This window comes from Nothobranchius furzeri, chromosome 5, assembly GCF_043380555.1.
Source record: "Nothobranchius furzeri strain GRZ-AD chromosome 5, NfurGRZ-RIMD1, whole genome shotgun sequence".
Classification (NCBI taxonomy): Eukaryota; Metazoa; Chordata; class Actinopteri; order Cyprinodontiformes; family Nothobranchiidae; genus Nothobranchius; species Nothobranchius furzeri.
The window spans coordinates 3,912,240-3,973,187 of NC_091745.1; the positions used below are offsets into that span (position 1 = coordinate 3,912,240).

General features: G+C 39.9%; 1 protein-coding gene across 2 annotated transcripts; it reads left to right on the plus strand.

Annotated features, from left to right (window-relative positions):
- Window positions 1–22,979: 22,979 nt before the first annotated feature.
- Window positions 22,980–56,816, plus strand: shisa9b (shisa family member 9b). Of its 2 annotated transcripts, XM_015948586.3 has the most exons (4): window positions 22,983–23,792; window positions 25,364–25,470; window positions 49,648–49,812; window positions 55,765–56,816. In XM_015948586.3, exons 1-4 carry the CDS (start codon window positions 23,284–23,286, stop codon window positions 56,139–56,141), a joined length of 1,158 nt encoding a protein of 385 aa, XP_015804072.3. In that variant the 5' UTR covers window positions 22,983–23,283; the 3' UTR covers window positions 56,142–56,816. The 2 variants fall into 2 exon arrangements, with proteins under 2 accessions (XP_054596111.2, XP_015804072.3); XM_054740136.2 differs by lacking the exon at window positions 49,648–49,812 and having other exon boundaries at window positions 22,980–23,792.
- The last annotated feature ends 4,132 nt before the right edge of the window (window positions 56,817–60,948 follow it).

The following is a 60,948-nucleotide window of genomic DNA, read 5'->3' on the forward strand; positions in this document are numbered from 1 at the left end:
ACAATAACTAGAAATTCAGAAATCCTGAATTTTGTTACGTTCCTGAAGGGCAACAGAAGTATACTCTAAATTACAGTTAACTCACCACACTTGCACACAGGCAGGGTTTGCACCATATAATTACTCCATGAAGAAAAAAACTTCCTTTCTGAGCAGGATCAGATATCAGGACACAAGGTTTAATATGCACCAGAGAAAGTCTCCGTGTCGCTCTTCATTCATAGAGATTTACAGAAAAACACCAGTTACAAAAACAACCAGGCCGCTTTTTTCAGATCCTGTTTAAAGACATCTTCTGTATTTCCTCCCAATCCACTTCCTTCAAAATCGTTTTCATAAAATTCAACAGAAACTTGAATTAAGTCTTTTGAAAAAATATGTCAGAACTGGAAACAACAAAGTTAAAAACTCTAAATCACATATTGGTTGCATTCCACGCTCTGCTACAGAAGAGCACTTTTGCTGGGTATAAAACACTTTTCCCCCTGACCCCTTTAACGTGTCTCCATCAACACAGCCGTGTGGTATTTATACAGTTTTTTTGTCCCCATGCAAAGACCGGGAACAATGTTTGTTCACTGCACTACAGAATAACAGCGTAACCACGGCATGGGTCTGAGGAGTCTCAGAGTTCTGACCATGAAAAATAATAACGCCACAGGAATAACGTGTGCGCTTTTGTTTTTAGTCTTTTGCTGCCAAAACATTTACGCCGATCCCAGATTAGGTGAAAAGATATTTATCTAAAGGTTTTCATGCAATCAAAAATCACAAGTATGAGCTAAAACAACGGAGCTAATTCTAAGGTCTGTCAGCTTTGCGTCTTCCACTCATCTACTGCCATCTCTCTGTAGCCCCTGTACTTCCTGACTGCATTATGGGAAACAGCGAGGTTACCCTGATTACAGACATTTCCTTCCTCAGCCATGCCTGGAATTGGTGCTCTGTTTAGTCAGGCCCAAAGCAGTAAACTGTGGATCCCACACCCACATGGCACATGCATCAGGGTTTACGAAGGCCAAGAGTTCCTGGGAGAGTTCTCCATCCACATATTAAAACATGTCATTTTTCACAGGAGTTGTTACGATGTTAGACAACTGGAGTTGTGTTTTGGCCCAAATGTGTGATTTTATCTTTATGAAACCAAAGGCTGGCTTTAGCTCCCTAATCTGCACATGCCAATGTGTGTGTGTGTGTGTGTGTGTGTGTGTGTGTGTGTGTGTGTGTGTGTGTGTGTGTGTGTGTGTGTGTGTAAGAGAGTGAGTGAGTGAGTGAGTGAGTGTGTGTGTGTGTGTGTGTGAGAGAGTGAGTGAGTGAGTGAGTGAGTGAGTGAGTGAGTGAGTGAGTGAGTGAGTGAGTGTGTGAGTGTGTGTGTGTGTGTGTGTGTGTGAGAGTGAGTGAGTGAGTGAGTGAGTGAGTGAGTGAGTGAGTGAGTGAGTGTGTGTGTGTGTGTGTGTGTGTGTGAGAGTGAGTGAGTGAGTGAGTGAGTGAGTGAGTGAGTGAGTGTGTGTGTGTGTGTGTGTGTGAGTGTGAGTGTGTGTGTGAGTGAGTGAGTGAGTGTGTGTGTGTGTGTGTGTGAGTGAGTGAGTGAGTGAGTGAGTGAGTGAGTGTGTGAGTGAGTGAGTGAGTGAGTGAGTGAGTGAGTGAGTGAGTGTGTGTGTGTGTGTGTGTGTGTGTGAGAGTGAGTGAGTGAGTGAGTGAGTGAGTGAGTGAGTGTGTGTGTGTGTGTGTGTGTGTGTGTGTGTGTGTGTGTGTGTGTGTGTGTGTGTGTGTGTGTGTGTGTGTGTGTTTAACGTTATGCTACAAAACCAAGGTTTTGATTGATTGATTGATTGATTGATTGATTGATTGATTGATTGATTGGATGAGTAAATGAATGACACAAACAAATAGACCGACGGACAAATAAAAATAAACAAAAACATTTTTTTAAATTTTTATTACAAATCAACATTTTATTTTAAACTATTTTTGAAAACTACATTCCTGTAACTCAATTATAAAATGTATATTATACATTTTAAATTTTAAAGTGAAAATTATATTATTTTATTGTCATTTTTTTAAATGATATTTAAATTAAAATTTAATACATCGACAACAGACATCTCACATAAAATAAAAGTTATTTTAGGAAATATAAAACAGAAAAGTAAACTTTGAAGTATGGTACACAACAAAGTAATCATTTTGCAGCATCACACCTGGGACTTGTTACCTGTCAAGGAAATGCCTAAATCCATTATGAGTTTCACCACAAGAGGGCGCCAATATACCATGTCACTTTAGCTGTATTCAAGCCTCTATTCTGTAGACGTGATAAAACATTCTGTCTAGAAGAATATAATATAATACATATGATACAAACAATACGTTAGAAGTTTAGTTACTGATGATTTTTTAAACTTTTAGTTCTTTTAAATGAAATATTCCCATCATCTAAATAAACGAACAGCACCAAGTAACACAGTCATCTGTCTCACACTGCCATCTGGTGAAATAGGGCTGCCATCGACACAGTCAACCTGCAGGTTGCATCTGCAGGTGAACAGTGACGGACAGAGAATGGAGAAAGTAGAACTCCCAGAGAGGAGTCATTTGGTGGTAACCCATGTCTACCAGAGGGCAGCCACTTATTGGTGGTCTTTCTGTTTTGTAAATGTGGCCATCGCCGTTGTTTTCATTTGCTGAAACCTGATTCTCAAAATGGACTGAGGTATTATTTTAAAACCAAGCAGGTAACTGCCTTAGCTCTGGTAGGGCTGAGGGGGTCAGAAAATCCTGGGCAACCTGTTGTCCTTCACACAAGCATATCACGCATACCGTCAGAACAACAGGGTTAAATATGAACACATTAGAACAACGAGAAATCCCAGTCATTCAAACTAGAGCAGGTTCTGTTTTAAATGTGTCCAGTTTTAAATAAGGTAATAATGAAACATGGATTATCTGAGCCAGATAAGTAATGAGCAGATTCACTTTTTGCACATAACTGATAACATGTTGTGCCTTTTGCTGAATAGGACAGAATAAAGAACATGATGCTGTTTGTATTTTCAAAACTGTATGAGAGAGATCAAACTTGACCTTTGAGGGCTTCGTTTTTAAACGAACCTTTGGATCATTCTTCTCAATAAGACCAAAATTGTGAAACTCAGAACAAATATGTTAGGTTGATGAATAAACCTACATCTCATGTGAAGGAGGCTGCAGAAGGAGCAGAAACGAAGCAGCGACTCGGGGGAGCGCTGAAGTGTTTATGAGCACTAACTCGTCACTTGGCTCCGACGGATCTGGCCGGTTAAAATTAAATCTGAAGTGTTGCTTCTGTACCACACAGTGATTATTTTGAAATCTTTGAAGTCCATATGCCCTCCATCAGCTCTGACCTAAATATGGAGCCATCTAAGAAGCTCCATGAGAGTGATAATATTAGTCAGTGATCTCTCCCTTTGGGGGCTAATCGCTGGAACGGATTCATCATCACTCTCCAGGAGGAAATCTGCTCTGAAATGGCAAACTCAACTAATATACAGGATGTAAAATAAAGATTCTGATCCCTTTCAATACTTCTTCTGCTGCACACAAATGTTTTAGATCAGCATGAAAATTTCAGTCAAAGATAATCTTAAAGTACAGTTTTCACACGATTTAATTAAAGGGGAGAAGCAAAAATCCATCATAAAGTAACTGATTAACCGCATTATTAAGAAAGCTGGGTTATGTCCATTAGCCACACACACACACACACACACACACACACACACACACACACACACACACACACACACACACACACACACACACACACACACACACACACACACACACACACACACGAGGCTATTTTGATTAGACAAATAGACAGGACAGAAATTTGATTTTTATAAAAGTTCAAAGACCAAAATCTCTTCTGTCCCAAAAAAAAAAAAACCCCTAAAAATAAATAAATAAAAAAGACAAAAATTAAAAAGTCATGTCACAGACTTTTGGAAACTACTCTGCGGAGTAAAGAGACAAGAGTGGAATGTTTGCTGAAGGTGTGTGTCTTAGTAAATCTAACACTGCACTTTAGAATGACATCGCACAAACAAACATAGAGGTGGTAGTGTGATGATCTGGGGCAACTTTATTGCTTCAGGACCGTTTACCGTAACTGATGGTACCATGAATCATTCTGTCTAGAAGAAAATCAATAAAGAGACTGACCTTTGACCTTAAACAGGCTGTTCATGTTGGAAGGTCCTTCACTGTTGCTAAAGTAACATAATAAAGAACAGACCACAATCCCTCCAGGAGGGTGTGAGACTCGTTACTACAACATCGTAATTACTCATTGTCAGTAAACACTGCACGAACTATGTAGTCACCAGATCAAACTTTCAACAGATTTCAAAATGACCCATCAAGTTCACCTGAATGTAGAAAAAACAGTCGAAAGTAGAGCATCCAGTTGTCCTTGTGGGCCATGAGGGGGCACAGATGTGTTACACCAAGTCCCTGAGACAGTAATCTCCATCCTGTTGTTGCTGAGGTGCCCTTCAAGAAGAAAAGTAAACTAACACTGAAGCAAAAAAAGTAATTTTGAATAGTGGAACAAATTCCCTGCTTGTTGTAGTGATGTCATTTCCTCAGAGGAACTCTGATGAAAGAACTTTTACATAAACAAAACAGCTGAGCAGCTGATTGAAAAGTCCAATAAAAAGTCCCAAACATTCTTTGAAATGCCGCATCGTCGGTATCTCATCATTCAAATGAAATTTAGTTTTAACTGTTGTGACAAGCAGCCTGAATGATCAGCGTGTAATCATTCACGGAGCTTAAACGAGGACTACAGACAGACATCTGAATGTTACTTTATAAGATTTGACATAATTTCCTGATTAAAGTGGATCTGGTCAGACAGTCTTCCCCTCAAAGGTCAAGTTTAACCTGTCTGTGTGTGTGCATGCGTTTGTGTGTGTGTGTGCGTGTGTGTGTGTGTGTGTGTGTGTGTGCATGAGTGAAAGAGAGAGCTTGCATGTGTGTATGTGTGTGAGTGTACGCACATGTGTGTGTGTGCATGCGTGGGTGTGTGCATGTGTGTGTGTGTGTGTGTGTGTGCGAATGTGTGTTTGTGCACGCACGTGTGTGTGTGTGTGTGTGTGTGTGTGTGCATGTGTTTGTGTGTGTGCGTGTGTGTGTGTGCATGCGTTTGTGTGTGTGTGCGCGCGCGTGTGTGTGCATGCGTTTGTGTGTGTGCATGAGTGAAAGAGAGAGCTTGCATGTGAGTATGTGTGTGAGTGTACGCACGTGTGTGTGTGTGTGTGCATGCGTGGGTGTGTGCATGGGTGTGTGTGTGTGTGTGCGAGTGTGTGTTTGTGCGCGCACGTGTGTGTGTGTGTGTGTGCATGTGTTTGTGTGTGTGTGCGTGTGTGTGTGTGTGCATGTGTTTGTGTGTGTGTGCGTGTGTGTGTGTGTGTGTGTGTGTGCCCTGAGACAGCTTTGAATAAAAATGTTTTATTGTTGTTGTTTTTTCCCCCCAAACTTACTTAATGTCTTAATAAACTTCCCTTTACCTGGATAAAGGGGTTAAGAAACAGAATTTCGCCTTAAAAATAATAACTGAATAATCTCTGAGGCATCTATCACCCCTTAAAAATGTGCAAAGTGGTTTAGTCCACCCCAGCGGCCAGAGGCTGCACGGCCGCATGTACAGCTAATGAGACATCGCAGATGCCGACAGCCAGAGCTGGAGGCAGGAGAGTCAGTCATGTCTTTTCCCAAGAAAGGGAAATCTGGCTTCCAGAAAAGAAAAGAAAAGAAGGAGAAGGAGGAAAAGTTAATTGAACAGAAGCAAGTATTGACTAGGTTTTTCAAGACGGAAGGTGAGCAGCAGCAGCAGAACACAGTTTTAGCTGATATTAGCTAGCTCTCAGAAGCTGCATTCATGTTAGGTGTTCAGTGTTAAACGCCTTTAGTTTCACCATCAAGATCAAATATATATTAATTAGTGTTATCAGTGAAAACACTAATTAATATATATATATATTAATCAGAATTATTATCGCGGGCGGCCGCCACCAATTAATTCGCGGACCTCGCAGTAAAAACAGGTTCACTCTGTGTGGAAATTTCAGCTCCTTCCCAGTCATGGACCAGGACAAACTTGGTATCGATGGATTCGTGGTAATCTCAGGAATGAGAAGCTGCCACTGTTTTTCGTATAGCATGATGACACTGGTGTTAGAGGATTGTTATTGACTTGGTTAGATATTTTAAGCCTATTTTAAATTTCTTTATATTTGATCTTGAAAACGGACAATCTTATAATTTGGCTGATAATGCAGGGATTATAAAATTTAGAGTACATTACATTCACAGAGAGAACCTGGTTTATTTCATGTCATATGTATTTAATACATCAATATATATCAGTATCAGCAAAGCTTAACATCATGAACCATGACAGACATGACTGAAGAGCAGATGAAGATATCATGCCCGGCACTGATGAGAAAATATTACAAGGATCTCACAGCTGAATTTGAGAATGAGATGCTACACCTGAGAACAATATATGGTGCCACATTTCCACACATTCGGTCTCCTCTTGAGCTGCTTAATGCCATCCATACAGGATGCAATTACAGAGCATTTTTGGAGAAGTTTGTATTGGACTGAGGATATTTTGCACTCTACCTGTGACTGTTGCTGGGGGTGAACGGGCTTTTAGCAAACTGAAACTGGTGAAAAATTATTTGAGATCAACAATGTCCCAGGATAGACTGAACAGCCTAGCTCTTCTTTCTATTGAAAGCCAATTAGCCAAAGGATTGGACTTTAAAGATCTCATAAGTGATTTTGCTAACATGAAGACCCGTCAGTGGGCATTTACTGGAAAATAAATTCCAGGATTTTTGTTTGAACACATTGTTGGCAAATAAAAATAATTATATGTGAAGTCTGGGCATTTCACTTATTATGCTGGCATTTGTATTTGCTCAATATAGAGGTTAAACTAAGATCATATTTATTATCTTGTCTTATAGCATGACAAAAAATGTGTAAGAGAGATATTACGTAATTGAGCATGGGGGCCCACCTAGAAGACTTGTACCTAGGGCCCAGAATTTGGTGCTACGCCCCTGTGTGTGTGTGTGTGTGCATGCGTTTGTGTGTGTGTGTGTGTGTGTGTGTGTGCATGCGTTTGTGTGTGTGTGCATGCATTTGTGTGTGTGTGTGCGTGTGTGTGTGTGTGTGTGTGTGTGTGCATGTGTAAAAGAGAGAGCTTGCATGTGAGTATGTGTGAGTGTACGCACGTGGGTGTGCGCATGCGTGGGTGTGTGTGTGTGTGCATGTGCGCACGTGTGTGCACGCACGCGTGTGTGTGTGTGTGTGTGTGTGTGTGTGGGTGTGTGTGTGTGAACCCCTATCAGTGTGCTAGGGAGGTCAGCTTTGCTCCAGTAAAACACGTCAGCTGAAAATAGGCCTGATCGAAGAATAGAGTTTCACGTTACATTGCGCCGGAGACCTGACGCTCTCACCGTTGTCCTCTTGTCGTTTTAGACCTAAACCTCCGTGTCTCCTGAGCTGTCCCCAGTGGACTCAATGCAAGGTCACGTCATCGCCACAGAAAGGTGGAAGAATCTGTAGAATAAACAATAATTACAAGGAAACTCTGAGCTAACATCTTGACTGTTTATTTTTTTTACTTTTGTGGGTAAAATTTCCTCTCACACACCTGCTAAAACATTAAATGTGTCTGCCATCATCACCTGGGAACGTGTTGGGACATGTTCTACAGTTCAGCCACAATTCTCTGGAAAATCTGCCAAGTCTTGCTACCCATTTCTGGAGATCTCTGCTGTGGCAGGTCCTCAGTTTTATTTTTTCCCTGTGAGCAGCTAATGTTCCCATCACCAAAAAGCATTATGCCACCCCCCGCCCCCCTCCTTGCCTCCAAAGACCTACAAATCTGGGTCTCTCACACATAATGCATCGCCTGCAGCAAAAATGTTTTTGAAAGACAAGGTGACTAGTCAATGACATCTGAAAATAACCACCTACTGCTGCGATTCTTAAAATGAGAGAACGACTCTCTGCAGCGTGGCTTCTAGTGTTTCTCTTTCTGTTCTGATGAACTCTCACATAAGTCAGCCCGGGGAACCTGTCCCTCTGAGAGGGCGCGCGGAATATCACGGGGGGTGTGCAAGGTTTTCACTCCACAGACAATGTCGACAGTCAGACGTTTGTGTGAGCAAGGAGCACATGAAAGAAAAATTAACTTACAGAGAAAAGTTGTGTGATTTTCTAAAAACTGCAGGAAATGAAAGTTTTTTTTTAACAGAGTACAGTCTGAATCTGTGTAAAATGATGGATGATGTTTAGTTTTTGGCATAAATCTTTAGATAATTCCATGCAAAAAGTAAAGTGGTCTCATGTTGGGATCTTCAGACATAATTTTAGCTACATCAAAACTAAAGTGTGAAAGCAACAATTTATTCATCAATCATCATCATTCAGCATCGTGTTACCAAACGTGAGAGGAGACGAATAATGTACATTTCCTTAAAGAGCAAGTCACCCCTAAATCAACTTTTTTTTGCTGATAAACTACATAAACGAGTGTCTAATCGTGTTGCAGACACGTGTCGTCAATAATTTGGCACTTCAGTGCATCTTAGTTAAAATTTAAATATTCTGCCTAAAACTGTCAGTGTTGTGCCGTCGTCAGGTAAAAACTCTGCACTGCATTTGAATTTAAATCTGCCACCGCTATTGGCTAAGAGGTATGCGATGATGTAAACTGGTCCTTATGATGTCACAATGTCGTTGTGAGCCTGTGTGTGTGTGTGTGTATTGGTTTGCGGCTCCGCCCTCTCGGTCTGCAAGGCAACAGCATTTGTTGCATTTTTCAAACATGAAGAGGGAGTTGAGTAAGAATCTGGCAGGGGTTGACTTGCTCTTTAAGAAACACCTGCTGTAGTGAACAGAACGGAGAAGACGGCATCGATCTGTTCCTGGTTGTCTGGGTTTGAGGTTTCTCCACCTGCTGCCTGAAGGTGAATCGTGTTCTGTAAATGGTGTGAAATTTACCATCTAACTGGTTTTTACTAAGGCCTCGTCCACACGTAGCCGGGTATTTTTAAAAACGAATATCCGCCCCTCCAAAAACTTGCATCCACACCACCTCGTTTAAAAAAAAAACTGTCCACACGTACCCGGATAAATACGTTGTTAAGGACATGCCAGACCTGTAGGCGGCAGTACTTCCCCCGTTCTTAACCTCGTCCTTCGTCTGTGGTCTTCCGCAAGGAGCAGTAATTCCGCTTGCAAAAACAAGCAAGCAGAAAGCGCTTGGACAATTGATAAAGCGAGCGCAGCTCTGAGGGCATCCATGCTGTTGGCTAGTGTAAACACAGGTCGCACACGTGATGTCAGCATTTTTTTCTCGCGGAAAGTGACGTTGCGGACCTTAAAACTCCGGTTATGTCCGTCCACACGCAGACACCCAAAACGGAGAAAACGCAGATCTTCACTTTGGCCGGAGTTTTTAAAAAGATCCGTTTTCGTGTGGAAAAAACTCCGTTTTCGTGTGGATGACAGGCCAAAACGTAGAAAAATATCTACGTTTTTACAGATCCCCGGCTACGTGTGGACAGGGCCTAAGATGACATCTTTTTGCACACATTTAAAAGTCACGTGACATTTGATTTCCATCGATTCATGTTTTAAATGATTTTTATGGGTTTGTGTTTGGTAAAGTAGGACAATTAAACTGAGAAGGAAACCTCTTCCTGCCAGACTGGAACAGCCAGACAAGCAGTAACTCCCAGTGGTCAGGAGTCTCATTATCCCAGTGAAGATCACATGGTTGGAGACCAGGATGTTGGTCCTGCTATAATGGGCCCAGTGTCCCACAAGAGACGAGATGAAACAAGCCAAGTCAGAGTCACCCTGTTGCTTCACAGCTGGAGATGATCAGGGCTTCAGATTGCACCACATTAACGGTCAGAAGTTGTGCATTTGACTGATTTTACTGAACTGGATTAACTTTCTCCCTTCTTCTCGTTCACACTACTCCAAAGCTTCATCCACATTTTAGAAGATCTACCCAGATTTAACCCAGATCAAGTTCCAACACTCTCAGCATCAGCCTCACTTATTTTCCTATTCCTGAACAAATCTGATGTCTCTGGGTTTTTTAGCACATTTTTTTATTTCCACACAGTTTTAATTATAAAGACATTTATATTGTCAATACTTGAGCTGTGTATTTTTCTTTGATTTAGATTGTTTTTCATGCAAAAAGATTACAAATAAACACAATGGCTGATGCTTTGTCTCTGTTCTTTATTAGCACACTTCAGTTATTTTTACCATTTTTGATCTAGATGACAAGAGGCGGGATCACAAGAGGGGAAGAGAAACAGACGTTGTTATAAAAATAACAAAAGGTGTCTAAAAGTTTCTCCTGACATGCTTTTTTTAAACATCAGCTTTAAACTTGAAAAGAGTTTGAAGTTTTTCCAGGTTCTATTTCCAGCTCCTGAAGAGTCAGATGTTATGAAGTATTTCTTACCAGTCTTTGTCAAAATAATAAGACACACCTGCAGGTCTGCCTGTGGCTGAGCACTAGGTCCATGTGTCTCTGGAGTGAGTCTTCTGTTCACCAAGCAGCTGCCTAATGGGGCAGGGAAAACTCAAGCTGACCTACACATTTTGTCTTGCTAGAATAAAATCCAAGATCAATGATGTGACTGCATGTAGTATTGTTTAAAGCACTTTGTTCATAGCAATCATCCATGGTTCACAATAACTGGGCATAACAGGAAGGATGAAATACACACGTAAGTGTGTGTGTGTGTGTGTGTGTGTGTGTGTGCGCGCGCACTTACCAGAGCTATTTTTACATACATCCTTAACTCACTCACTGAGCTGTGCTGCTGTCAATAAAAAATACCTTAATTCCTCTAATAGATGTAACTCTGAATACCACCCGTCTGCTTCCATACTGTTTCCTATCAGATATCTAGACCTTTGCATCTTTAAATGGTTAAATTTGGTATAAAGGAAGCCTTTTAGCAGCGCTGGAGATTTAACAACCCTAGTGGGGACCGACCCAACATAGCTGTTCTGGTACTGATCATGCTGCTGGAAATCCAGGTCGGCTGTGGGATCTATAAATGAGGCAACCCTCCAAACAGACGCCTGGAGTTTTATACTCAAAACACATCAGGTTGCATTGTAGGTGGCAAAAGTGTAGATTTTGTCAGAGGAAATGTCTTCTAACAGTTTCATATCAGATTCATATTAGGAACAGAATTAAGAATGGATTCAAGGTATTGTCTTTTATTTCAAGTTCTACGTTTTCCTTTGATTAACTCTCACATTTCATTTGACCTATCTCTGCAACTATAAATAAAATTAGGTCTGTTTGTCTTTGGACGCCTTGCTGTTCAATAATTTGAAACAGGTGGAAACATTCATGAAAACAATAATGAAAGTCCTTTTGTTCACTGGAGGAAATGATCATGCCAGAGTTTTTAACTAAGATCTTCTCATAACAAAATAATCCAGCTCTTTTTAACTAAATCTTGACAATGATTTGTATAATTTATCACAATCTCATGCAGTCTTTTAAACACTAGAAGTTTGTGTTGGGAAGAATTCCCAACTAATATAATGTAAGCTTACTCAGTAAGTAAACTTAATCAATTTATTTGAGCGTTAGAAGCGTTTTTGTTACCTGTCGCAGGTATCTTGAAAAATGTGGACCCCAAAAGTTAATCAGTTGTAGGCGTGCGTGTATGTTTTCAGTGATTTTCATTAAAATCCATTGTCATACACTGCCTGGCCAAAAAAAAAAAAAAAAAAAAAATCACCACCTGGATTTAACTAAGCAAATAGGTACCTGTCTCCTATTGGATAATTACTGCATGGTGATTATCTTTAGGCAGGCAACAAGTTATTAACCCCAAATGGTGCAGTGAGTTGCTTCTCATTTCTTAAACAACCATGTGGAAAGGCACATCTGGTGATCGTGGAAAAGATGTTAGTCTGTGTGAGAAGGGTCAGATCGTTGGCATCAAGCAGAGAAAACATGTAAGGAGATTGTAGAAACGACTAAAACTGGGTTAAGAACTGTACAACGCATTAAAAACTGGTCTGATGAGTCCAGATGGACCCTGTTCCAGAGTGATGGTGCATCAGGGAAAGAAGAGAGGCAGATGAAGTGATGCACGCATCATGCCTAGTGCCTACTGTACAAGTCTGTGGGGGCAGTGTTATGATCTGGGCTTGCTACAGTTGGTCGGGTCTAGGTTCATCAACAGGATGTGCTCCAAGAATGAGGTCAGCCGACTACCTGAATGTACTGAATGACCAGATTATTCCATCTTTCCTGATGGCACGGGCGTATTCCAAGATGACGATGCCAGGATTCATCGGGCTCAGATAGGGAAAGAGTGGTTCCGGAAGCATGAGACATCGTGTTCACACATGGATTGTCCACCACAGAGTCCAGACCTTAACTCCATAGAGAATCTTAGGGATGTGCTGGAGAAGGTGTTGTGCAGCGGTCAGACTCTACCATCATCAATGCAAGATCTTGGTGAAACATTTTAGCAACACTGGGTGGAAATAAATCTGGTGACATTGCAGAAACTTATCGAATCAATGCTACAGTGAATGTGTGTCATCAACAAAGCTGAAGGCAGTCCAACAAAATATTAGAGTGTGTGCCTTTTGTTTGTTTTTTTGGCAACTTTTCTTTTGGCAGTGTATATTTCTGTCAGACTGGGTTGATGGCAAAGTTAGAAACAACATTCTTCACTGACTGGGAATTCCTCTCAGCTGCTCACACATCAAAATAAAGTTCAGTTTATTCAAAACTGAGTTGTAGTCATTTTTGTCTTTGCTAATTATGATGACCTTCGTGAATCAGGGTGGTTCCAAAATGTTATCAGCAACAGATGTCTGTCTAGTAACACGTGTCTGAGAGTTTCATTCAAATTCATCTGGAAAAACAAGAACATTTCACCGGGGTTGGGTGTCCTTAGGTTCTGCGGGTCTTTGGAGGCAGGTCTGTGGCCCATCACACTCACTATTGGACACTACTATAGAAGACCCTTACATGCATGGGGCTCTCACAAGTATGGACTTTTTTAACACCTAGGGCTGTGGCTGGCACTTACTGCACTATGATTTATTACTGTTTGAATTGTTGCTGTTACATATCCTCCTGTTGTTATTTTACAGTGATATCTTGGTTCTGTTTTTTTAAAAAAAAGAAAAGAATAATGTTCCGATTTTTAAGCTGTTCTCAACCCCTCTATGATCATTGCTTAGTTAATCAGATGTTTGCTTTAGGTAAAATATTTGTTTTCTGGCTTCAGTTTTATGAAAAGTTGTCAGAGATTTATTCCAATATATATATATATATATATATATATATATATATATATATATATATATATATATATATATATATATATATATATATATATATATATATATATATATATATATATATACATATACATATATATATATATATATATATATATATATATATATATATATATATATATATGTATATATATATGTGTGTGTGTGTGTGTGTGTGTGTGTGTGTGTGTGTGTGTGTGTGTGCGCACACACACACACACACACACACACACATATATATATATATATATATATATATATATATATATATATATATATATATACTAAAGAGCTGTTGGTTCTGGTAAAGACAAAAGTAAAGTAACTGTTATAAAAACTTTGACAGCAGCAACATCTTCAAAGATGTAATCTGACAGCCTGAACAAAACCAGCGTCTCATTCTAATGATAATCATTAGTCATGAGCACAATTTCATTCTTTGCATCTGAAGAAAATCTCAGTCTCATATCCTGGAGCTTTTGAATTAACTCACGAATTATTTTGCGCAGCGCTGTGCGCCATCACGTCTGCCTCACCCATGGTCATCCAGGCCTTTTTCTTCTGTTACCATGACAACTTTTTTGCACTCCTCTCCCTCTTGATTGTGTGGGAAATGAATAAAGAGACAAGGGGAAAAATGTCAGGCGCTGAGAGGCAGAGACAGGCAAATAGTCCCCACTGAATGGCACACTTTGTCTACAGATTACCAAAAAGGTTCAGCTTGGTGTGTCTAACCCGTTGTGGAGGTCTGTAGCCATGGAGAAGCCTGATCCATCCCTGCCTTAGCAGAGCTGGAGCTCAGCAGATGGAGGTTGATGAGGAAATGGCAAAGATCCTTGAAAGCTTACAACAGATTGTCAGCAGCACTTTACGGCGTGACCTTTACATTTCAGACAAATTATTTGGGTTCTTTTGTTTCCACTTTTCCCAAGTGCATCTCACGAGGATCAAAAGGGAAAAATGAAACCAGGCAGACCGAGAATTTACAAACGCCCTCTGCATTTTGTCCCAAAAAGATTCAATGAGCCCTCCTTTTGACCGTCACACACCCTCCAGCTCAAAACATATTTTATAGATCTAATGAACTAAAGCTAACAGCGCTGGTTTGAAACAGCAATGCACTTCTTTTCTCCTGCAACAATGGGTTGTTCATTGAATATCAAGAGAATTCAGGGATAAAAAGAAACTCCAGGGATTAGAAAGTCAAAGCAGGAGGTCATACACGATTGTTTGAGCATCTTTTTGAAGTGGAGAGCTTCATCCCACACTGGCTCACCCAGCTGTGAGTGGAGGCTATGACACCAAGATCACATGACAAATGACCGTCTCCATGACACCTGCTGCTTCACACCAGTCCTGCATCCGTGTTCATGGAGGATTCTGTTTAAATATCGTTTTAAAAAATCTGCTCCTTTGATGTTGTTTATGTGAAGAGACTAGAAACAGCAGTGAGTGCTGAGATTTCAGAACAATCAATGTGAAAACACAAGGAAATACCCGGTACGTCAGAAACCTTACTCCTCTGTAGAAAAACTAATGCAAGCATCTCGCATAATGTCTTAAATATTATTGATTACGGTGGCACAGGAGTTAAGTGCACGCCCCGTAATCGGAAGGTTGCAGGTTCGAGCCCCGCTCAGTCTGTCACTGCCGTTGTGTCCTTGGGCAAGACACTTAACCCACGTTGCCTGCTGGTGGTGGTCGGAGGGACCGGTGGCGCCAGTGCTCGGCAGCCTCGCCTCTGTCAGTGCGCCCCAGGGCAGCTGTGGCTACATTGTAGCTCATCCCCACCAGTGTGTGTGTGTGTGTGAATGGGTGAATGACTGATTGTGTTGTAAAGCGCCTTGGGGGGTTTCAAGAACTCTAGAAGGCGCTATATCAAATACAGACCATTTACCATTTACCATAATTTATTTTTGAACTTTGTTCAAGATGCAATCTTTGTTCTTGAAAAAAAGCTGTTCAAGGAAAAGAAATTCAAATCCGACCCCTTTCTTCAGGCTTCCCCCTGGAATCACAGATCTGATATTTGTAGAACACAAGCAGACATTAACAATGCAGTTCTGCCGAGCTGGCAAGGCCAGGATTTCCAGAATCAACTCCGAGCCGAACCTCCTCCCACTCACTTTGTCCCCTTTCACCCAATTTAGTATGCTAACATAAATAGGGCTTGTGGCATATCATCATCACTGGCACGGCCACGTTATTTGTTATTGGTTATTTCTCAACCGTGGTAAACTGCTGCTGTGCTGTAGGGTGCAACATGTGATTGGCAGGGAAAAAAGGTGAAAAGCGAGCTAACTTTTCACCGTTTTCCGGCTTGGAGGCGTGAGCACGGAGACCGAGTATCTGACATAACAAAGTCTCGTCGGATCGCAGCTTTAAAGCGACCAAACATCACTCTCCAGAGTATCCCTGTGTGGATGAGAGTGTATTCGTTGCAATTCCATTCTGGTAATTTGTGTATATTTTTTATAGATTGTTTCTTTCCTTCAACCACGACATGCACACACACACACACACAGGCTACACACACACTAATGCAGGTCCACTGAAACACAACACAACTTCTTCTGCTACACTTCTTCTATAAAATGACTATTTTGATTGTCTTACTAGCAAATTAAATATATACCTCTCTTGCGGATGTCAAGCTGAAAATGTCCATTATGTACTAGAACAGCGGCGGCAACAAGTTATCGTTGGTGCTCCAGTCTTGGGTCGTTCATATGATCCAAACCATTTAAATCCTGATTTTGTCCACATACTGGTCCCTGGCTCCCCTGTTTAACACATGCCTGTATATTCTGCATCCTTTTTGGGATTTTAACATGTTGTTTAACACTTTCTTTCTCCCAAATCTGCTTCTTCTCTCCAATGTACCATTTGTTTATACGTTTTTTACACTTGTGAGGCCATCAACATGGCTGCCATGTCCCAGAATGCAAAGCTTAATGACGTGTGATCACAAGCCCCGTGGTGAGTGGTATTTTCATGGTAATAAAGGATGCCGTTTCTAGCTTTCTTGGTTTATTTTAACTTCAAAATCCCAAGAGCTCAGCACCACAGTGTGGAGAGACCCCACCACTAACAAAACCTCCAGAACAGAAAACGAACTCCATCCTTTCCGCCTGCTCTAAACATGCACACACACACATGCACACACACATTCTAGCACAAACAATATAGTTGAGACTTAGCTGCGTTCTTACGTTTCTCCAAAAGAACAGAACCAGACTTTAAACAGAACATGTAAAACAATTCCTTAAACGAGATTTGCAAGCGGGACATTCCCTTCATGGCACTAGCTTAGCCAGCCTCATGCTCAACTGAGAACAAGTGTTTTGTTTACGTTCAGAGGAGCAGTTTGATGGATGGGTTTTGATCTACTAATGTAGAGTGATCCAGAGCAGGACTGGAGGAGGAGGTTTATTCATGATTGTACATTTCAGAGATGATTGAATCTTTTCTTTTTTTTGGGACAAAACATTTATTGATTGTTTACCACCAGTGTGTGAAAAGCATTCCAAGCATTATGAAAAAAATAAAAAATGTTCCAGAATAAAATCTCAGACTGCACCGTTAACATTTGCTTTGCCAAAAACAATAAACATAAATTATAAAAAACAAAATTGCAGATTACCCCTGTCAGGCTCAAAATAAGTTTTGATAAAAGGACGAACAACTAAGTCCTTCAGGGGTACTTCTGAGATAAAAAATGCTCATGAAATACATGTGTAGTAACCAGGTAGGTTTTAACGTTGCAAATCTGCAACGCCTGCCTCCAGAGGGTTAAAGAACACAAACAATGATTGAATAGGTTAAATAACAAGAACGCAAAATAGACAATAAATAAAAAAGAGTGCATGTAGCATTTTATTTTATCTATTACATTTTTGCAATGTGGATCTTTGTTCAACTTTAGTGAATTGTAACTCTCACTATAAGTAAGTAAGTACATTTTATTTATATGAGACTTATCACAGACGTAGAATCACAAAGCTCTTCACATTGATCAAAATAAAAACAAAGTCATAAAACCGTAACGATCTCAAAACAGAATTAGATTAACATCAGAAAAAATAATGTCATAAAATTATAAAATTTCATAAACAGATGAAAGATTACAAATTTCAGTTAGAAAAAAGAAAATTCAAGATTTAGGTAGTAATATAGTAACTGTATGGAAGCCCATTCCCACCACTCAGATAAAAAAATATCTCATAATTGTGACTTAGCTATCTCATTATAATGAGACACTATCTCACATGAGATAGTATTATTATTATTATTATTATTATTTTATCTCATAATAATAAGATTCTGAGTCAAAATAATGACATACTAAGTCATGAGATACTATCTCATTATTATGAGATAGCTAAGTCATAATAATGAGATTACTATCTCATAATTATGACTTAGCTATCTCATAATTTTGCTCTAGTATCTCCATCCATCCCTCCATCCATTGTCTGAACCCGCTTTGTCCACGTAGGATCGCGGGGGACCGGTGCCTATCTCCAGCGGTCAATGGGCATCAGGCGGGGTACACCCTGGACAGAGAGCCAGTCCATTGCAGGGCAACACAGAGACACACAGGACAAACAATCATGCAGACACACACACACACACACACACACACACACACACACACACACACACACACACACACACACACACACACACACACACACACACACACACACACACTCACACCTAAGGATAATTTAGACAGACCAATCAATCTAACAGTCATGTTTTTGGACTGTGGGAGGAAGCCGGAGTACCCGGAGAGAACCCACGCATGCACAGGGAGAACATGCAAACACCATGCAGAAAGATCCCAGGACGGGAAGCGAACCCAGGACCTCCTTGCTGCAAGGCAACAGCTCTAACCACTACACCTGTGCGCAGCCCCGAGATAGTATCTCATTGTATAATTATGACTTAGCTATCTCATTATAATGAGGTACTATCTCATAATTATAAGATACTGAGTCAAAATAATGAGGTACTATCTCATAATTATAAGATACTGAGTCAAAATAATGAGGTACTATCTCATAATTATAAGATACTGAGTCAAAATTATGAGATACTATCTCATAATTAGGAGATACTATCTCCTAATTATAAGATACTATATCATAATTATGAGATACTTAGTCAAAATAATGAGATACTAAGTCATGAGATAGAATCTCATAATTATGAGATACCTAGTCAAAATAATGAGATACTATCTCATAATTATAAGATACTGAGTCAAAATAATGAGATACTATATCATAATTATGAGATACTTAGTCAAAATAATGATATACTAAGTCATGAGAAAGAATCTCATAATTATGAGATACTTAGTCAAAATAATGAGGTACTATCTCATAATTATAAGATACTGAGTCAAAATAATGAGATACTATCTCATAATTATAAGATACTGAGTCAAAATAATGAGGTACTATCTCATAATTATAAGATACTGAGTCAAAATAATGAGATACTATCTCATAATTAGGAGATACTATCTCCTAATTATAAGATACTATATCATAATTATGAGATACTTAGTCAAAATAATGAGATACTAAGTCATGAGATAGAATCTCATAATTATGAGATACCTAGTCAAAATAATGAGATACTATCTCATAATTATAAGATACTGAGTCAAAATAATGAGATACTATATCATAATTATGAGATACTTAGTCAAAATAATGATATACTAAGTCATGAGAAAGAATCTCATAATTATGAGATACTTAGTCAAAATAATGAGGTACTATCTCATAATTATAAGATACTGAGTCAAAATAATGAGGTACTATCTCATAATTATAAGATACTGAGTCAAAATAATGAGGTACTATCTCATAATTATAAGATACTGAGTCAAAATAATGAGATACTATCTCATAATTAGGAGATACTATCTCCTAATTATAAGATACTATATCATAATTATGAGATACTTAGTCAAAATAATGAGATACTAAGTCATGAGATAGAATCTCATAATTATGAGATACTTAGTCAAAATAATGAGATACTATCTCATAATTATAAGATACTGAGTCAAAATAATGAGATACTATATCATAATTATGAGATACTTAGTCAAAATAATGATATACTAAGTCATGAGATAGAATCTCATAATTATGAGATAGCTAAGTCATAATAATGAGATACTATCTCATTATTATGACTTAGCTATCTTTTTAATGAGATACAATCTCATAATTATAACATACTAAGTCAAAATATTGAGATACTATCTCATAATTATGAGATAATATCTCATAATTATAAGATACTGAGTCAAAATAATGAGATACGAAGTCATGAGATACTATCTCATTATTATGGCATAGCTATCTCATTATTATGAGATACTATCTCATAATTACGAGATAGTATCTCATTATTATGAGGTAGCTAAGTCATAAAAATTAGATAGTATCTCATTATTATGACTTAGCTATCTCATTTTTTTTGGTTTTTTGGTGACTTGTACCATTTTGTTTGTTTTAATGTAGGTTTTGTGTTAGATTTAGTAAACAAGTAAAAATTACTTGTATAAAGGGGTAGGGACATACAAGTTTCCACTTCAGCCTACTCCTTTTCAAACAGAGAAGAAGGGATGATGATATGTATTTTTTCTGTTTGTGGTATTTTTAAAAAAAATTATGTATGTTTTCTTTGTTTGAAATAAACTAAACTAAAAAAGATACTAATTCATAATAATGAGATAATATTTTGTTATCTGAGTGGTGGGAATGGGCTTCCATATAACTGTAACTACAGTAATTAGCTTTAAGTAAAATAATTTTCTATTGCAGGTTTAGATTTAAAAACTGTCTCTTGTTTTTAATTACATCAAAGTTGAACAAGCATGAAGATGTTGTTAAAGAACATTTATACTTAAAGACATTTTTCTCCTCACTGGACGCCTTCACTTATGGAAATCATAGATAGGTCTTCTGTTTATTTGATCAGAAGTGATGCCAGATGGCTTTTACAGGTGCAGCCCGATGGTGCAGCCATGTTGTCTTTTTGGAACCAGAGTCTGCACGTTGAAGGTTTCAGGGTCACCTGCAGTCAATCGTTGTCATTTAAAAGCTTCAAATAAGTTCCTGCAGCAGAACTATGCAAATGTCCCATTAATTTAAATAGAGGAGGGTGGGACTTAACATTTGTACTGGAACCAGTTTCTTTGATAGACTGTTCCAGCTCTAAACTTCTAAGTTCAGTGAATGTCTAAAAGCTTTTGCTAGAAGAAATAATCATGGACTGAAGTCTAGACAAGTGTCCGGCTAAAACAACCAAAGACCACACAGTGAGATATGAAAGTGATTACACAGACATGCATTTTAAAATGTCTGTCTTCTCCAAACCGTCTTGTGTCCAACATGCTCTGTGGTCACCTTTAAGATTAAAAATAAACCCTCCTAAAATCAGACGACTGCCTCGACAGAACTACAAACTCTGTGTCTTAGCTGAAAGTCAGACATCTAAATTAGACTCATCAGTATCATATTTCATCAATAATCATTATAATTCACTCTGTCTATCAGAAACCTGGCTGTGACTCAAGGATCACATTAATAAGAAGAACTATTCAAATTTTCACTATTTTCAAAGTGTATGTTGCGCAGGACAGATGGAATGATCAGACTGAAACCTAAAATTAGTTCCAGCTTCTGATTTTGTCACCCTGAATAAAGCTTGCTGCTGTGTGTCGCCTGCCTGGCCCTTAGTTAGTCCAGAGGAAACCCTATAATAGTAGTAATGCATTTCACAGAAATGCTCATTGTTGCATGGATCGTTTTCTTACGTGTGACATTAAACAATTCAGAATTCACATATTGTGTAAAGAAAATGCGTGTACTTTCGCTTTAGCAAAGCCTCCTTGTAGCAGCCCTGAGATGGTGCGTGCGTCAGCTGCATTACTCACTTGCAACAAAACAAAATTATAGTCAACTTCCTGCTGTGTGAAGGCTTGATTAAACCCCATCCCTGTCTGAGGAGAAATACAACCCCTCCATCTGCCCACCTGCTCCCACCCTCCAAATGGCTTCTAGTGAGTAACTTTTTGGCAGAGATTTACCTGAAAGTGTCATCCGATGCCACACATATGTTTGATGACTGCCGAGCAGTCCTGCAGGAGTAATTCACTCGGAGTTAGAAATAAACTTATATATTCTATTAATTTACAACCAAAGTCATTTTTTATGTATAATTTCACTTTAATAACATGATCAAATTGAAAGTGGAGTTTGTAGATTTGCATGCATGAAAATTGTATGACATCATATGCAAAAAAAAAAAAAAAACAGAGACACAATCAGCTTTGATTCATTATTTACTGACATTCTTAATCAAGACATAAATAAAAACAATTAAGATTTTTAATTTTGAGAATTGAAGCATAGTTAATGAGTAAAATCACTGTGGCTGATTAACCTTTTTTATTACTCTGATCATGCAGCTGAAGGGAAACTGTGTTTCCTCTCTGTCTGTGTCATTCAGCATAGACATTAATAAGAATACCGTCATGCCAGAGTAATAGTTAAAAAAACTCTGAAAACACGCCTAATGTATCTGATCTTAATGCAATCTGATTAATTTTAGGACAAGGAAAGTGTGAAAACTATGTATAGGTAAGATGTACAAAGACAAGAAATGCAAAATAAAGAAAGGAAACCTCCTGACAGCAAAATAAAAGTGCTTTTATCACTGATGATTCCAGACCAAGATGAAAGAGGGAGACTTCACAAATAAAGCTTCTGTGTTTAGTTACAACTTTAGATAAAAAGGTTCTTCTAAAAATAAATTGCAAAGTATTTTTAAGCAGATCTGTTCCTGTCAAAGTTTTTCACCTGTTTCTCTTTGAGAATGATTAGTCATTAACAGCTGGAGCAATGCAGTTATCTGGGTTATGGGAAACTTTTTACTGACTGGTTTAATTTACTGAACTGGAACGTTAACTTTGGGAAGTGCCTTGAGACGACTTGTCTGATTTGGCTATTTAAACAAACTGAGCTGAGCTGAGCTGAACCGACAAACACTGAAGATGTCAGACGTTCATAATGATTCAGATCTAGATAACGTAGTTTCAGGTGTGTGTGAGGTGTGCATTTGGTAGGAAAAAAATCCCATTTAAATCCTCTGAACGTGTCTGAGGTTTTGAAATGTGCAAAAATGAGTGGAGGGCATGATTGTGAAAAATTGTGATGCGAAAAGTGAAAGATTTTTTCTTGAAACAGGTTTGTAAAATGACACTAAAATCTATTGAAATGTCCTTTTCATGTCTGATTTAATTACATTTTTAATAACGTTGGAGCCTCAAACAAATAAATGATCATTTAACCTAAAGCTGAGCTTTATTCATGTTTCTAGTGTTTTACTGCTTTTAGGAGTTGGTTGGCATCGTTGCAGTCGGTTTTTGCCACACAGCTCAGTAATAATGGGCTGTAAGAGGTTGTAATTAGAGCTGTTGCGCACAGCTCTCCCTCTCTCCTACTGACGCTGCTCCTCTCTCCCCAGATCTAAATCAGAGGGTCTCCTGCTTTGTCTTTCTCACCTTCCTTCTGTCTCTCTCTCTCCAGACGCGCTCCATGTGCCTCAGAGGTGTTTGATTCCCTCCAGCTCACCCAGAGGCAGCTCTTTAGAGATGCTTTAACCTTGTAAGCTGCCCTGTGGGGGGTTTCAGCTGCAGCAACAACGGCATTTGTTCTTTTATTCAACGGGAGAGGAAGTGCGGTGGTTTTACGCATGGAGGTTGGCACCAGCCTGTTTACGCAGGACTCCTCGGCATTAGAAGTCAGGGAGTGAGCAACCATGCGGGGCACGGAGCTGCTGCTCGGTTACTTTCTGGTAAAAGTTCTGGTTTGTGACGCGGAGGGCGAGCTGGATCAGAGCGCGGATGACTTCATCATAGTAACCGGGTTTAACGAGTCTGTGGACGGGGAGAGCGCGGCCACGGAGAACCCCCACACGGAGGACAAGTGCAGTGGCTACTACGACGTGATGGGCCAGTGGGACCCGCCGTTCGTGTGCAGGACAGGCAGCTACCTGTACTGCTGCGGCACCTGTGGCTTCAGGTTCTGCTGCGAGTACAAGAGCTCCAGACTGGACCAGACCACCTGTAAGAACTACGACACCCCCCCGTGGATGATGACCGGCAGGCCTCCACCTAAAGTAGACGTGACGTCAGAGTCAGCCAAGGATAAAACCAACCTGATAGTCTACGTCATTTGCGGGGTCGTTGCCATCATGGCCCTGATTGGGATTTTCACCAAGCTTGGCTTGGAAAAGACGCACCGGCCCAACAGAGACAACATGTCCAGGTAAAGCCTGCGCCTGATATTCAGATGATGATTCGGTGTCTTTTTATCCTGAATACATGAGTGAAAACTTCACCAACACATAGTGATGGTCACCCGACAGCCACAGGCTTTGGGTGATGATGGTATGCTTTGATATAAGGCAGCACATGGGTCCCTCCAGACACACACTGTGGAGTGGCATTTTAAACAAACCTTATAATTTATTTGTTTATCAAATACATATTTGAGGAAACTCTTAGAAAGTACAAAAAATAAGGTTCAAATGTAATTTTTCATGCCCCAAAATATCACAAACGATGTAGAACAGTGTTAAAAATGGATTTAAATCAACCTGACCTGCACGTGAGGTGTGATAACAAGGCTAGAGGCCACTGGTTTAATCATCACAATCACACAAACATTCATTTGGACAAAGATGGTTTCCAAATGTGGAAATACATCTGAATAACAATCACCTGTCTGCACAAATGCTGGTATCTATTCCAAATTGCTTTTACTTTGGAAAACACTAAGATGAAAACAGACACATTTTGAAGCTTGGATCATTTAAAAGTTGGCCAGTTGGGTTGATTGATTAATTTAATTAGGCTCTGAAGTTGAAGGGATTGGTTGACACTAAATTGAAATAAATGAACACGTATTTCCAAACTGTGTCTCTGTAACATAGTAGACACATTTAGAGGCTTTTTACTGTTTTCTCCTTTAGGGGAGACACGCAGGATAAATAGTATAACATGTGGGCTGTGTGTATAAACAGCAGCCAGGCATCTTATCGAGATCTGAGGATGTTTGAGGAGATGTGAAGACTGAAGTGGGTCACATGACGATATTCACAAAGCTTTATTCAGAGAACAAACACCTGGGTTGTTGTCGGATTAGGTTACGATTTATCACTTTACATCCGTAAACGGTTTGATTACAACTTCGACAGAGTGACTCTTGTCTGTATGAGGTCACGTTTTCAAAAGCATGAGCTAAACCCTGTGTAGAAACATAAAAGTCACGTGTTGCTCTGATGGTAAACCTTGGTCCACCTGCAGTACTACTTTTATGCTCAGCTGTAATTAATAAAACAAAAGGTGAGGAGGAGTTGTAATAATAATAATAATAATAATAATAATAATAATAATAATAAAAAAGGGGGACGACTGACAATATCGCCACTGTTGTTCCTCTTCAATGGCTTCTTTTTCACTTCAGCACAGCTGGAGGCTTTCAGATCAGTTTAGAGCCAGTAAGGTAGGCAGCTTTGACAGTCTCAACCAGACCTAATGACTATGATCAGAAAATAATAACATGGTCACGCTCAAATGTTTGAAATCTTACTCAACTTAAATGTCACCTGAAATGAGAAACTTGCGAGGGGCAGGCTCAAATAAAGATGGATGTGATTTAATTGCATTATGTAAAAAAAATCTGTGTGTTTCCTAACAGCTTATATATCATACAGATTATGTAGACTTTTGATAGGGTATTTAAAGCATCTCTATGGACTTTTTATTTTAGATTTGATCGTTCAACCATTAACCAGTAAAGACCTTTTCTCTTGAGTCTGCATTTCATCCTTTCAGAGCTCTTGCACACGTGATCCGTCATCCTGCATCAGAACACACAGACGACCTCGGACTCAACCAGCATTACGAGAACATCCACACCAGACTGATGCTTGACAGTTTCCGTAAGTAGCTTGTCACTTTCATTCTAATTCATAATTCAGCTTCAGTCAGGTAATCTGCTCTAATTTTTATGTTTGGGGTTCATAACATAACAAATGGTTCCCGAGCGCAGCCGCAGCTGCAGCTTACCGCCCCCCAAGGGGATGGGTCAAATGCCGAGATGAACTTCACCAGCGTGTGGTGACTAGTGGGACTTAAACTTTATATTAGCAGCTAATACAGTTTAGATAATGATTTAATTCAGTTTAATTGTGACTGATTTGTAGCTTTGTAAATAAGATCAGAAATGTGTATAAAAAACAGATTTTAGCAAAGACAACTTTGTCTAAAGCAAACAGGAGACTGCCGTTTAATTCACCACAAAAGGGATTTTCTAGATGCCTTTACAGTTTTGTTTTTGAGTCAAATCTAGTTTAAACTTGAAAAAGTTTCTCCATTAGAATCGGATGAGTTTACAGACACAAGGCATAAACTACATCTCACGTTGTTTCTTATTTGAGTTTATACTCTGTTTATTTAAAATACGAACCCTGGCTGCATATTAGAGTGCCTCTCCTAAAATTTATTTGGAATTGACAAAGATAAAGAAAAAAAAATCACCCAATCAAATTTCTTGCTGGCTGATGAAAACATTAGTTGCTCCCTTAGAAATCACTGAGCATAGACACTAATTACCAATGACAAGCCTTATTCTCTCATTCACTGGCATCAACGCCTACACACACCTACAGAGATCTGCACTGGCAGAGGAGGGTTCTTATTTTTACTAATGTGGTCTGCTTACTGTCAATCTGCTTCCTGCTTTCACAGCTGTAGTCTCGAGAAAATGCTCTCCACAAGCTCCGTTTCCCTTTTGCCAAATATTGTATAATTGGGTGATTCTCTGAATTCGGTGCCCTTTGCGTTCATATTCAATTCATCCATCCATCTTCTGAACCCGCTTGGTACACGTAGGGTCGCGGGGGGGGGGGGGGGGGGGGGGCGGTGCCTATCTCCAGCAGTCAACGGGCAATTAGGCAGGGTACACCCTGGACAGAGAGCCAGTCCATCGCAGGGCAACACAGAGACACACAGGACAAACAATTGTGCACACACACACTCACACCTAAGGGCAATTTAGACAGACCAATCAACCTAACAGTCATGTTTTTGGACTGTGGGAGGAAGCCGGAGTACCTGGAGAGAACCCACACATGCACAGGGAGAACTTGCAAACTCCATGCAGAAAAATCCCAGGCTGGGAAGCGAACCCAGGACCTTCGTGCTGCAAGGCAACAGCTCTAATCACTGCTCCACTGCGCAGCCATATTCAATTCAATTCAATTCAATTCAATTCAAATATACTTTATTAATCCCAGAGGGAAATTGGAGTTTCAGTACACACAATTCTGAGATCAGACATACAGTCAGGTCCATAAATATTGGGACATCGACTCAATGCTAACATTTTTGGCTCTGTACACCACCACAATGGATATCAAATGAAACGAACAAGATGTGCTTTAACTGCAGACTGTCAGCTTTTATTTGAGGGTATTTACATCCAAATCAGGTGAACGGCGTAGGAATTACAACAGTATGCATATGTGCCTCACACTTGTTAAGGGACTAAATGTAATGGGACAATTGGCTTCTCAGCTGTTCCATGGCCAGGTGTGTGTTATTCCCTCATTATCCCAATTACAATGAGCAGATAAAAGGTCCAGAGTTCATTTCAAGTGTGCTATTTGCATTTGGAATCTGTTGCTGTCAACTGACAAGATGAGATCCAAAGAGCTGTCACTATCAGTGAAGCAAGCCATCATTAGGCTGAAAAAACAAAAGAAACCTATCAGAGGGATAGAAAAAACATTAGGCGTGGCCAAAACAACAGTTTGGAACATTCTCATAAAGAAGGAACGCACCGGTGAGCTCAGCAACACCAAAAGACCCAGAAGACCATGGAAAACAACTGGTGGATGACCGAAGAATCCTTTCCCTGGTGAAGAAAACACCCTTCACAACAGTTGGCCAGATCAAGACCACTCTCCAGGAGGTAGATGTATCTGTGTCAAAGTCAACAATCAAGAGAAGACTCCACCAGTGTGAATACAGAGGGTTCACCACAAGATGTAAACCATTGGTGAGCCCCAAAAACAGGAAGGCCAGAGTAGAGTTTGCCAAACAACATCTAAAAAAGCCTTCACAGTTCTGGAACAACATCCTATGGACAGATGAGACCAAGACCAACTTGTACCAGAGTGATGGGAAGAAGAGTATGGAGATGGAAAGGAACTGCTCATGATCCTAAGCACACCACCTCATCAGTGAAGCATGGTGCTGGAAGTGTCATGGTGTGGGCATGCATGGCTGCCAGTGGAACTGGTTCTCTTGTATTTATTGATGATGTGACTGCTGACAAAAGCAGCACGATGAATTCTGAAGTGTTTTGGGCAATATTATCTGCTCATATTCAGCCAAATGCCTCAGAACTCATTGGACGGCGCTTCACAGTGCAGATGGACAATGACCCAAAGCATACTGCAAAAGCAACCAAAGAGTTTTTGAAGGGAAACAAGTGGACTGTTTTACAATGGCCAAGTCAATCACCTGACCTGAATCCGATTGAGCATGCATTTCACTTGCTGAAGATAAAACTGAAGGGAAAATGCCCCAGGAACAAGCAGGAACTGAAGACTGCTTGTTCCTTGTTCCTGGGGCAATTTCTTATCTGAATCTGGTGCCTCAAGGGCACCAGATTCAGATAAGAAATTGTTTTGGGGCCAGACAGACATAATTTCTTCTCTGTCTCAAAGTTCCATTGGTCCTTAACCTCTCAAAATTCAATAATGGCGTAAGTTAAACTATCCCAATCCGTGCTTATTCGTCCACTCGCTCCTTGATCGCATCCATCTTTTGTGCCAAAGCATGAATCGCAGCCAAAGTTCCAAGCTTACGACTCATCTCGACAATTATATGAGTCTGTGCATTCACAATGAGGTGTAATCCATCCCAGAGCTCCAGGAAAGAGCCAATATTCTTCGACAGCTCGTTAATTTTCCTGTAAGCCAGGTAACCTCCCAGGTCAAAGAGCAGGAAACCTGACACCATCACCACGAATATCCATTTGTCTTCAGAATCCTTTACAGACAGTTGAGATAAGCAGATCAGGTTCCACTGTTTCCAGGAGTCCATGATATGCCCAACTGGATCTGTCCCAGAGGGGCACCCGGGAGCCCCTTCTCCCGTTCTCATTGTTGAGAAAATTTTGTCAATCGCGTTGAGAGACAAGCTGACCAGGTCCATTTTTAATAATTTCCAGTTTCCAGAAAAAATGTAGAAGCGCCGTACACCCAAAGACAGACAAAGAGCCTTGGGGATAAGATAGGGAGGAGAGGAGGAAAAAAGTGTCTGTACTCTCCAAGAGCCGGAAGAAGATAGTAAGTCACAAAATACATTATAAGACAAGAGATGGAAAGGTCAATGTTCCTTTGCATTATGACAAAAATCATCTAAAAATTATGTTCTTAAAAGTTTTATGGCTTGCAAAAGGGTACAGGTCAGCCAAATGAGCATGTTCCCATTGACCCAAACTGTGTTTTATGAACATAACGTAAATGTAATTAGACCAAGACCAGAAGCCTTTTCTGCCAAAATGTTTTTGCCACTCTCCTTTAACCCAACCAAAAAATAAAAATAAATCATAAATGTAAATAAATTACCTATAAAACTGTACAACTTAATCATGTCCCCAGCTTTACACAACAGCATATTAATCTCCCCCTTTTATGAAAGTATTGTTCAGTCAAACTTCCTCTGCAGCCAGGAAGTGACATCACTCAAGTCTTTTACAGCTCATACAGAGGGGTAAGAGTTAGAATACTTTAGGGGGTTAAATATTGTTGCTTTTAAGCGTAACATATCATCTTTACTTATGACCAATAGACTGCTTGGTCTTTGGATGTTTAATCAGAAGATTCTAGGATTGTTTGCTTTTTCAGGGATCAAACACACTTCGTCTCAATTCAGACAGAGTCAAGTTTATAAAAAGTAAGAATTTATTTTCTAAACAATTAAAAACATGACAAGTTACCGTAATTTCCGGACTACAGAGCGCACCTCAATATAGGCCGCACCTACTGAGTTTTAAAAAAACATGGAACTGTACTTATAAATGCCGCACCGGGCTAAAAGCCGCAGATATCTACCGGATATCTACTGAATTGAAAACGTAGTTTAACTGAAGGTAACTGAACTGATCAGTAGCAAACAAAACAGAAAAGTTATTGATTAGTTTATTCATCGTCCTCCTGCTCACTGAAACCACTGAAGTCCTTTTCTTCAGTGTCGGAGTTGAACTGCCTCAGAACAGCTTCGTCACATACCTTTTCTGTGGCGATGTCAGTGTCGCTGTCAGTGTTGCTGTCATCATCCCGGGGAGAAGCTGGCTTGAATGAGTTCTTCCCGCTGCCGTCTCCAGCGCCGAACCATGGATTCATTCATGCCAAGCTTACGTGCGGCAGCACTGCTTCCATCTTTTACTGCCAGATCGATGGCCTTCAACTTAAATGCGGCATCAGATGAACTCATACGTGTAGTTTCCATGATGAGGGGGTATGGATTTTTTAAAAATTCTTCGTCGTGCCGGCTGCTTGCATGTGCTAAATTAAAATGAGCACTTTCTTCGATTTCCACTTTTGACTTCCACCTGTTTCACCTTCTGCTAAAGCGCCCCCTAGTGGCAGGTGAAGGAAAATCTTCAGTAAAGCCGCACCTCATTATAAGCTGCATGGTTCAGAGCTTGGGGAAAAAGTAGCGACTTATAATCCGGAAAATACGGTAACCAAGGCTACTGTGATGGATGAATCTAAGTGGATGGGATGTGATGTGTGTTGATTGAATGGTGTGTGCTTATCAGAACCTTGTATCTAGAAGAGCTGAGTTCTGGGAGTGAAAAAGAATTTGGTTTGCATTAAAATATGAAGTTGGTTCTTATCAAAATGGCATCAGACGCAAACATGTGTGTCTACCTCACCCTTTCTTTGGAGGCCCTCTTCGCGGATCCGGAGGTCAGGGAGGTCAGATGACCTCTGGGCACCGAGGTTCAGTAGATTAACTGCAGCACCGACGCTCCAGTCCAGAGATATCGCCGGGCACACAGGTTGGAACTAGTTTGCGTCTAGAGCAGCTGTTTCTGGATAGCTGAAGGAACCGTTTTGCTCTGTCAGCTGTAGGCAGCTTTTAGCTTGTCAAAAGCTTGTCAAGAGATGCAGTGGCCAGAGAGTTTTCCTCCGATGGCCAGTCATGGTTAGCTCAACTAACAGAAGCTGGAATGCTGGAATGCTGAACCACTCCCCAGTGATTCTGTTTTAATATTCTCGTATTATGACTTACTTGGCCAATCGGGGTGTGCCATGTTAAGGGGTGTTGACAACAAACCATCAGAACATCACACACTCTTTTAGATACAGGATGCTCTGATTTGTGGCTAAGAATATATCTATGTGCAGAAATTACTTTAACTTTAATTTATCTCTGTTACATCCCCGACAGGAGATGTTAAAACGTGATGGAGGGGGTAACATAAGAAATGTGACAGTGGAGTTTAAAATGGATTTATTTGTAATAAAAGGTTCTAAAAACGAGCAAACAGATGGCTAGCATTATAAAGATAATGCAAAACTATCAAAAACTCTGAAAAAGGTTAACATCACAAGACAAATTATCAGCATTAAAACATCTGGTTAAAACTTATTGTAAAAGTTTTACCGCAACAAAGGTGTTTAAAACTGGTCAATAAAATTGCACCAAACCAAGTTAACCTTTAAAATGAACACACAAAAGATCCCACTGGATCATCCAAGAGCTTTACCCTTAAAAGCTCATCACTAAGAGTTAAAACTGTAAAGTAAAAACTCATCGAAACGAAGGGGTTGAAACCAAAACGAAGCATGGAGAACAGCAGAACCCCTGCACTGCTGCCTCCTCACTCAGAGTTAAAACTACCAAAGTTTAAAACTCATCACAACGAAAGGGGTTATGCCCAAAACGAGACTTGGAGGACAGCAGACAGTGGCGGCTGGCCAGTAGAGGGCGATAGGGCGCCGCCCTCCCAGTTTTTCCGTGTTTTTAATTTTTATTTAAATAAATAAATAAATAAAATTAACAATAATCACATATTCTAAGTTAATTGTGTGTTCTGTAACAAAAATCAATCATATATATATATATATATCTATATTGGTCTCTGCCGGTCTCTGCCGGACTCTGCCGAGCGGTGGAGGCTGTGTGCTGTTTTTCAATCGCCCAAACAGGACGAGACCAGCTGTCCAATTGCTGACAAGAATATCAAACGGTAGGGATGGGAATGTATCCAGTCAGCGTCGACGTTGTTTCAGAACGTTTCAGAAGCATGATGGGCGATGGAGCTACCGCCAAAGGTTTCGTTGGTGTTCGGTAGAACTCGGCAGAGTCGTTTTTGGTCGTGACGCAGATGTAACATGGACGCCGCCAGTGAGCCTACAACCAGCATGGATACCGGATCTCAGCAGCCACTGAATTCAGTTCGGTCTCTTCTCCAGTATCCGTTCGAGAGGAGAACTATGGTGGAAAAACTTAATGTCAAAGAGCTTGGACCAGATCAGCCCGACGTAAAGATAAGCCAGCAGGACAAGGAGAGAGGTAAACTGTACACACGACGCTTCTCCCGAAATTGGTACACCAGGAAGGCTTGGCTAGCTGGATGCAATCACGCTAATGCGTTATTTTGCTTTCCGTGTTTGTTATTCAAAACGGCTGGGACAGATAAGGCATGGATGAGTCAGGAGTTACAGACATGAAACATTTTTCTGAGAAGGTGAAGAAACACGAGTCATCCCGGGCACACATGGACAACAACACGGTGAAGCTAGCCATGCTAGGCAGCAGAGCTAACGTTGCCATGCAGGGAACAACAGCAGCTGGGTGCAGAGGTAAGCTGTACATTACATTTCTGTGAACAAGACAATCAGAATCAGAAATCCTTGGTTGTCCCACAAACCGGGACATTTGTTTAATAACATGTTTAATGTGCATTAACTGTAAAAACTAATTTCAACACACATACTTATTATACATATTTAATCATGTAAATGTGTATTTCATGTAAATTTGTACATACATCAATCTGATTCCATTTTACTTGTTACACTTCTGCTGCAGCAAACAAATTTCCCAGTTTTTGGGACAATTAAACATTTCTGATTCTCAGTTAGATGTTTTTACTTCAAATGTAAAAACATCTGATTGAGAATCAGAAATGTTTTATTGTCCCAAAAACTGGGAAATATGACATTATTTCCTATGAAAGTGTTTCCTATGTACTTATCTGTTGTTTTTTATTTATCATATGACAGGTTTTTCACACCATCCTGAGCCATGCAAAAGAAGATTCTTGTCACCACACCCATGACCACAGCCGAATCAGAGAGGTGCTTTTCTACTTTAAAGAGGATTAAGACTTTCCTTGAGGAACACCATGACACAGGATGGGCTGAATGCTCTTGCCATGCTCTCCATGGAAAAAAAAAGCTTGTCACAAACATTCCTGACTTCAATAAAAAGCTCATCGAGAGCTTTGCCACTCAGAAGGACAGAAGGGCAAAATTTCTGTACAAATGAGGTATCACACACACACACACACACACACACAAATGCATCCACTTGATCTTTGTATAAAGTTGACCTTGGCACAACACTCCAGAAATATTTAACAGTGTAAATTTCTGGCATTTTGTCTAAGTAGTGTTTACTACCATTACTGTAACAGTGACCTGCTCATAATTTTTGGTGTTCACTCATGTTGAAATTAAACAAAATGTTTTTGTTACTTGCCTCTTGCATTGCCTATTTACCATTTATGGTCATGTTATTTTATGTGCAATTTAATGCAGTATTTTTCAACCTTGGTCTGCAAGGCAGCGTGCCAATAGTCAGACACACCTGGATTAATCAGTTTGTCCAATGATGTAAGACAGGAAATAAAAGAGCTGTGCATAATTCAGGAAATAGTGAAGTTGTGCACAAAGCTCAGAAAGCACAAGTTTGTTTAAAAATAAAAACTAGCACAGCCCCGCCAAAAATATTTTTCACCAGCCGCCACTGACAGCAGAACCCCTGCACTGCTGCCTCCCAGACTGCTGAAGGCACGGCCTTTTTATCCAGGTGTTTGTAATCAGCAAGATTTGGCTCAGCTGTGCTCCTCAGCAGTCTGGAAGAGAGGAGGAGGAGGGGCGGTGTCAGGCTGATCACCAGGGCTGGGTGATTCTGGCTCCTGGATCTCACTGGCCAGACTGGTAACCGTAACAATCTCTAATGACTATTGTGTCTGAGTGCAGATAATGATTCACTAGTTAAATCAAACATTACTGATCATCATCATAATATTCATTTCAACTTCAGTAATTCAAGCACAGATTAATCAACCTTATTAATTTAAGCACAGATTAATCAAAACATTATTATTATTCATCAGCCATTATTGTTCATTCGGCCATATGATTATTTACTATTATAACGGTTCAGTCCTTTATTCTGTGCAGGACAGCCTAGATAAGCAGACAGGCTTGGCAGAGAAGAACCTTGAGGGAACATGATTTTGACAATCTGAGTGTAAACACGCAGTGTTGATTCTTTTCCTGTAGCTTGGAAGATTAAGAGACGCACAGAGGCAGATTCATGTCTGTAGATGACCGGTGGCATGTAGATCAATCTGTAGGCAAAAAGTGACCATTCCTGGATGATACAATACTTTCCTTCCAAAATTTTCATGTTTTTATTATCATACCAACACGTCAAGCGCAACCTTTCCACCCTGTTGCATGCATACATTATATTTGTCATTGTTTAAAAAAATCTAGTGATTGATTTGGAAAAATACGCTAATGTCTTATTTTCCTCTTCTTATATGCTGCTACATACACTAATGTTGACTTTTAGCCAAAACATCCAATTCCATGACACTCAACCCCATAACACACACACACACACACACACACACACACACACAACTGTAAGAGGTTGGATCATTGATATGGAGTTGAAGTTTGTTCTTAAATACCTCCAGTCAGCTATCCACTGATTTATTTCCTTTTTGTTTTTCGTATTTTTAAAAATTTTTGGAATGTTATGTTTTTTAATTGCATTCTTTTTAGAAGTTGTGCAATTTTATTTGCGCATTAAACACTCCCACCAATGACATTTAAGCACAAGGCAAGCAGGAACACAGGAGACAACAAGTCAGAGACAGGCAGAGTACAGGCGAGATACTACCCAATGCTGAGTAATCACCCGGCACTGGTGAGTTGTCACGCTACTCCCTAAATCCCCTGACCTCTGATGAGAAGATTCACAGCAGCTGCTCTCCGGGACACGCCCACCTGCAAACAGAAAGACTCAGACCAGAGAGAGGTTAGCTCAGAACAGCCCATGACACCCACATCTGCTATACATCCTGTACTCTCCCATCAACTAACTTTATGTCATCTTTCTCTGCAGCCATAAATGTGCTCATTGGTCTTCCTCTTAGCCTCCTGCCCATGGTGGCTTCAACTTCAGCATCCTCCTACTAATATGTAATCCCTCCTCTGGACATGGCCAAACCACACCAGTCCGACCTCTCTGATCTTATCTCCAATACATCTAATATGAGCTGTCCCTCGGGCTTATTCCTGTTCCTACCATCTTCATCACTTAGGAGAATCTCAGCATTGAAAATGAGATTAAACATAATTACTACTGTTGATTAGTTTCAATTAAAGCCATTAATATTGTAATAAAACTTCAAAAGTTTTCATTAAAGATTAAATATTAAAATTTATACTAATTTATACTCTTTGGCTACACATTCACTGGTTTACACCATTTTCTGAATAAAAACAGGAAAAATGAGTACACTTCACATTTAGCCTCTGGAAGTCTGCAGAATAATAAATAACAATCTGTATCTGAAGAAAAAGAAAAGTGATGCTTGTTTAATTTGTATTTTTATTTCAAATAAACAATTTTACACAGAAGATAAAAAACAAACTCAGTCTTTTATTTCCAGTGTTGAACTTGGAGATTGGTTGCACTGTGGTTTCCCGACATAAAGTGAGGGATCCAGTTAAAGTTGGCTTCAATGAGCCAGTGCTGATTGTTGTTCTACTGACAGCAATCCTTGGAGGGTTAGAAGGTTAGCTCTATTGTTGCCACATATAATTCTGCTCTTTGCAGCTGTTTTCTCTCATGGCTTGTAAAATGTTTATTTACTGCCGAAAGCTCACAGTAGTGACTGAGACACTCCATTGGGAAACCCTTGTTTCTCGTCAACATAGCAAAAACCTATTAGTCTGGTCTGTGGCTCTTAGGATATCTGTAATGCAGGCTTTGCATGGCGGGGTTTTCTGGACACTAGTTCTAGTCCTAATTATGTCCTACTGGACATGCACAGGGTGATCCCGATGGGAGGAATCTTTTTACTCCAGGTAGAAGGAGAAATCAAAGTCTTGTCAATGCTAGCAGGCTGTTGATGCTTGACAGCACATTTCCTCACCTCTAGAAATGCAATACTGCTGCATTACGTCTAAGGACATCTGAGAAAAATATACCAAATGAAGAGTCAATAGTCTTCACCATGGCACTAATCAAAGGTGTATTTCTTGGTTGTAGCTAGTTCGGAATGCTGCAGCCCGTCTTTTGACTGGCACTTCGATTTGATCACATTACTCCAGTTCTTGCCTCTCTGCACTGGGTTCCGGTTAGGTTCTGTGTGTAATTTAAGATTTTGGTTCTGACTTATACATATTTAAATGGCCTTGCACCTGTCTATCTCTCTGAGCTTACTGTGCATTATGTTCCATCTTGTGGACTGAGGTCGGCTGGCCAACTTAGATTGAATGTCCCTAGGGCGAAGCTACAGAGAAGAGGCTTTAGGTCTTTCTCAGTGGTGGCACCTACTCTTTGGAATATGTTACCAGTCACCATCAGGCAGGCATGCATTTATTACTATTTTTAAAAAGTTACTGAAGACATTTCTTTAATCCAAAACCTTTAACACCTTGTGCTGACAGGGTTGTCCTGTTTTTATGACTCTTTGTGTCTGATTTTTATTTTTGTGCGCATTTTATGTTTTGTAATTGCCTGTAGTCATTTGATTGTATTTAAAAAAATTTTATGTTTACCGCTTTGGGCAACATGTTGCATTTACAGTGCTATACAAATACACTTTTGATTGAGTCTGGATAGGGTCCAAATGCCATCTCAGAGGCAGAGAGTACTATGAGAGGAGGTAGGGCTGGGCGATATGGCCTAAAATCAGCATCATGATATATTGAGGATTTCACAGCGATAACGATAAATGGACAATAACTACAGGCATATCCAGAAACAAAAGTTGTCCACTAGATGGGGCTGTCACGTGTATTACGTTGAGTCACATTTTTACGTCACTCAAGATGGTACAACCATCATAGGCGTCATTTTAACCGGGGACGCCGGGGACATGTCCCCGGCAAAATTTGTGATTGGCAGCTGTGTCCCCCCCCCACTTTCAAAAACGCCTGCTGATGAGGATTTTTGTTTTACCAGCTCAGATCTTATACCAGGGGTCGGCAACCTGTTCCCATCAAAGAGCCATTATTACCCGTTTCCCACGGTAATTTTGGACGGACCTTAATAAGCAGTGACTTAAGTGAAGCAGGCAGGTCGCGCTAGAAAATTTAGTTTAAAAAGACGTCATAAATGTGTTCCCCCATCATTTTTATTTATAAAATATGAAGTAAAAACTCACAATTTAATTTTCATTCATTTGTCATTAATATGTAGTCTACACCCGTGCGTTAAGTGGACCATCTTCCAGTAAACGCAAAGCATCCAGCCCACCTCTCCAAACGCGTAAAATGTGCATCAGCCGCTAGTTAGGCGCGCCGCGCGCACCATCAGCTGATCAGCCCAGACAAGAGCAGAGCAAATAGAGAAAGAATAGAGGATAATTGTGTCTGGATGTGGATGGAGATTACATTTTACAGCAGCCTGATCATCATTTAAATACGTAAACCATCACCTGTCTTCTAGTCCACGCTATCAGCATTATTTTAATTGGTGTGTGTGTGTGTGTGTGTGTGTGTGTGTGTGTGTGTGTGTGTGTGTGTGTGTGTGTGTGTGTGTTTGTTTTCCACTTCAAACACTGGTCTAACCGACCAGACCAGCGTGTCCAGTAACATATTAATGTTACAATTAAACAGTTTCACTTCATGTAGGCTAGGAACGTTTCACCTGCCGTGGCCCGACCGCTTCTGCTCCACATAAACTTTGTGCGTAATCAAATGTCTCTACGCGTCATGCGTCTCCATATTAGAGATGGGAACAAGCGCTGTTCAGCCAGTTTCATAATTTCATAAAAAGAACATTTTTCCAAGTGACACATCCCTCAGAGAGACCGGGTTTCCAGACTGTTTTCAGTGGGAGGAAATCTTATCGCATGCACCGTGGTTCTGCACTGCGCTGCGAACCCCAGATCTTCAGCCCACTGTCCACCGTGGGCGCTCCGAGCCACACTGAACACAGTGTCCAGTATAAAGCTCTGATGTTCTGATGGGAATATTTTACCTCCGCGATGTGCGTTAACGATTAAAATGTCAGCTCATCCATGCGCATCAGTGTGCGTCGGGGTAATTCTTTCAAACCAAGCAACATCCTTGAGTTCATCTGTCAAAATAAACAGTCAAATGGAAATATGTGTAACCTGCCGTTTAACTGTTTTGCCTTCCTGTGAAGATTGTTGCAAAGAGAAACAATTAAACTTGATTAACCCCAGAGCCACCCAGAGAACCAGAGCGCATGTGGAAGGTTCCTCCCACTGAAGCGAGTGTCTCTCAGAGAGACTTGTCACTTAGAAAATGTTCCCTGATTATGAAACTTTGGCTGAATAGTGCTTGTTCCTGTCTCCAATGTGGCGACACATCCAGGAGCCGTCTGAGGAGAATCCCAGAATCTCACATCCTCTTCAGCTCAGGAAGCGCCTATGATTACGCACAAGCGTGACGCGTCAACCCGGTCTCACAGTAAGACCGGGTTGGACCTGTTCAGGTTTACGCAGACAATCTTTACATTTAGAATTGGCATACAGATGTAAAATGAATGCAGTAAAATATAAAGCATTTTATTTAAATATCCATTCATTATTTTACAAGCACAGAGGGCCGCATCAGATGGATGGAAGAGCCGCATGCGGCTCCAGAGCCGCGGGGTGCCGACCCCTGTGCTAGCCTACTTTATTGTCCCCAGCAATTTTTAAACCCCACTCAAGTGTATGGTTATTGTCCCCAGCAATTCTGAAAACAAACTGACGCCCTTGACAACCATAGATGGCGAAAGCGGGAGTCGAGGGCGTAGCTAAACGGCGGCCATCTTACCTCAGACAACAGACCCCTCTGCTCTCAGTGGTAGCAGCTGAAAGGTGAGTGATCAGCTTAAACAAAAACACCCTTAACTCGATGAAATATTAACGGATTTACAAGCGGTTTGCCTTGTTACAACCCTTAGAACACATGGGCTTGAGACAACATACTTGCACATGTTGAAAATAACACTTTTGCTTTTGAAAGTGGCTTCATTGTGAACTATGAGTCCCGCCTAGGCTAGCTGCATGTTATTCAGGTTGAGACCACAATCGATATTTTATGTGGTTCTACAAAACCAATAACGACTTTACGACTGCCCAGTTGTTGTGTAAATGGCTGTTTGTGGATGTTTTTGTATTTATTAGCTGTCTAACTTGGCTTAGAGATGACGAGGCTACGGTGGGTGCACTGCCAAGCAAAACAAAGTTGACCATTTACCTCAGTGGGAGTCGCTCGTTTTGTTTTAAATAAATTAATGCAAAATTGCCCGTGATTTTTAAGCATCTTGGTTTGTTACACAAAACTTATACTGAGATATATTAAAACAGGACATTTCTGGATTTATGTTTGCAGAAATACACCTTTATTAATTGTGAAGCTTGAGGGTCAGCATGGCTGACTTTAGTGCAGCCTACGGATGCTCGTATTGCCGCTGTGACAAACTGAGACAACGTGGGATCACCTTTCATCTGTAACTGGTGAAGAAACCCTAGTCGTGTACATGATTCTGTCTGTTAATAGTTTTTATGTAAATAAAATAATTTGAAACTGCTGTTCCATTGCTGCTGCTACCTCCTTCTTTACATTGTTTATCTGGTTTTATGAATGTTGAAAATCTCCTTCACAAGATCAATCCATCTATCTTATTTATTACTGTAATCCATCTTATTTATTAACCTAATCTATCTTTTGATTATTTCTTAACCTTTTCAGAAAGCGTTTCCAAAGAGCTTATAATTAATAAATGAAAGTCAATAAATAAGAAAACAAAAGTTAAGAAATAGTGAAAATACAAAATAATTTGCTGGGTGAAATTTTACTGCTGGCGGGCCGGTTTTGCTGACAGACGTGATTTGGGTCTCGGTTGTCTTATTTGTTGGGGTGCACATTTTGTATTTGTGTTCTGTTAATGTGGGCTTTACCTCAAAAGAACCTTGAAATCTCATCTCTACACAAATCTTATCTCACAAACCAGGAATATATATATATATATATATATATATATATATATATATATATATATATATATATATATATATATAGATATATATAGATAGATATCTATCTATCTATCTATCTATCTATATATATATATATATATATATATATATATATATATATATATATATATATATATATATATATGTACTATAATAATAGGCTATGTATACTTTAGTTTACAATTAAATGTGTTATCTATGAAAGATTAAATGCTTTGTGGGGTGAAATAACAAAAGTTTCTGGGCCAAACCCATCCTATTTCATAGTCACATCTCTGGCATTTATAACAAATAACACCTTTTGAAAATCGGTTGAAAATTGAGCAAGTTAGAGTTGTTTAAATAGTACATGCACCATACACCCCAATGTCAAGAAAGGGGGCAGCTGTCTGCGGTAAGATGGCCGCCACATTCCTACGTCACATCCATCCCATTGGCGAACAGCAGGGACGAGGCATCTAGTGTTTATATATACATATCCATGGGTACAACCTCTTAAAGGCCCAATGTGTGATATTTCATCTTATAAGTTATCAAATTTCTTGTATCACATTCTCAAATTTGTTTTTTTTAATGATAATTCAAACAAGCATTTATTCTAAGCATTATTATTAGCTTTATATTTTAATATTTTAGACAAAAGAAGCAGACCGGTGCTCCATATGGCATGCGCCATCTTAAAATACAGTGACCTTTTAGGGACATACAACATATTAAGCTTCGCATTTGATGTTTGCGTTTTTAAATGATGTAACCTCAAAGAAACAGCAGGGGGCAGAAGTGCGCCTTGTAAGCATGCAGTCTGACAAAGTAACTAAGAAGAAGAAGAAACTAGCCACACCGTACTTCTAGCGATGGAGGATCACACATATTCTACAAGCAAACTTGAGAAACGGGATAGTTTGAAAGCGCTTGAAAGCGCCGATCTTCTAGACTTTATTGCAGCTCTTCCTCTTGTGCGTGGAACGTTGCGGCTGGTTTGAGCAAATTCGGCTCCTTCATCTTGGGATGCTTGCCCTGCTTCTGTCGCATGTCTAACACCTCTGCCTCTCTGTGCGCTGGCACACGTCTGTCCTCTCCCTCTTCCTCTCCCTCTTCCTCGCCCTCTTCCTCTCCCTCGTCCTCTGTCTGTCTTCACTGATGAACCATCGGATGATATCTGACTCTGTTTACGGAGAGAAAACAATTACAGACTACACTACCTTGTATATTTCCAAAATGGCAAATAGAAATATAACATTTCTCAAATAAAATGAACAAAATATTGTCATTTTTTGTAGTCAGAAGTCATCACTAACTAGCTGCCGTTTGCTATTAGCAAACATAACTGACATAAAAAAGTTTTTCTTATTCAAAACCTATTTAGATTAAATTAATAAAATAAGTTAGATGAAAACAACTAACCTGTTCGCTGACTTGAAAGCTGGAATTAGATGATGACATGCTGCCGTTTACAGCAACACGATTTTGTATTGTATTTGTTATATTTGTTAATAAAGTTTTAAATAATGATTAAAAAAACCCTTTTTGATCCTCGGGGGCTCCAATAGCTGCAATACCGACTCTAAACTGCGTGGTGCTAAAGAGTCGGATCTTTTTACTATGATTTCTGTGAATTTCACACACGGGGCCTTTAAAGGGACATGAATTTTGCCAACCTTTTCATATTTTCATTATCAAATGTATTAACATGGGAAAAGTTATCTCAATGAGAGTCAGTAATATATATATATATATATATATATATATATATATATATATATATATATATATATATATATATAGCTGCTTACTTACTTACTTGCTTATTTAATGGTGAATAAAAATTAAAGGGCTAAAATCTTTCTATGAAAACGCACACAAGCTATCCAGCTTATCTGCATGAACATATTTACTTTTACAGTGTAGATATACTGTTTAAAGGCACGGTGTTTAAAAACATTCAACTCTTTAGTCACACACTTCTTATGGGCTCGACACACGGGAGGCGACATCGCCTCTCCTCCATTCATTTTCAACGAGACATGCGCGACAAAGCGATAATCGCGGGTCTCCCTCCTACCAAGCAAAACGCGAAAAACGTGCGTGTGAATTTTTGCACTCGTGCACATGACGTGCACGTATCGTGCACGTGTCGTGCACAGGTGACCCAGCGACGCAATCCCAGAAAGTTGAAACATTTTCAACTTTTCATCGCTGTCGCTCGGACGAGGACCAATCAACGGTTTCATTCACTGACCAATGAGCGGACAGGATGCTCCGTACATCTCCGAGCAAGCATGAAGGAGAAGTTGATTATTATTATGTTTTATTTAGTAAAATCAGAAGTAAGATTTCACATAACTCTAACAGCACCTTGTGAAACATCATATCTATCGCTTTATCAACTCCGAACCGCTTAAATAACCTTAATTCCCTCCAACCTGACAGCCAAACAAAACAACGGAAGTTTCGATTTTGTCATGGAACAGAACGCGTAGACGGCTTTGCCGCTGGCCGCTGCCGCGTATCGCCTCCCGTGTGTCAGCTAATAAAAGCGACAGCGACAAATTTCGCTGATCGCAGTCGTTTGTCGTCTCCCGTGTGTCGAGCCCATTAGTAGGCAGCGGTAGCCAACATGCTTCAAAAAGGCAACGTGTGATTGTGGTGGTGTGTGCACGGCTGAAAGGAAGACAGCAGCACTGTCTTTTGGGGTCACGAACAGAAAACACCACACACCAGTTTTCAAGCGTCTGCACGTTTTATTTACTGTTTCTGTTGCTCTGCTGCAGTCAGAGTCTCTCTCAGGGAATCCAGAGCCCTCTTTATGTATCCTTTAAATACTCGTAGAACAAGCCTGGTCAGTCCTTTGCAGCTGCTGTGTCTTTCATTCCACTGCTGCCGCTTCCGCTGATGCCATGTCACCCGTCTCCGTCTCCCCGTGGCTGTGCATGCATCGCCACAGGTGTGGCGATGCATGCACAGCCATCTATGACTTTTTGCTTTCAGTCCAGCGATCACAGGCAGTTGGAGCAGGGTAAGCAACCCAAGTGCAAGGAGCAGAATTCCCACAAACCAGCAAGGTTGCCATAGAGAGAACCAGAACCACTTTGAACTTTCATGTCAAATGCAAATGCAGAGCATCATATCTTGTATGTCCCTAAGCAGCCACAGTATTTCAAGATGGTGCATGACTGTTGAGCGTCGACCACAGTTTATGTATATAAAAATGTAAATTTCTAAGCTAAGAGGAACATTTTGAATAGAGTCAGAAATATTAATAAAAAAGGATAAGTTTGTAAACGGATACACAGAAAAGAAACACTGTGCCTTTCAAGAAGGTCACAGGTCAGTCAAAAATAGCCCGATTTTGACAGGTCAGAAGAGAATACTTTCATCACTAACTTGAAAATAGGTCACCTGTTAATGCCTTTATCTTTATTTCAGGATAAAACTCAAAATACTCTCTTAAATCGTTTATGAGTTGCAGGGTGGCGTATGTTTCTGGAGTGTTAACTTGCTTTTTTTCCTGCACACTCGTGGCGTTTTTAACCTTGCAAGTCTCCAAGAGTGGCCTACTTATTCCCAGTAACTGACATAAAAGCTGCAACACACCTGCATAAATTACACGGTCAATGCTAACATAGAAATAAACTATTACAAAAGTCAGCATCTCTGTTTGAATTGCAGTTGGCATTCTGTAAATAGTAGCATTGCTCAGTGTAGAGATTTACAACAAATTGGGTTTTTATTCATTAGAGAAGATTTAAAGACGCTCACCCTAGATTAGAGCTTGTGTTCATGGCCCACTTAGCAATGAAATGGAAACAGGTCAATAAGCTCAAAAAATACCCTGAACATTGAAGACCATTAGATTGGATGTCTGCTTTTGAATAAAACTGTCACCGTTGTTGACAGAGATGCTTGAAGAGTCAATGAAGAACTGTGACTGATTGTATTTGTAATATCTTTTCTAAGTTGAAACCAGGTTGTGGTGGCGAGATTTAACTCTACAACCAAGAGACCAAAGACCCATGTTTATAGGTGAAGTGGTTTGCGTATAGGGGTGGGAATTGATAAGTTTTTATCAATATCAATAGTTGTCGATTCTGTCTATCGATCCAATTCCTTATCAGTTCTAGAGTAGTTAAACAGGTGGCAAAAAACTAATAAATGTCAGTTTATTTATGATAAATAATCAGTTGTACCTGTATCGGTTGGAAATGTCTTTCCAATAGTTCTCCTTTGTGCTCCCTGTGAAGACAGAGTCTTACACATAAAACAATGTCTTGTTTGGTGCAGCGTTGCTGTAGCTTTTGTAGAGTGGGAACAATCTCACCACAGATCGCACTTTAGTTGCTGGAGTCTGCTCGTGTAGAGGTGTACACTCTAGGGGTTGTGTGAACTAGTCGACTAGTCGATTTCACGGCTCTGTAGTGACTTTTTTTGCCTGTCATCGACTAGTCGCTGTCACGTGATAATGACTGACAAGATGCAGTCCTCCAGCAGGTGATGAGCCCCTGCGTCAGGAGGCGGAGGCGACGCGCTGTGCCAGAGCGTCGTACTGACACCGGCGGTAAAACGGACATTTAACCAAACTGTGACCTTTTCCCTCTTGCAATTTTACCTTCCCCTCACCCCCATCCTAATCTTAACCAGTTTGCGCATGCAAAGCTCTGATCGTTGATGCGCTCCAGACATCTGCGTCCTGAGCACCGCCAAATCAGGTGTCACCACCTCAAAAACAAATTAAGCACGTGATCGTTCATGTCGGCTCATTTCCTTTCATGTTTTCTGTCTGTCATTTGTGCCTGATGCGTTTCGCTGCTGCAGAGCGAGGCGCATCACCTGTTTTGTCCTCCGGTGATGCACCCCCAAAATTCCACTATCTCCGCTCCGGCACGAACTCCGCAGCAAAAACGGTCCCGTTGTAGTCGGCCGGCGAGCAGCGAGCACTCCGCTGTTTTTGCGGTCGGTAGATCTTTTAGAACTGCAGTTCAAAGGTAACTCATGAGGTGAATATAAATGAACCCAGGTAGCAGTTTTTCTTTAGGATTGAGAGGAGATGCAGGAAGATAATAAACAGACAGGACAGAAAAATAGTCAAATAAAAACAAGTTTGCTTTTGTACCTGGTGGTTGCAACAAACAGACACCATTGAAGGCAATCAGAAGTGAGGAACAGAAAATGAAATAATTATTTTAATGTTTAGAGCAGCAGGAACTCCGAGAGGCTGCAGGCGCATCAGTTTGCTGCTGCTGCGCAGGGGGAGGGGGGAGGGGACTGAAGTAGGATGCAGAAACTACCGTTGTTAACAGAGATGTGTTAACGTAGAAAATGTGGGCGCAATTTTAATTGTCAAAAACTCCAGTGAACCTACCGACCCCCACCACCACCACCCCCCCAGCCCTGCCACTTCAGGTGCATGACGTCATCAATGACTAGTCGAAGTCGACTCGATTTTCATTACTTGACTGTCGAATTTAAAAAAAATTAAGTCATGCAACCCCTAGTACACTCACCTAAAGGATTATTAGGAACAGCATACTGATATGGTGTTTGACCTCCTTTCGCCTTCAGAACTGTCTTAATTCTACGTGGCATTGGTTCGACAAGGTGTTGAATGCATGCTATAGAAATGTTGGCCCATATTGATAGGATAGCATCTTGCAGTTGATGGAGATTTGTGGGAAGCACATCCAGGGCACGAGGCTCCAGTTCCACCACATCCCAAAGATGCCCTATCGGTTTGAGATCTGGTGACTGTGGGGGCCGTTGTAGTACAGTGAACTCATTGTCGTGTTCAAGAAACCAATTAGAAATGATTGGAGCTTTATGACATGATGCATTATCCTGCTGGAAGTAGTCATCAGAGGATGGGTACATGGTGGTCACGAAGGGATGGACATGGTCAGAACAATGCTCAGGTAACCTGTGGCATTTAAACCATGCCCAGTTGGCACTAAGGGGCCTAAAGTGTACCAAGAAGCACCTTGGGCCCCCCAGGAGCATCACAGCTTTTTTTAAAAATGACTCATAAGGCATTGATTTACACTAGAGAACACTGCAAAGTAAACCACACCTTTAACTAAGCTTTTTAGATTGTGTGGTATCATTGAGAATGTGGCTTATTTATTTATCAATTTATTTTGTTCCATTTTAATATTACTAATCACACCACTCCTTTGTCAAGGTAGGATAAAACAGAACAGTTGTTCTTTCAATAGACTGCATGAATAAAATTTTAAAATCAATTAGCAAAGTGATAAAGTTACCTGCTGACCATTAGGGAATGAGAGCCTAATGAACCTATTTTCTGTTGAAATTGTTTGCTTTTAATCAGACACGTTTGAGACCAAAGAACAATAGACTCTTCTCGTATTTTAAACCTTATAAACACACTTTATCAACAATAACAAGGATGTGTTGACAGCCTTTTCATTTTGGAATTGCTGTCAAAATGTTTTTGGTAGAATATTACCAGCATCTCCTCTGACCATCAAGTGTAGCAGTACAACATAGAATTTAATGCTGTTGAAGAGTACCGGTACGTTTTTTCTGACTAAGAACAATAGAGGTGTTGTCTCCTCTTGTCTGATCTCATTTCATTTTATAGCTTACCATCTCACATGATCATCTCAAAATCTCCTCTCAGATCATTGTATCCCATCCTTGTAATCTCACCTCATCTCTTCTCTTCTTAACATCTGACTATCTCACCTCATTGTTTCATGGTCTCATCTCATTTTATCTAATCTAATCAAATTATCTGTCAATATTTCATCATTTCACTTTATCATGCTTTGATCTCCTTTAATCTGTTTTTATTCAATTTCACGTCATTTGATCTCATCTCATTATTTGATGTAACTCATCTCATGTTTTCCTGTCTAATCTCATCTCATGTTGTGGGCGGCTGGGCTCTCCCTTAGAGATAGGGTGAGAAGCTCGGTCATCCGGAAGGGTGTCGGAGTCGACCCGCTGCTCCTCCACATCGAGAGGAGCCATTTGAGGTGGATCAGGCATCTAGTTAGGGTGCCTCCTGGACGCCTCCCTGGTGAGGTTTTCCGGACATCTTAAACCGGGAGAAGGCTAAAAGGAAGACCCAGAGCACGCTGGAGGGATTGTGTCTCTCGGCTTGCCAGGGAACGCCTTAGGATTCCCTCAGAGGAGCTGGCCCAAGTGGCTGGGTAGAGGGAAGTCTGGGCCTCCCTGCTTAGGCTACTGCTCTAACCTCAGATAAGCGGCCAAAAATTAATGGATGGATGGATCATTGCATCATTTGTGTCAATATATTTTTATCTCACCTCATGATCTCATAATCTCCTTATATCTCATTGTATTTGATCTCATATCTGTTTATCTAATCATCTCATGTCATCTTATTTTGTCCCGTCTCATCGAACCATCTCACTACTCTTCACACTCAATCATTTCCTATTTAATTCCTTGTTAAGGTTGCTATCTGTAGCTTTCCCCTTCCATGAAGTACATATGATTTTTCAGAAATTCATAAAAGTTATTTCATGTACTGTGATATAATGCAGGCAATACATCTTTTTTTCTAAGCCCTGTCCTGTAGAGTTTCATGCAATATGAATTGAGCACTGGTCAGCACTAACTAATAGCATTAAACTACCGCTTACGTACAGACGTTAATCACAGTGCGCGCTCGAGCGTTTAAGACTGTACCACGGTTGATGCAGAGTTGATGATTTTTAAAGCAAGTAAGTAAATTATAAGAATATGAATACACAACATATATTGAGCATAATAATTTTAAAAGAATGTGTTTTAGCCCTGCTTTGTCGGCTACAGGAGCACATTAATAGCACATTAATAAACAAGTGGTGTTGCTGTCGGCTGTGAATATAGAATATATACAATAGAAACAAATTGTCCTTAAATTTAAATAAAACAAAATTTATGTTATTCGGAAACCACAAGAAAAATATTAACATTGAAATTTGTGTTGATAATGTATATCTAGAAAGGGTTAGTACCATAAAATTTCTTGGTGTGATCATTGATCATAAGGCCTGTTGGAAATCACATATCACTTATGTGAGGGGAAGTTAGCACGGGGCATTGCTGTCTTGGGGAAAGTAAAACATTTTCTGGATAGGAAAACATTATATATGTTATATTGTGCTTTCATATTACCATACATGAGTTATTGTGTAGAAGTTTGGGGAAACACATATAAAAGTAATATTCAGACTATAATCATAATGCAAAAAAGGGCTATTAGATTAATAAATCAGGAGGGGTATAGGGCTCACACAAACGCACTCTTAAGATGCAAGCTTTAAAATTCTAGGACCTGGTCAAGTTTAAAACAGTGCAAATAATATATAAGGCAAGGAAAGGGATGCTCCCAATTGAAATAAGTAAATGGTTCTTAGAAAGAGAAGGGAGGTATAATTTTAGAGGGAAGTGGAATTTAAAAGTACAAAGAGTAAGAACAACATTGAAAAGGATGTCTATTTCAATAGCGGGCGTTAAATTCTGGAATGAGTTAACAGAAGTAATAAAGGACAGTAGTGATATAAACCAGTTTAAAATAAAACTCAAAAAAGAAATGTTAACTAAGTATAAGAATGAAGAAAATGCAATTAACCCAGGACGGCATGCAAACTGATGTTTAATCTCTTCTACAAATTAGAAAATCTAAATATAGTTCTAGTTGAACATGAGAATTTTATTTATTTATTCATAATTTTTTTGTTGTTGTTTATTTTTATTTATTTATTTTTTGAAGGCATTGTAAATGTTTTGTTGTTTAAATTTTGATGATGAGGATGTAAACCTAAGGGGGTAGGGCTAAATAAGTATACACTTGTCCCTACTCCTTTTCAAACAACTGCATGGAATGATTTTATGAAATGTTGGTGAATGTATATGTTTGAAATAAAGTGAAGTGAAGTGAACTGAACTGAATATGGATGTGATTTAGCATCACAACGCATTTTGGTAGATGCAGTGATGTGTATGTTTGAAGGAGTATGTGGAAATGTGCATGTGCGTTTAACTGGCCATATCCCGCATGCGGCAAACATGCATATGGTGATGTCTCTCTCTCTCTGAATAAAAAAATGAGCTCATCACATGTAAACTACTGACAGTAATTTTAAATGTTTCACTAATCTCCTTTAAACTGAGAGGACACACGGAACATTGGTTCAGTCGGTCATGCCAGCAGGCAGGGGGCCAACCTTTTTACAGGGCACCCTTTAATTTACCAGATGTCTACTATAGGATTAGTTTAGTGAAGCACATCTCAGTCGGATCCTCCAGCTGGTTCTCCAGAACAGCATTCTTAAGAGACTGGTGACAATTACAAGGTTGAAAAATCCTTGAATACATGACATACCGGTATATAACTTTTTTTTTTTTGAGTCAATTTTTATTTTAGGCAAAGCAAAAGTTTAAATGAAAAATAAAAATTGGAAATAGAAAATATTTTTAAAAATACTTTTATGTTTTATAAATCAAAAGGAATCCTCTTATAGCCGCTACGACTTTGGAGGGATTTGTTGGTCTCATGTCAATCAATAACAATCTTGTGTTTTACTCTCTTCAGACAACACTCAGATGAATAATGTGGCTCAATCACCAAGTTTGGTAAGTCAGCCATATCCAGCAGTGGGACAGATCACCAGTCCATATGAAGAAATGCCTATCGTCAGCCCGTATGAGCAGACGCCCATCAAAGAATTCAACAAATACACATTACTCAAGGCTGTGGGTAAGAATTGTTTCGTAGAACTCATGGAAAATCGCCAGTTTGATCAGATGTTTTCTATAAACCACACTTTTAAAGGTATGGCGGAGGATGTTTCTGAATTTCAGGAAAAAACTGCCCTCTTTGAGTTTTGAAAAAAAAATGCACATGACAAAGAACGCCCAGTTGTACTCGTGCACGCTCTGTTTAGACGTAGCACCGGCCTTGCAGCTAAATTCTTCTAGCAATTATCTGAAATGAATAAATCCAAATAGCACACCAAACTTTAGCTTACCTGTCGAGCAGAAAACCGGCGACAGAGACATCTGTGGGGAGCCCAATCTTTGCTTTGCACAGGAAGTGAAAGCTACCCAGCAACAAGCACGTACGGCGACAGCCTTGAGTGAATGGTTCACCAGAATGATTGACAGTTATGCGGACCAATGGTTCAGATGATCCACAAAGAAAAAGATCCTCTGTTATATCTTTAACCCTCTGGAGGCAGGCGTTGTAGATTTGCAACGATTAAACCTACCTACCTGGTTACTCCACACACATATTTCATGAGCATTTTTTAACTCAGAAGTACCCCTGAAGGACTTAGTTGTTCGTCCTTTTATCACAAATTATTTTGAGCCTGAGAGGGTTAAGCTGCAATAACTAATGCCATGGTCTTTGGACCCCTGACATAATATGATGAAATTGGTTATATATATATATATATATATATATATATATATATATATATATATATATATATACATATATATATATATATATATATATATATATATATATATATAGATAGATAGATAGATAGATAGATAGATAGATAGATAGATAGATAGATAGATAGATAGATAGATAGATAGATAGATAATTGTTTTTACTAATTTATTTTTTTCCCAAAAAGTTTTCTTATGCTGTTCCATCAATAGAACTTAAAGCTTCTTCAATTCTGCCTCTTTTTCATAGTCCTGTCCAAAAATAATTTATGTAATGTAAAAATCTAGATGAAAATACCACAACACATTAGAGGAAGTGTCAGATGGAGGTATTTATGGATCTGTTTTGGTGCTATTAGAGCAATAGGAGTATTTTTATAGATCTGACCTAAATCTATGAGCTGTTCTCTTTTAACAGACCTGACAGTGGAATAGACATCAGTAATCAAAGTTCTTACAATAGGTCCAGTTGCATCTCACAAGCTTGTGATTAAGGCTTGCACGTGCTGTCAAGCACACGGATCACTCAGCACATCCCCGAGTGGGGCTGATTTGATGGACTGAAGTTGTATGCAGATGGAGAGCTTCTTTGTAAAAAGTTATATGAGCAAATCTTTTAACACTTAAACTGCTCATTTACTAACTTCACAGTTTTTACTTTCAGTTATCAAGCAATGAAATGCCTCTTTGTATGAAATATGCTATATAAATAACAACTGCCCTTTTTTTCATTTAGTTTTTTCATGCGCTTCATTGTAGTCGCTACTATATATATATTTTTTTTCTTTTAGCAAGAGATTCAAGGCATGACTACAGTTTCGTTCCAATAAAGATCCTTTCAAAGGTTTGAAATATGTTTATGAGTAAATGGAAGCTAAAGAACTCCATAACTATTTGACATCAACTTGTTATCCTCTTTATCAGGTACGCCTCGTTAGTACCAAGTTGGACCCTCCTAACCATCAGAACTGCCTTCATTTAAATATACTTTATTCAAAAAAAAAAAACATTGGAAACATTTCAAAAGTTGTTTTTACCAAACAATACCGTCAATTTGCTGCAACACAGTGGCGGCATCTGGGAGCCTTTGGTGGTTTATAAGTGGCGATGTTGTGGCGGTAATGTGGTGAAGTCATGTCCTTTTTACAAAAGATTTGGCATAAAGGGGAAATGGAGGCAGTTTCTGTGCTGCCACGGACTTCCGTTTATCTTGGGCATAACTTGCTTTTTATTCCAATCAAATGTTTATGTATTTATCCTTATTATTATATTATTATTTATTAAAATGTTCCATATTCTAACTTTAAGAGATTTTGGTTGATACCTGATAGCATCATTCAAGTGTAGATTATGGATGCCTTGCAAAAGTATTCATGCCTGTTTTGCACATTTTTACACCTTAAAACCGCAAACTCGTTTTTATTGAGGTTTTCTGGGATAGACCAACACAAAGTAGAACATGATTCCGAACTGGAATAAAACTGAAACATGATTTTGTGAATGTTAACCCATTTACAATCGGAAAAATGGCAATGTGCATTTGTATTCACTCCCAATTGGGATACTCCTAAATAAAATCCAGTGCAATCAATCATCTTCACAAGTTGCCTGATTAGACAACATAGTTGATCAATGTGTAGTTTGGTTTCATTATAAATACCTGCTCTGTGAACATTATTGAACAAAAAGCTTAATGAAGACAAAGGAACTCACCAGACAGGTCTGAGATAAAGTTGTAGGTTAGTTTAAAACAAGGTTAGGATAAAAAAAGTAACCCAAGCTTTGAACATCTCAAGGAGCACATTTCAAGCCATCATCCAATAATGGAAAAAGGCAAACCTACCAAGACATGGTCATCATGGCTCTGACGGACAAGGAGAGCACTGGTCAGAGAAGCTTCTTAGGCCCTGTCCACACGTAGCCGGGGATCTGCCAAAACGTAGATATGTTTCTACGTTTTGGCCTGTCATCCACACGAAAACGGAGTTTTTGCAGACGAAAACGGATCTTTTTCAAAACTCCGGCCAAAGTGAAGATCTGCGTTTTCTCTGTTTTGGGTGTCTGCGTGTGGACAGACAAAACCGGAGTTTTAAGGTCCGCAACGTCACTTTCCGCGACAAAAAATGCTGACATCACGTGTGCGACCTGTGTTTACACTAGCCGACATCATGGAAGCCTTCACAGCTGCGCTCTGTCACTACCCGATCCATCAATTGTCCAAGCGCTTTCTGCTTGTTTGTTTTTGCAAGCGGAATTACTGCTCCTCGCGGAAGACCCCAAAACCACAGACGAAGGACGAGGTTAAGAACGGGGGACGTACTGCCGCCTACAGTACTGTGGACAGAGTTTGTTTTTAAAACGCGGTGGTTATGTATTTCTGTCAACAAGAACTTTCTTCTTGCTGCTTCTCCATAAAGGCCAGACTTGTGGAGTACATAGATTACAGTTGTCCTGTGGACAGATTCTCCCACCAGAACTGTGGATTTCTGCAGCTCTTCCAGAGTGACTATGAGCCTAAGGCCTAGTCCACACGTAGCCGGGGTTTTTTGAAAACGAATATCTGCCCCTCCAAAAAATTGCATCCATAAACAGTTCTGTTCACCAGGAGCCATGTGGAAGAAGTTGTTCTGCTCAGACCAGACTAATGTGGAGCTTTTGAGCCTCAGTAGAGATACTTGTGGCAAAAAAGTAATACTGCAAAAAGATTTGCAAAGCTGCTACAGACATACCCCAAAACACTTGCAGCTGTGATTGTAGCAAAAAGGGGCTCTGAAAGTATTAACGCAGGGTCCTGAATACAAATCCACCCCACACCCATACATACCAATTTTTATTTGCATAAAAATTAGAAAACCGTGCATTATTTTCATTACACGTCCCAAGTGTGTACTTTGTGTTGATCTGTCACAGAAAATAATTCCCTGTAAACCCTAGCGAGGGTTGTGAGTAAAATGCCAGTATATCTTTAGTTTCTAAAATACCCAGACCAGCCTTCATCCAATAATGGTATGGAATGGAAATAGAGACTTTTTTCTCTATTTTGATGCTCTTTTTGAACGTAATAAAATTGTAACGAGGCCATAACATGTAGTGTTGTCAAAAAAATTGATACCCAGATATAAATCGATACTAAAAGTGGTATCTAAATGAGATATTTCATCCCTGTGGTATTGATATTATGGACTATTATACACAGCCTTCTTCAAGTACACCGACACGCACGACAGCCAGATGCCATAAAGCAGCCTCCGCCTCCCAGACAAACAGAAGAAGAAGACGCTGCATGGCTACATTGCAATTTCCCACGCGAGTTGTCTCCAATCCAAGTTTTGTCTGCCAAATAAATAAACAAAAACATAAACAGCGCATTTGGGAGGCGCTTCACAGCCCAACTTAATTAGCGCACCAAGTCCGACACGTAGTTGTATATTCACGCTTATGTGCTTAAAGGAAACTCCCTTTTATTTCAACCCGGACTTAATTTCTAGCATGCAGTACGTTTGTTTACTCACGCTGACAACTTTGGTGCTACTTGGATTCCCCGGGGTATTTACCGTAGGTCCATCGCCGAATCGCCGTCAGTGTATATCCATATAACGGGTGCGGACGGGCACCCATGTGCAGCCTCGAAATAAGACATTATCTGCACCAAAACATCTTCATGTCGAAAGGTTTTGTTAGGAATCATTAACGTGATTCCCCTGTTCGTTTGGAGCGGGTCTGGGATTTCTAGGTGTAAACAGACTAGCCGCGGCTAATCTAACCGGCGCTTTTAATGACGTCACTGCCGTGCGCCAATCTGTTTTTATTTAGATTACCGGTAGATGTACCTTTGTCCTACTGTGGAGAAATTCGTTTTCTCCCTTTATTGACCAACAGAGTTGTTCAAAAGTACAGAACAAAACATACGGCATTACATCTTATGACAAAAATGCACCTTAAACAGAGTTTAAGCAGCAAAACATCACTCTGCAAATAGTGTATATATAGTGAGACAATTCATGATTTAAAGTGTTAACTTTCACCAGTTTTTGTATGCACGTTTTAAAAAATGCTGATACTTGAAAGGTTTAAGCACTTAATACACTTAATTCTTAACATTTAATTTTTGTAATATAAATTGAGGAATGTTATTTTTTGAATAAACTTGTTCGATAAATGGGTGTTTTTAAATAGTATCGAAATCGAGTATCGAGTTTTTTTTCAAGTATCGAATCGAGTTTGAAATTTTAGTATCGTGACAACCCTAATAACATGGAAAATCCACCGCCGTAAAAACCACGCATCTTTAAAGATGTACGTCTGCAAAGATGTGCGTAATGGCCAGCTCAGGATACGTGTCTTAAGAGACTAATACAAGTCCATGGGTTGGAGTGCCAGACTGGCGTGCAAGTTCAGTTTCGCTGCAACACTGACCGCTACTGGAGATCCTTCCTGCCAACAGCCATTGTAATATACAATAACTCTTTGACGACTTGATTATTTTTATTATTCTGAGCTACTACAGCAATCAGTTTCCCTCTGGGATTAATAAAATATTTTTGAATTGAACTGAATTGAAGTTGACCCTTCAGTCGCAGCACTGACCGTTTTCCTTTTTTTTAGCTACTCTTGCCAGTATTATGTTTTCAACCCTTTATTGGTAAACTGTTAAAAATATAAGGATTAATGTGTTATTTATTTATTTTTTTTACTTTTTTGTTTATTCAGCCAGTGTGAGTCCATGTGAGCAAAGCAGCATAAATAAACTAAAATGCTGTTTGGAAATGACCAAAGTCAAAGATCTTTAGAGACACAAATTATTTAGTAGAAAATAATCAAAACAGTAGAATATAAAAAGATGAAATCTGCTTTAGCTGGCTAAACACATTAATGCACCGGGAGTTGAACCGGCATCAGCTCTTTGTTAAGCAGGACAAAAGACAGACGCTGGACACCCAAGGACAATACAACAGCAACTTGCCTAAGACACTATTGTAGGTGTGTTTTGTAGGAGTAGCGTTGGCAGAGCTCCAATGAAACTGTTTTATTTCCAGGTACAAATTCAGGCTGACGAAAATGACCCGTATTTAAGATAAAAGACATCTCAACAGTAATTTTTTAATCATACTGTGCCTACCTTTGCTCTCAAAGGTTTAAAATAGCATGAATTCATATAATATGCTAATCCTAACCCTAACCCCTCCTTTAAACAAGACACAGTGGGGAGGTTGTCAGAAACAATCTCATTGTTTATTTTTGCATTTGTTAGCAGAGAAAGTGAACGATCAAAGCAACAGACGACAAGTAATGGAGATGACGACCAAGGGTGGCCTGCCCATGGAAGGTGTGGACACGGAACCAGAGCCGCGTAACCCTTACAGTCCACCCAGGCAGCGTTCGTCAAAGCAGAAAGGACACAACTACAGAAGCCACAGGAGCAACAGCTCACAGTCCCTGTACTACAGCTCCAACACTATAACCAGCCCAGGGGGGCTAAGATCCTGGCAGAGCAAAGACACACTGGGACACCAGCAGTGCCATGGCCAAAAGAAACACAGCGTCATGGAGAACGAGTTACATAACACTCTCTACATGCCTCCACAACCATACTTTGTTACCAACAGCAAAACGGAGGTGACAGTATGAACGACGGTCATGATCTCTCTTGAAAGAAACCTGCTTCTAAAAGACAGAAGCTCCTGATTCTGACAGGAAAGCAGCCTGGACTTTCTGCACATATGTATGGAATGGGCTGCATTAACGATGGGGTGAGCTGTACTGTAACAGGACTCTCAGTCGATGATTGTGCCCCATGTAACGAATATATTGTGTTTGATGCTCATATAATCCCACTGCTAAGGTTGTTTAACTCGTATATCACAGTGTGACACGTTGAACCCTGACACCATGACACCATGCTGAGGCACCAGAGTCGGATCTGAAAGCTATGATCAGCTGAAAGGAAAGAAAATCATTCTTATCCAGTTTTGATTAGGACATGGATGATGAAACAGGACATTGCTTGTTGTGTGTGAAAATGTCTTAAACTATTTACGTGCTCAACAATCATGTATCCTCTAAATGTTGCCTCATATGCAATATCCCTGATTATTTCTATTCTGTTTCAATTATTTGAACTAAACTATTTATCATGAATTGTTACCACGTATTATGAGCCCTCCTGAGTATTAATACATTTTATAATACTTCAAAATGTCTAAAACTGCCAACTTGACAGAAAGTTGTACAAATTTGGAAAATCCTGTTTTTTAACGTATTATTTAAAGTGTTTGAACTTTATTAAACAGTTACATTAATTTAGGTGATGTTAATCATATTTCTCTAATAACCATCTGTTCTGAGTAAATAAAGTAGTTAGTGGTTTTAATAACTGGAAAGATGCTGTGAAGAAAAATAAACTTTTTTGTGAGTTGCAACACAAACAAATGAGTCCTCTGAGTGCATCTGACACACAAAATAAAATTTGCCGTGGCCTTTTACATCAGCACTTGCTCCACGGCCGGGGATAAGTGGGACATTAGCTACATGCTAAACTAGAGCTAACAGAGTTTTTACGGCTATTTTCAGCAAGAAAAAGGCGGCAGAACACTCCAAAGTAAAGGCACCTCCGTCTGCTTAGTAACAAAATCATAACTAGGTAACCTGACCGAGAATATCGGGCTTGGTTGGTCCACCGCAATGAAAGGTCCACATGTCCATCGTTGTTGATGATCCCTTCTCCAGGAGCCGGAGATCAGCGGGACATTAGCTACACGTTAACCTGAAATTATTGAAGTTTTTCTGGGTGTTGACAGTGAGAAAGATGTGGTTGAGCATCTCAAAACTGAAGCAGCGTCAACAAAAAGAGCTGCGGTGTTTCTGTGATTCAGCATGACTACAGCCTCACTTCGGAGTCGGCCCGGCTGCCCCGGGAAACGGGAACAGGCAGCCGCTTGCTCTAACTGTTCCCGGGCAGGAGATAGGAGAAGCTGGGGAGCCGCTCAAGGTTCTTATGCCGCCCCACTAACATGTTTGACCAAGCAGCTTCCCCCCATTCAACCAGCAAAATAAAGAACAGAAATATAATTTTACTTACTGATAAAAAGAAGTAGAAATTGCTTGGATGGTCTGTTAGTTTCCCCTTTGTCCAACTAATTCCATGATTAACATCCAAACACGAACACACACACAGACAAAACTAAAGATCAGAGAGTTAAAATGGCAGAACATCTATTAAGGTGAGGCTGAGGCCTTTCCCTGGAGCTAGCTCTGAAGTCACATGGATGCTAGATAATTTTTCAGATTTTTAAGCATTTAATACACTTAAACAGAAGAGTTGTCATGAGTGTAAATTAGATCTATTAAATGTAAAATATGCTTTTGTGAACAGGCTGTAAACATGTTTCTTTCTGCTGTGAAATTGGTATTTTTAACATGGGAGTCAATGAGGATTTGCTCACTTCTGACACCAGCCCCTAGCGGATGAGAGTGGAACTGCAATTTTTGCCACTTCTTTGTTTGCTTCTTATGCAGAACCGAATTATGGGGGCTTGGTGTACAGACAAATTGTATTATTTTCTTACACACTGATACTATTTACATGTTGTCTTCTAAATAATCAGTGTTACACTTGTTAAAGTTAAACTGAGGCTTCACTCTACTTTTAAACTTGTTGGATAATTGATTACTGCCAGGATTTGCTCCAACCCCTCATCTCGTTTACCCCTAATTAGTTGTTTAATGGACTCACCTGCACCTTGTTGTCCTACCCATGTGTTTCTGATTATCCTTGTGTATTTATGCCCCCTGTTTTGCTCTTGTCCTTTGTGGGATCATTGTTGTGTTTTCATCCTGTTACGTTGCTCCTGTTGTATCGTCCTACCTGCCATTATTCATTAAATCTATCTTCTTCTTTTTTTTTAACCTGATCTGGTATTTCTGCCTCCTGGTCCAGCTCCACCACACATGGGCCCACCACCATCTACACTGCACTGTGACAATCACATCCTACAGTTTCATTTCTGCATAGAACTCCTGTTTACATTCTGGCTTTCAAACAAAACTTAAATTTTACCAGTCCTCTGAGAGCATCACCAGTTTTTTGAAAATGCCAGGAGACATTTTTGTTAATTAGCAATTTGTGTTTCCTACCACCAAGAGTCTTCCCATTGGAATTTAAATCAGCTTAGTAACCCAGTTCAGTCAGACAGAGTGGCACTGCTGCGTGCGTCTCCGTATAAAATCCTGATATTATAACAATGGCATTATGAAATGAAAACTTAAAATAAGACTGTGAAGGACTGGCAACCAGTCCCAGGGACTGCTGGAGATAGGAACCCGCTCTTTGTGACCCTGTAGAAGAAAGAGCAGTTACAGAAGATTAAAGAGTGAATAAAGCAGGTTTGTGCAGAACTGGACAATCTAATTTTGAGCCACTGAAGGCAGCACAACTTTTACTACACATGATCCTTAGAGGTCAAAGGGCATCTAGAAAAATAAAAGCAAACTTTCACAATATGAAGTAAACCGAAACAAAATAACGTAGAAACGCATTTTCAGCTTGTTTGTCGAGAGTACACTTTGCTGACAGTCAAGTTTGTTTGACCATAAGAGAAAAAGGTGCTTCTTGATTCTTTTTTTCCATCATGGTGCTGTTATTACCCTACAAGTGGAGCCAAAAGCGCAGCATGGTAATGGACAGTCACATTTCTTTTTCATGACACTTTGCAAACAAAACATCAAGACAACCACAAGATGACAATTCTGATTAAAAGAGAGAATGTTTATGCTGCTGTTTTCTATATCAATACAGTTTTTCTGCACATTGAGTCGAACGGGAACCTGGTGGCAGGTGCAGGTTTGATTCTAGAAAACCTTTGCTTTTCAGTTTCCTTATTTTTACTCATTCACTAACTTTTGCCCCTTTAACTTCACATCCTCTACATTTGGGCTGAGCAGTAGTCTGTCAGACTGGTCGGCTAGATACTAGGAGTTGAGCTGTACCGAGCGTGGCTTCACAGACGCGGAAGTGCTAGCATCGGTATAGCACCGGCTCGCGGTTTAATCTACGAATCCCAAGCGTCTGAGCGTCAATGAAGTGACACGGAGATGCCGGGTTCTTCCAGAGGTAAGTAAGAGCACTTACTGTGGATAGACTGTTCGTCGGGCAGATTGGTTGGTTGGAAACTCTGATCATGAATCTGAAGAAATGATGACTGGGTGGTGAGCTGGAGAGGCGACTTCTGTATATAGTCGCGGTTCGTGACATGGAGGGAATCCCCGCGAGGTGCTGCTGGGAGTTGTGGTCCTGGGCGGAGACCGGCTAGCTGGAAGAGGCTGGTTTGGGGACTTGGGCTCTGACAAAGTCACTAAAAATGCTCGGCTAGAGTCCGAAATTAATGCTAAATAGCTACAATTAGGTAAAGATTATGGTTACCAACAAGTCCTTAAAACCAGTAGGTGACATCCTTTCTGTGGTGACCACAACAAAGCCTCTCGGTTTAAAGAAGAACAACAGTTTTCTATTGCCAGCTGTTTTTAGGTCAGTCTTACTATGTGGGTCACAGCATTTTGTCATTTCAACACATGAAAAATACAAGTGAAGGATAGAATAAATAAACTCAAGATTTTATTCCCCAGGGATTCTTGCAATACAAAAGATCACGTACCATACATGAATGAACGAATAATAAAAGTGACATGAAAAGAATAATTGTCATTTACTGGTTGGATCTAAAATATATAAGCTTGCTGCCCTCTTTCCTGCTCAATCGTGAATTGCAATTACTCGCTTCAGCTTTTCTGTTTAGCAAAAACCAACTCTTCTTTTTCTCTAATTGGTCTATTAATAATTATTATTAAACCCTAACCCATTAAAGTCAAACATTCTAACTTGGAGAAAGCTCAAGAGAACTGGCTAGGGCTGCGCTCCATTTCTACAGTTGTGCATGCTGGTCATTTGTCACAACATGCTTAAGAGTAACACTTCAACGTAAAATGGAATGCAGCCCTTGTTGATACACCTCGTTCAAGTCCAAATGCCAGATAAGGACTAGTCTGAGTTTTACACAACAAGACACAAAGTATGAGCTAGTCTGAGTTACAGAGCCTGAACAGGTTTTGTTTTGAATGGATTCCTTCAGTATTTAAACACATGTAGTCTTTAAAAGTGAGGATAAAATAGATCTGTGACCTGCATAACCCTCCTGAAATCTGACCTCTGCACACAACAGGCTGTGCTTGGTCAGTGGGGATGCGCCTCACAGCCAGCATCTTTCAGATGTTGAGACAAAGCTTCTCATCTTGTAGAAAGCAGCAATCGACTGTGAGCTCTGAGTGTTATTAATAGCCACTGCTGGGGTGTTGAGGTTCTGTGGCTGTTGAAGGGCGATGCTGCGCTGCAGGGATCAGAGCTATACTGAATGGGTGAAAGGCCATTGAGCAATCCTGTTCT

Bases quoted from the DNA above. Each gene is read 5' to 3' on its own strand.
- shisa9b (XM_015948586.3), top strand. From the start codon at position 23,284: ATGCGGGGCACGGAGCTGCTGCTCGGTTACTTTCTGGTAAAAGTTCTG. The intron at 23,793-25,363 runs GTAAAGCCTGCG...TCATCCTTTCAG, and splicing joins AACAGAGACAACATGTCCAG to AGCTCTTGCACACGTGATCC. The intron at 49,813-55,764 runs GTAAGAATTGTT...TGCATTTGTTAG, and splicing joins CACATTACTCAAGGCTGTGG to CAGAGAAAGTGAACGATCAA.